The 60,304-nt window shown below is 40.2% G+C and overlaps 2 protein-coding genes across 2 annotated transcripts; both read left to right on the plus strand.

Annotated features, from left to right (window-relative positions):
• The first annotated feature begins 11,165 nt into the window (after nt 1-11,165).
• Nucleotides 11,166-51,289, plus strand: LOC125409701 (pyrin and HIN domain-containing protein 1-like). The gene is given in 11 exon segments (XM_048448839.3): nt 11,166-11,477; nt 14,467-14,810; nt 16,640-16,924; nt 18,237-18,373; nt 19,547-19,705; nt 20,810-21,226; nt 22,205-22,393; nt 23,532-23,540; nt 43,343-43,762; nt 45,990-46,325; nt 51,017-51,289. Coding segments are annotated over 9 exon segments (2,190 nt in total). The 5' UTR covers nt 11,166-11,477; nt 14,467-14,810; nt 16,640-16,659; the 3' UTR covers nt 51,275-51,289.
• On the plus strand, nt 37,216-42,983 carry LOC146894840 (interferon-activable protein 208-like). The gene is made up of 3 exons (XM_087906122.1): nt 37,216-37,486; nt 39,527-39,663; nt 42,546-42,983. Exons 1-3 carry the CDS (start codon nt 37,222-37,224, stop codon nt 42,903-42,905), a joined length of 762 nt encoding a protein of 253 aa, XP_087762248.1. The 5' UTR covers nt 37,216-37,221; the 3' UTR covers nt 42,906-42,983.
• Nucleotides 51,290-60,304: the final 9,015 nt, after the last annotated feature.

Consider the following 60,304-nt stretch of genomic DNA (forward strand, 5'->3'; position numbering starts at 1 on the left):
TTCTGGTTATCTCTTCTGTTTTAAAACTGCCTCAGTCTAATGTAATTCCCAGTGATGGAAATACAAAATGATTGAATGTTTTAAAAGTACTTCCTGAAGTGATAATCAGATAAATAACATGGCTTTCCAAAGCTGGTTAGAAGATTTAAATCTAAACTGGGTCTGGTCTACATAGTGAGTTCCAGGCCACCCAAGGCTACACAGTGAGACCCTGTTTTTAAATAAACAAATAAACATAGAACGCTCTAAACTGGAACTTTCTAAATGTAGGCCTATTGCTCTTCTGTCACCACAGAGATAAACAGAGTGACCTAAATGAATGGTTCTGTTCCTGCCTATGGTGACCCTGTGCTCACCTCTGGACATCTTTTAAGAGGGTTGAATCCCAAAGACATAAGTATAATTAGAATACAATAAGAAAATGTGAGCTCTCTTGCTATTAAAAATACTGTGTTATCTAATATTTAAAAACAATGCTTGTGGTTGAGGATGAAGCACAAAAGTGCAGGGTCCCAAGTTCATCTACAGCAAACAGAAATGAAAAACTCAACATTACCAAGAGAAAACTGTAGAAGGCCACAGCCACATTTTCCATCATCAAGATGGCGCTGACATCCGGCTTCACCGCCAGGTGAACGCACATGTGCTCGGTAACTTTCCACCACTGCTGTCCCCGCCTACTCCCGAGGCATTTACCTGGGATTATGGACAGTTGACCAATCCAAGAGTGACACGCCCAAAGCAGGGTCTGTTTCATATATAAGGGATGGCTTCCTTCATATCTGGGTCTCCGCCATGTGGCTTATGCTCTAGCTCCCAAGAGGCATAAAGCTTTTCTGCAGAAGAATCCTGTGTCCCATGTGGTTCTTGCTGGCGAGAGGAAGCGTGGGACATCTGGTGCCGAAACCCGGGAAGAAGACAAACTTTACACCGCCGGAGACCGGGAAGGATTCAGAACTGTAGGTGTGCATGCTCAGAGAGGTACGCTCTAAAGTCCAGAGAACATATCAGAAACTGAGCAGCAGTGGGAGGTTGTGCGCACACTCAGATAAGTTTAAAATGATCCTCCGGTAAAGAATGGGGGAGAGAATGTTTTTTGCGTTGTTTTTTATGTACTGGACAGGAGAAAGATATTTAAATTTAGGAACTGCTAAGGATATGATGTTTTCGAAAAGAGGTTCTGTTTTTGTCTCCACAGAAAATAAGAGCCTAAAGGTGTACTTGGGATTTATGTGGTTTAAATCACCGAGACCTCCTAAAATGTTGTAGTAAATACCCCTAAGAATACAGCGGCCCAATACAGCAGGAAGCAGCCAGAGAGACTAACGGCGCCCAATTTCCCTAAAAGATTAAATGAGGTCCTTTCAGTGATTGCAGAGCAGCAAGCCTGCTTCTCTGAGTTCTGCTTTGCTCTGTACACCGGTTTGGGCTCGGAGTGGGTGCAGCTGTGGCTGGAGGGCGGCTGGAGCGGAGCTTTGCTTGATGGCTATGGTGTGGGGCACATTGCGCCGGCTCAGTTGGCAACTGGCCTGGAGGGTGTCGCAGCGGTGCCGGGAGTGAGAGCGGTGCCACAGGCAGCCGGGCCAGAAGGCTTACAATGTACCTAAAACTGAGGGTCTCTGAGGCTAAAATGGCTCTGGTTCCATTTGGCTATGCTAAAGTTTGCTGACTTCAGGCAGGGCTGGTCGTAATTATCATAATAAAAGCGCGTCAACCTGGTTATCCGTATCCTAGGTAACAAAGGCAGACCTATTGCCTGAGACAACGGGTGGGATAAACAATGCTAGACCTAGAGATTTTTTTCATCTGAATAGAGGGCCTGGAGAGATGGCCTAGAGGTTAAGAGCACTGCCTGCTCTTCCAGAGATTGCAAGTTCGATTCCCAGTGGGTACATCATCTCAGAACTCCAGGCTGGAAACAGAAAAATGGTTTTCTCATATTTTTGGAGCAATAATCTCATCTGTGCCAGATTTAAAACGGTTTAATTCTAAGGCCTGCTGTAATGGCACAGGCAAACAAGATTCGCTCTTTAAAACAGAGACTTATAGGTCTCTAAGTTCAAGACCAGCCTACTTCCAGTACTGACTGTGCTAAATTTTTACACTGAGTTTTTTAATACTCTTAAATGTTATTTTGGGAGATGTTTTTTTTTATAGGAATGCTGACATACATCTGGTATACATCATGCTGTGGATTCATCTGTCCAGAGGCCTGGGGACAAAGCCTCTGCTATGGAGCTGTCTGACCTGATTGCTGCGGAGCTGGTGGGTTCCTGAGGGATGGTCCAGCTCCTGCCCTTGGTCTGTCAGTTATTGCTGTGCTGTTGTTGCTGTACATTACATTGTTGTTGTTGCTGTGCCATTGCTGTGCTGCTGGATTTCCCCTTGATTTGTCAGTTATTGCTTGCTATCGGTTTCCCTTATCCTGTCAGTTATTTCTGCTGAACACTATGGGTATCTTCAAGACAGGTTACAAAATGCCATGGTTATTCAAATTAAGAATTGGATAAATATCTATTTAAACAAAAAGGGGGGGAACTGCCCCCGATGCCAAGAATGGCTATTTGCCATGGCTCTGTTCATTATACATTTTTTAAATGGCAGCACGGCCTATACCTTGGAAAACAGAGACCCTCAATCAGTTATCTACCACAGTGGCTACAGCCCTGGATCAGCAGGCTACCATAGATACATCTATTAGAGGTAAAATAATGGTTCTTAATCAAATATTTGACCTAGTACAAAAACAGATGGATATCTTATGGCAGCTTGACCAATTGGGCTATGAATGGAAAACTCCAGCCTTATGTGTGACCAGTGTACCACATGAGAACTTTATAGAAGTGGCTAACTTGTCCCAAGAATTGTCTTTGTATCTTGCAGGAGAATTTTGATGATTTGCTGTCCTCCTTGAGACGGTCCATCGTGATAATCAACTCCACGCGAGTGGACATAAGCCTGGCCAAAGGATTCCAGTCCTGAGTCGTGTCCTTCATCCCCTACTTCAAAGAATGGGTGGGGGTGGAAATGTTTTGGAACGGTCCTGCTATGGAATGGTGTTTCTCCTCTGGATGGTCTGCTGACTCAAATCCCAAAGCCATAGGGATAAAGTGGTTTTTGCACAGCGCTGGCTGCCCTGGAACAGGGAGCCTCTACTGATATGTGGTTATCTATGTTAAAGCAGTAAGGTTTAAGCCAACCAGCTCCTGCACCCCTAGGACTGTGGTCCATGGCACAGGGTGGAGTGCTTGGCTTAGCTAGCCCTGAAGGTTGTGGAGCTGAAAAGCATCGCACAGAGAATGGCCCTCTCTGAGAGATAAGTCGCCCTGCATAAGGGTTTCCTGCCGTATATTCCCCTTTCCCAGAAAAATGGCAGAGGGCAGGCCGGATAAGTTCCAGGTGTCATGAGCCTAGGGGCAGATTCTGTGTAAGCCCATTTTAATGTTTTCATTTTGGGAAGTGCGACCTCTATCTTTACCTTCTGAGGGAGTTGCCTTTCTGCAAAGAAGTAAATTTAGGGGGAGATGTAGAAGGCCACAGCCACATTCTCCATCATCAAGATGGCGCTGGCATCCGTCTTCACCGCCAGGTGAACGCACATGTGTTCGGTAACTTTCCACCACTGCTGTCCCTGCCTACTCCCGAGGCATTCACCTGGGATTATGGACAGTTGACCAATCCAAGAGTGACACGCCCAAAGCAGGGTCTGTTTCATATATAAGAGATGGCTTCCTTCATATCTGGCTTATGCTCTAGCTCCCAAGAGGCATAAAGCTTTTCTGCAGAAGAATCCTGTGTCCCGCGTGGTTCTTGCTGGCGAGAGGAAGCGTGGGACAGAAAACAACAAACAGCAATTTTTCAGCAAAAGGGAAACAGGCTCAGGACACCTGGAGGCTCCAAGAAAATGAAGCTTGCCCAGGAGAAGCAGCTGACTGTGAGACTTTCAGCCACTAATACCCCGAAATAGGACAGTTTCCAAACTCCGTGCAAGACCCCACCACTACCCAGCAGATCCTCAGAGAAGATCCTACCATCGTCTCCCCAATGCTGGTGCTGCCCCAAAGCATATCACCAGAATAACTATAACCGTTGAAAAGTTCCTCGCTGATCCCGTTTTCCACCCACTTCATTGTATAATTAAATCAGTCATTAAGTTATCAAGTGCATGTATCAAGATCTCAGTGTAGAGCAGAGCATTTGCTCTGAAGAAAGGATGCATTTAGGTTGGTGTCTGACCTCACCAGTATTCTTTCTTTTTTCAGCCCCAAGTGGGGAAGCTGGGATAGACAGGCAGAGACGGACACAAGAGCGTGTCCAACCCTACTCTCCAGTTTCTTCCAATCCCTTTTTCTGTTACTTGTAAGTTTAGCTCCACTGTTTTATACACATTCCAGGAGCTGTTTAGACACACGTTCTTCCCCTGTTTTCAAATTCATCACTCCTGTCTCTTCAGTAACCAATCAACCAATCAACACTGAGGTGCCAGGCTAGCTGATCCTCACACTGTTCCTCACTGAAACACACTTCTGAGAAGAGCAGACAAGGTTCTATTCTTTCATCATAGCATTTACCTTATTGTAATTAATTCAGGGTTAGCTTTCTTCCTATTAAACAGTAAGAGCAAATGAAAAGTGACCTGCCCCAGGTGAGAAAAGACGCTGTAGATGAGTCACATCACACCTACAGCCACCAAATCCTGTCATAACCCCACCTTTTTATTCCTTTTTATTTCACCTTTTTCTGTGTCCTGATATGATACCTGTGGTTATCTGTAACCTGAAGCTTTGAAGCCATTAACTGGGGTGGTGAACAAGAGCTCGTACAACTCCACAGAAGGGGGCGTCAGAGTAAAAACTAAATCACTGTTATCTAATGTGATTTCTAACTCAAAACCCGAGCTGCACTTTTACCCAGAATGCCCTCACCACCAGTAGTACAACAGGGGATGAACTCTGAAGACAGAGTGCCTACAGAAAATGACATTTCAATTTAATTTTCCCATGGATGTGATTGGTGATGTTAGTTTAAGATTCTACATTCTTTCTATCAATCTCTAATAAAAGATCAAAGAACTATTTCTGTTATTGCTGTAGATTTATGGTGCTAGAGAACATGTATCTAGAACTAATTTGTTTATTATCTTGATTAGAATGAGACAGTTTTAATAAAGTATAACTATAATAGCCTAGAAACATTCTTTATAAGAATAAAACAAATAGCAAACTTGAAGTTGTACATGATAGAGCTTTCTGAAGTCGGTGTGTAACACACACAGAACTCATTCTTTAACCCTAGACATGAAAGTGCCCTCTGAACTTTAATTGATGACAGGACTGTGTGTGTGTGTGTGTGTGTGTGTGTGTGTGTGTGTGTGTGTTTAGTTCATGAAACTAGAAAGGGGAACATGAGAGAGGAGGAAGAGATCTTAAGGAAGGGGAGAATTAGAGATGTACACGTGTTAAGAAAGCAGAAGTGAGGAGAAGTTTGAGGGATGAAGAGAGTCAGCCAGAGAAATACAGGAAGAGGGAGAGGGTAGTGGAGAAAGGACCAGGTGAAAGAGAGCATGTGAAAATGCCAAATGATGCCCATGGCTGTGAACTGACATGAGAACACAATTCTAATAAATAAGTGTAGACTGTAGTTTGTATTCCGAGGGTAGCTGGAGCATAGATGGTATGAGCATCTGAGGATGTGCTGTCATCCAGAGAAAAATAGAGAGTAAAAATTCTCTTCAAAAACATAGAAGGGAAAAGGATATATTGTTCTTTGTGGCTGGAATATCCAGAAATAAGGTATTTAAGTCCTTTTTCATTCATAAAGGGAAGAATACAATTTGCAAAGTATGGTTATCTTATTGTATGACAACCATATATCAGGACTCTCTAGGTGACAAACATGCAATTCTTTTTAACAATTACAGTAACATTATTTGAAATAAGCAGCGCTTGGTAACCTAGGTGGCCCTCAATAGAAGAATGGTTACAAAAGGTGTGGAACATATATACATTAGAGTTTTACTCAGCGGTAAAAAACAATGACATCTTGAATTTTGCATGCAAATGGATGGAAATAGAAAACGCTTTACTGACTGAGGTAACCCAGACCCAAAAAGAGGAATATGGTATGTATTCACTCATATGTGGATTCTAGCCATAATTAAAGGTCTTTGAGCCTTTTATTCGTGATCCTAGAGAAACTAAATAAGAAGGTGAACCTGAAGAAAATCATGTAGTTATCCTCCTGGAGATTGGAAGTAGACAAGAGTGCCAGGAAACCTCGGGTGCATGGGGGGGGGTGGGAGGGTTGTTGGAAGGGGAGAGGGTTAGAGAGAAGGGAGTAGGGGAGGAGTGGGGAAAGCTCGGGGGATTGGGATGGGGGGAGGGAGGAAGGATGGATATGGAATCAGGGAAGTATATATCTCAACTAAGGGAGTCATTTTAGGGTTTACAAGAGACTTGATTATAAAGGGGGATCCCAGGTCCAAGGAGAGATCCCCAGATTGTTCTCTGGACAGAGGAGAGGGTGCCTGAACCGGCCTTGGCCCATAACCATACTGATGAAGATTTTGCTTATCACCATAGAACCTTCATCTGGCGATGGATGGAGATAGAGACAGAGATCCACATTGGAGCACTGGACTGAGCCCCCAAGGTCTAAATGAGGAGCAGAAGGAGGGAGAATATGAACAAGAAAGGCAGAACCATGAGGAGTGCGTTCACCCACGGATGCAAGGGGACTGATCTAATGAGAGTTCACCAAGGCCAGTTGGACTGGGTCTGAATGAGCATGTGATCCAACCAGATTCTCTGAATGGGGCCAGTTTCTCCAAATGTGGCTGGCAAGGGGTCTTTCTGAAAAGCCATTGACAATGACACTGGGACTTGTTTCCTCTGCATATACTGGATTTTTGGGATCCAGTCTGTTTGGAGGCTCACCTTCCTGGACCTGGAGGGAGAGGGGAGGAACTTGAACTTCCCACAGGGCAGGAAACCCTGACTGCTCTTAGGGATGGAGAGGGAGGAGGAGAGGGAGTGGGGGGAGTGGGAGGGTGTTGGGAGGAGGGGCTGAAATTGAAACTTTTATAAATTAATAAACTTAAAAAAAATAAAAATAAAAGACTTGCGTCTAGTCAGATGGGTGAATGAGTCTTGACTGGGTTTTGTGAATGCTTCTCGGGAACTCCACCAATTGATCTACATCCCCATTCCAATGCACTCTGACTGTATAGTCCGTTCTTTCAGGGCACCTTTAACTTACCCTCCTGCCATTCCCAGGCTCTTTCAGTGCCTCTAGCATCTTCCCGTTGTCTCCAGGACTCACAAGTGCTTCCAGTAACACCATACAGGGTGATGATTGACTGGATGATGTACATCCTTTTATTTACCTAAATCACTAATTTTGATTAAATATATATTTTGAGAGCATGCCCTAAGTTCATTTTAATACTCATGTACTAAAATCTATGATTCATTGAGCACCTAGCCAACTCTGTTTTATCTAGAATACAATTAGTCATTCATTTATCTTTGTTTTATTTTGGCTGTCATTTCTATTTTTTTCTTACATATATAAACAAAGTGTTATGTTAGAGCAAAAGGAATATAAAAACACATGGCCAATCAGAATCAACCACCAGTTATTATTATTTATTTTGAATTGAGCTGATAACACCATTTTTTATAATGTAGGAAAATATCCACATACGAAAAAAATCTAAAAACAAGCTTTAACTATCTGAAATCATTCTCATATGTCACACTGCAGTATATATTCCTTTTTAATTTTGCCTTTTGTTGCACATAATGCAGAACAGCATTTTCCTATAAGATTTAATCACATGACATGTATCTTTCTTTTCCAGATGCTTTAAAAGTTACATAATGCACTTTCATCTGCCATTCAATCAACTAATAATGCAGTTAAAATTTTTAAATCTTTTATTTCAAGGCCAGCTCTTATTTTTTAATTTATTCTTATTGTATTGGTGTTTTGCCTGTATGTATGTCGGTGTGAGGATGTTGGATCCTGGAGTTACAGTTGTGAGCTTCCATGTGGGTACTGGGACTTGAACCCAGGACCGCTGGAAGAGCAGTCAGCCCTCTTAAGCCCTGAGCCATCTTTCCATCTCCTAAATTATTTTATTATCTTCAAAACTTTATGATTACTTCATTTATTTTGAAGATAATCTAATGTCATCTGACTTTATTTTTTTGATCTGTACTATACCAGCAATAAATAGCAAGAATATATGCTCCTAATGACGTCTTTCATTTCTCAAATAAGTTGCATCTCCCTAGTTCTCAGAACCATCATTCAAACATTCCTCACACAGACATGCTTTCTGTACTTTCCTCCCACCCTCCAGCCCAATGAGAACCTGCCACTCAACCCTTGTCTTAGGGACTGTAGCCCTTTCCTCTGTCCTGTGGCTCAGTGACAGCATACCCTGCCCCGCCAGCTGTCCTCAAGCTGGGGAGGAGTGAACAGTTACTTCCATAGTTCACAGCAAAGGAAGAGAGCTGATTCCCTGGGTAAAATCCAAGGTGAGGCAAGAATGAGAAGAGAGACGTGAATGAGTCATGCTGGCAGTCAATACAGATAAAGACAGATGTTTGTGGATAACTATTTCACAACTTATACAAATTCATTATTTTTTTTCTTCAGGGTCATCAGGGCTCATACAAGACACCTCAATTCTGATTCGGTTATGGGAGCTTCGCAAAAGTCCTTCTTCTGAAAACCTGGACACGACGGAAAGGATGTTCATAAAGATCTAAGTACAGAAAAAGTCATATAAATACTTAGAAAAACAAGGCACATAAGTCAGCTCTTAATGTTAAGACACGCCACCCTTTACTTATTCTTTTTTATTGTTTTGTGGATTCTGTATGACTACTGTGTTCACATCACTTCCACCTAACACTTTCCTGCCTCCAACTCTTCAGGTAACACAACCCCCCCCCCACAGCTTTCTGTTGACTTCATTACATCTTTTTTTTTAATTATTTTTAAAATACTTTAAAGTTACCTGTAGTTACTTTTAATTGAAAATACTTTATATTACCTTTAAGTAATCCCCAAACAAAAATTTGATCACTTGAGCATCTTCCCAAATACAGCCTCTCATTCCTCCTGACAATATGTTGCTTTCCCATCTGTGCTGTTGCTTGGCTTTGACTAAGGTTTTCCTGCTCTTTGCAATTTACGTGAGCTTATGTTTCAATTAGTTAAGATGCCAACAACTTGAGAAATGTCTTAACCAGCCCCCAAACATTGTTGACATGTATACAGCAAGAAAGCATCATCAAATTGTTTCCCAACATCCAAGGCTACAAGAATCAATATCTTTTACTTGTAAACCATTCTGTCTATGAATTTAGAGTATGAAAACACAAAGTAGACAAAGATACTATGTCTTGTTCATAATAGTTATGTGCAGAGACAAGTAAGTACAATAAATATGGATTTTTATCTACTCACATATTCCCTGCATAGTATGTCATGAAGATGGAATAACAGTACCAAATCTACCTGTATGTAGTAGATAAGACCTGGTTGGTGTCACCCTAATGTCTACATGAAGACACACTCTGCTCTCCAGCCCTAGCCTATGCTTTGTCATTATTCTGCTCCAAGTAGTAGGAAAGGCCAGCAGAACTACTGCACTTTTTTCATTATTCATAGGCTAGAATCACCAGTATAATAGTGGCACAAATGTTAAAGGGCTAAGCAATAGCTTTCTGGACGTATCTGAGTTCTGGAACACAGGAAGGTATCCATGTCTGGTACAGTATACGCGTTCAAAATGCCGTCCATGGCTGGAGAGGTGATAGGCCCTGGAAAGGCAAGACCTACTGCTGTTGATTTTGCTGTTGTTATTGTTGTAAACAGCCTGTTGTCAAATTGCCTTCTTCATATTTGTGTTTTTATTCCTCAGTGTATATTGTTGCTACCATGGAACTCAGGGTTCTCTTTAGATTTCTTAAGTATGTCAGTGAAAGAATTTTGAAATGAACACCAAAAGTGGTTCAAGGACAATTCTCTTACACTTCTAAAGAAAAATAATAAGGCATACAAGGTGTAATCTCTGTAAATGCCTGCAGTGGCAAGATTAAGAGCGAGAGCCATGCCTTTCTGTGTTAAGGTCCATGTAAGCATGCTTGGTAGTGGAAGCCAGCGAGCAGCAACATGGCAGTAGGGGAGGGCAGGCTTCAGAGAAAACAAGAACTCCCACATATTCAAGTAAACCTGGTTAGGTAACGAGACAGTATCAGAAAGAAAAAAAATAGAAAGCAAGAAAAGGGAAATGTGTGATTTTTAATGTTCGAACTTGGAGCAGTGAGTCAGTTCAGTAGTGTTATGTGGGACAAGCTCTGTAAGTGGTTTGTGAGTGAAGGGACGTCTAGGAAGTGCAAGTTTGTTATTTCATTTAGGAGATAATTACTCCTGCCATCTCCTTAGCTTCTTTTCAGCTCGGCCTGAAAACCATTCTCCCAGCTGAAGATTGAAGACCCAGATGAATTTTAAGAATGGCAGCAATAGTATGTAGTGCTCTAAACTTCAGAACTAATTAGACTATCCGTCTCCACCAAGGACTAGAGGTGGAAATCAGATTCTTTTGACCAGAAGGAAGTCGTTTTCCCATAGTGATTACCTTTATCACTGAAAAGGGCCACCTACATTACAGGCAAGAGGAAGGCTGATGCCACAGTGCTTTTTCTTGATTGGAGTTTCAGGTGGTATATTCATAGCAACATTATAGTCTGGGACCTTCAATACTTGGGAATTAAGAAAGGAGAAACTGCTGCATGGTGCGCTAATGCCAAAAGTGATTTTACCTCAGGTTTTCTTTCAAACACATTCAAGTGCAGCTGACAACAGACATGGCCAAGTTCTGCTCCTACTGCAGGCTCATCCTGAGCAGGAAAGAAAGAAGTGTCCTGGTGAGTCAGCTTTTCCTTTTGAGGTTTCATCTCATGCAAAGGAATAAATCTTGGACCTACAAGATTTGTAAGAAATAAATACAACAAAAACAACAGTGAAGTGTAACAGTCTCTAGCTTTTCATGGTAACTAAAAAAGATACAGGAAAGAAACTGTTGAGTTTCAGAATCTGAGGAAATCGAAAGCTATGAACGCTGCTGGGTGGAGGTATGTGGTTTCTTCTTCTCTACATACAAAACAACACGGCTTGACTCACTCAGGAAGGCTCAGACCAAGAAGTAGTCTAACCTTGAATTTCTGTAGATTGCATTCTCCAGTGTCAAGTGATGTTTTAGCGTAGCTTCTCAAATGCACATGCACACACGCACACACACGCACACACATGCAAGCACACACACACAAACACACACACACCAACTGCCCCTCCGACACACTCTACAGAGAGGAAGAGAAAGAATAGGTGAGGAGAAACCTTGCATCCTACCCTGTAGAAGAGCTCAGAATCCTGACACCTCTGAAGAAACTTCCAGCAACGTGAGTTCTGCCTGCTTTCTCTAGACATGCGTTACTTCTGTGAAAATTACAAGAACACAGGGGAAAACCTTGCTGGTTCTTCTTGGGAAGGGGAGGTAGCTCCAGTCAGCAATGAACCTAGAGTAGCTGGATTTGGAGGGTTCACTCAGGAAGATGGCAGACATATTTATTCCTCCACCTCAGAGGAATGAGCCAAGAAAAATGCATTTTGCATGTTTCACATCATTTAATAAACTTCCTAAGTGTAAGCCTGAGCAAGTGGGCAAGGGGAAGGTGTTAGTTAACTTGGATCGAGAGTCCATGGTTAGCTGCTGACTGTGGTGACTGACTGGGGCAAAGTTAAGATAGTGACAAGAAAAATTACCATGAGTTAAAAAACAACTTTGGACATGGAATGGAATTTTCTAGTATCTCAGCCCTATATGGCATGACAACCAACAGGCATGTGCAGTGGAAAGATGGTCAGATTCATGATATGTAAACACACACTGTTTTAACAATCTCATAAGCATATTCTAGAGTCTCTTCTATATGATAAAGATGGTATTCAGTCTTTGTTAGTTTGTGTCAACTTGAGATACTTGATTTGGCTGTTTTGTTTTTCTTTTCGCTTTCTGATGGTAGGATGTAAGAGGGTGACTTACAGAATATTTTGAAGAATCAATAAACCATGGCAGAGTACCTCATGTGTACTTGAATAGAAGCTCTTAAATGTTGATTTCAAAATTATAGGAATATTGGGCATCTTGCTAAGTTTATCAATTATGTCGCTAAGCTTTCTAAATCACTGCACAAGCTTTCCCTATGTTTTTTTTTTTAACATTTAGCAGTTGAGAAATATATTGCTAAATCTACCATGAAATTCTGGTCTATAGTATTAATATTATATAAATTATTTATTTCTAGGAAGTAAAATATTCTCATTTTGTGGTATTTGATACTAGTCTAAATCTAATAAGGATGAAATTGGCTTTTCTTCTGTTAAAATATAAAGTGATGTGGTTTAAATTTTCCACTCCACTGAATATTTATTAACAGTTATAGCTATATATCTTTTTTCCTCATATATTATTTAAAACAATTTTAGATTTAAATATATTTTGATCATTTTTTCCCTCCCCTAACCTTTCCAGGTCCTCTCCCCATCCCTAACCCCCAACTGAGTAAGTTCTTTCTCAAAAAACAAAAACTAATATAACAACAAAATCCCTAAAACCAAGAAAACAAAATAGAACACCTAAAAAAAAAAACAAACCACCAAACTGTAACCAAATAAAAACATATGCATAAAAACAAAACAAAACAAAAAAAAACAAACAAAAAACTGTAGAGCTCATTATATGGTGGACAACTATTCCTGAATGTGAGACCTGCCCTGGAGAGACTGATATACATATATGTTTCTACTCCCTTAGGTTTTCACACTATCAATCAAATGGCCCTTAATTTTAGGTGTCTTTCCCCACATTCCCTTGCACAACTCATCCCCTCCCCCCTCCACTCCATCCTCCATTCACCCATAATTATCTAATCTATTGCCCTTTCCTAAGGAGAGCTATCTCTTCACTGTAGTCCAGAGTTTCTCAACCTGTGGGTTAGGACCCCTGTAGGGGTTTCACAGATATCCTGCATACCAGATATATACATTATAATTCATAACGGTAGCAAGATTGCAGTTATGAAGCAGCAATGAAAATAACTTTAAGATTGTGGGTCACCACATGAGGAACTGTATTAAAGGGTCACAACACTAGGAAGACTGAGAACCACAGCTCTAGTCCTTTACTCTATAACTACCCTTTGTCATTCTACAGATCATAACTTGATTATCATTAGCTTAACAATAGCTACAAATCTTAAATAAAAGTTAACAAAAGCTTTTACTTAACTGACTATGGCATTTATATTCAGGATGATAATTAATACCTTCTTTGTTTTTTCTTTCCTTGCTCTTGCTATTGTTATTTCATTTCTGACATGTCTGTATTCTCTGCTTACTCTTTCTTTAGAAATTACGCTTTACAGATTAAGATGAAACCATTAGTGAACCATTACATCCTTTGCCTCAGCTCCCCCAACCCCCGCCACCAGCCATATATCCTTCCTGTTTCTCCTCCCTTTGATCAGAGTTTCGCTTGTGAGGCAGAGGCAAGACCAGCAAAGCCTGTGATTCTGTTCAACTTTGCTTATTGCTTTCTCATAATTAATTCTAATATCTTTTCTATGTTTCTGACTTTTAAAACTACTAAGGTTTATAGTATCAGACAATCTACTTTGAGAATGTCTTATTTTTCATTTTATCTAGGTTAAGACACTAACAGCAGTTCTTTTTTCTTTTTTGTTTTTAATTCATGGCAAGTTGAAAGCATCTCCTTATGCCAGTGGGACTGTATTTTCTGTATTTTTCTGGATGCATTTTCCCATCCAGTGTATGATATCTACAGACGGATATTAATGCATTTTTCCCAAATACTCTATTACTGGAAACTCCATTGAGATTGGGATCAGTACCACCAAATCAAGGTAGTGTTTCAACAACAAAGCATTACGGTTCACATGTAAGTGGACTGCACACAAAGAATACAAAGTACTCATTCCTCCCGTATCACATATCATTATCTTTTGGAGATGATGTGTTTTTTCACAAATCATTAAACAAATTAAAATGTCATACTTTTTGGGTTTTTTGGTGTTGTTGTTTTGTTTATTTTTCTAGATGGTGTTTCTCTGTGTAACCTTGACTGTCCTGGAACTTAGGAACTTACTCTGTAGAGCTGACTGGCCTTGAACTCACAGAGATCCACCTGCCTCTGCCTCCTGTGTGCTGGAATTAAAGGTGTGTGCCACCACCACCCACCTTAAAAGTTAACACTTCTAAAACCTTTTGGTTTATGACATAATGAAACAGTGTATATAAAGTCCATACACTATTGCTTAAGGTAAATTGCTGTTGATAGTGAATTCTAATCTTGTCCTTGAATCTTTACAGGTGATCTAGCTGTGATGACTAGTTTCAAGTCAGCTTGACACAAACTAAAGTCGTTTTTGTAAAACAGGACCTTAACTGAGAAAATGACCCTATTAGGCTGGCCCTTGAGTATGCCTGTAGAGTATTTTCTTGACTGGTGATTGATGTGGAGGGCCCAATTCATTGTCAACAGTGCCATCCGTGGGCTGGTACTTCCTGGGTTCTATATCAAACCAGGCTGAACAAGTCATGAGGAATAAGTCTGTAAGCAGCACTCTTCTATGAGCTAAGAAGGAAAGAGCTTACTTTGGCTTAACTTCTGCACCACACTCTATCATTAAGTGAAATTAGGGCAGGATTTTAAGGTAAGAATCTGGAGGCTGTAACCCCTTCCTCATGAGGTTGTTTTTGGTCATTGTTTGAGCACAGCAATAGAACCCCTAAAACAGTAGTCTTCATGTCTGAGGGTTTACAGAGTGCTCACTTTCTTTGATATCTTTAATCATCTTAACTGTCATGTGTCACTAGACGGATTTTCCTTCTCTTTATTTGCCTTTTCAACTAGATGGTGCTTAACTCTTCTCAAAAGGAAAGCAGTGAATAGACTCGGAAATGTAACATTCCCATTATACAAAAGATAAACAAAACATAATTCTTAACACAAAAGACCCATAATTAAACCCATAATTAAACATAATTCCTAACCCAAATAATTTCTAACCAAATGATTTAAGCTAACTTGGAATCCATCCATATACTGAGTCACCAAGGAAATACACAATCAGGTCCAAAATCATGAGACAGTTTTTTTCAGGCATTTTGGAAGTTTCCAGGAGAAAAGTCTCTTTTTTTTCTTCTTAAAAGTTACCATGGGGAGGCAGACAGGAAGAAATGTGAGAATTACAATGAGACTCTAATTAGCTACATCCCAAAGCAGGAAAGGTGGCAGAAGATGGTAACCTTACAGCATCCCATACTAGGTATAAAAAAATGAATACAAAGACAATCATTGAAGGCCTCCCATGGTATTTTAAGGGACAAGGGTTTTTTTGTTATTTAACAAATTGAGAAACTGTTGGAAGATTTAAACTGAACATAATCATGGCTTATAAGCAGAAAACAGACTCAATGAACAAATAAATCTGACTCTTGATGTCAAAACCTAAGTGAAGAGAAACAAGTAACTATTGACATAATCTTACTCAATAAATTCTCTGGCCTGACTCTAGAAAGTATGTATATGTTCAGCACAGTAACAGTCATATGGGCACAGAGGACCTTGAGACCAGCATTCAACACCATGAGAAACAGAATGCCAGTGAGAGATGTTTAGAGCCAAGTGATCAAGTGTCAGGGCCATTGTGTTGTAGCTGACCAATAGTCATGCATACAGTTAAGAAGATGCAGCCCCTTTTCACATAAGGCACTTCAGCCAAGAGTGTGAGAAGAGTCAGGAATCCACTGGCAGATATCCAGAGATAGGTTACAACATCAGTGAATATTAGAAAGGAGATTTAGAATTTCAGCACTTCTGGTGGTGTAAATGAGAATGGTCCCCATAGGCTCATAGATTTGGATATCTGGTCACCAGGATTAGAAAAGGTGTGGCCTTGTTGGAAGAGATGTGGGGCCTTGTTGTGTCACTGGGGGTAGGCTTTGAGGTTTCAAAAGACCAAGCAACCAGGTACAGTGGCTGTGTTTCCCTGATGCCTGTGGATCAAGATGCAGAACTTTCCGCCGTTTCTCTAGCACTATGCCTTCCCGAATGCTGTCATGATTCTCACTATGATGATGGATGAACCTCTGAAACTTTAAGCAAGCCCCAATTAAATGGCTTCCTTTATAAGAGTTGTCATGGTCATAGTGTCTCTTCACAGCAACAGAAACCCTAAGACAACACTCATAACCCATACTCTAAATGCTGTGGCAATTTTTTATTTCCACTTTCATCCATCAAAAACCAAGGCAGACCTGGGTCAGAAACTGTTATTAACAGGGAAGAATTTTCTAGACTTGTTTTCATCAGATTAGGTCGACACACATTTTGCAAAGTGGCACATCTGGCAATTAACTCTATTTTTCATAAATGCAACTATGGCCACTGTGGCACTGGTCATTCCCTCACCTAGGAGTATCTTGGCTTTGAAACTGTCTGTGAATGTGTGTAATTCTCTATACTCTTCTTCTCATTTAGGTTCACCCGCAGTTTGAGAAATGGTGAATGACTACAAGAAAATTGTTCTGCTGTCAGGACTAAAGGGTATCAGTGACGATGATTTTAAAACAGTTAAGTCCTTGTTGAGCAAAGAACTAAAACTAAATAGAAAAGCGCAGTATGGTTATGACAGAGTTAAGATTGCTGACTTGATGGAGGACAAGTTCCCAAACGATGCTGGAATAGACATACTGATAGAACTGTACAAAGAGATTCCAGAACTTGAAGACCTTGCTGATGAACTCAAAAGAAAGAAGGCAAAAGGTAATATGGGAGTATCCTGGATGCCCATCCTTTCTTCAACTTCTCCAACAGCATGCTACCTCTATGTAGTGATCATAACTGACATGGTCTTTCACAGTGTGTGACTCAGGGTCTATAGTATGACAACATCTCAGATGACAAACATATTAATAACTTATAAAACTTCATTCTGACAAAGAATTCTGTTTGGGGGGGTTGAATATCTTTGAGGGCATTAGGGTAAATAAAAATGCAGAGTCTTGAAAGAGACAAGACCTTCTACTACTGTATAAAGATGAGAAAACTATAAAATAAAGATAGCAATATTTTTTAAAAATATTTAAATCAATTAGTACTAATGCTCCATTAAGATACTCAACATTATCTATTCAAAAAAGAAAATAAACAAAACAAACAAATAAAAACATACTCAATAATTAAGTGAATGTCTACCTCCCAGAGATAGGAAGTAGTTCTATTTTATAAAGTCATCAGGCTTAAAAGGAAAAAAAAAAAGAAAGAAAAAGAAATGACTAATTTTTGCTTAGAGACTCCCATTTATGATCCTAGTGATCAGGAGGCTGAAACAGGAAGATAGTGAGTTTAAGACCAGTCTGGTCTGTATAGCTAGACTCTGTATCAAAACAAAAACACAAACAACAAATTAATAGATAAAACCAAACAGAAACAAAACATAGAAAGTCAAAGCAAATATAAACATTTTGTCATGCTACAAATCAGATCATTTCTTTCAATGGTTCTCTAATACAGAGTGATCGCCTACAGAAGATGGTTTGTCAGAGATTATCATTACACAAGCATTTAGAGGCCAGAGGTCAACACTGAGTCTTTGCTCTCTATCCTGTTTTTAAGGAAGGGTCTCTTATTGAACACAAGGCTCTCATTGTCAGCTAAATGACAAGCTAGAATATGTCTACATCAGTCCACTCAGCCTGGGATTCTAAGTTGCCACCAGACAGCTGAATTTGGGTCTCCATGCTTGAAGGGCAAGGGCTTTACCCAACGAACCATCTCCCCCGACCTAAACTTTAAATTAATTAAAAACAGACTGTAGGATAAGAGGGTTGGGGTAGGACTTGGCAGATGGACGCAGGAGTCCCCAGGATGGAAAGATTGTGTCCATTGCACCTAGAGAGAACCGGACCTGAGACAGTCCTGTGGGGGCACCCTGGGGCCCCTTCAAGCTTCCAAAGCAGAGGTAGAAAGCAAGCACAGTAAGCTAAGCAGGAGCGGAGAGCAAACAGTACTGCGTGAACTCCAGCTGTCGCAGACCAGCATCCCTGAGTTTACTGCGTGTTCTCTCCTGCTTCAGCTAAAAGGAAACAGACAGAGAAAAGCATAATGGAGGCAAAAAGACACAGGCGAGATGAACCCAGTACTTCTCAACCTACATCCACCATACATGAAGATTCAAAACCAGGATCAGGCAGGAGTACACGGAACTCACAGGTATGTTGGCTAAGCTTCCAGAGGAAAATCTGCCAAGGTTGCTCCCCTTTTTACCATTGTGTGGACATTTCTTTGTCTATCTCATCATAGGATCTAGTAAAAATGGAGGTTGAGAGTAACCAGTTTGAGGCTTACTGGTCAGGACTACTGCATTCTTTAACTCCTATCACGTAATTCTCTGTGATGGGAATAAAAAAAAAAATTGTATCACAGGCAAATGAGATGGCTCAGCATGGCAAGGTGCTTACTGTCTGACTGATGGCTTGTGTTAAATTCCCAGACCCCACATGTTAGAGCAAGAGAACTAAGCCCCATGAAATGTCTTCTGACCTCCACATGGCCTCAGTGGTACATCCACCCAAACAGGCACAGTAAAGGAATATAAAGCAGGTTACATCACTGTTCTTCTTGCTGAAATAGTGGTCAGTCAAAGGACACAACATTTCAAAGCCTCTGAAATGATGTCAAACCTCAGCTCAGGCTTTCTAAATGTAGACCTGCTCTTCTTACACCACAGAGATGTACAGAAAAGTGACGTAAATGAAATGCTTGTTCCTGTATGAGGCAATTTGACCTGATTTGCTGTCCAGAGGATGTTGTTCTCGAAGATGATATGTTATTTCTCTTGGTGTTAAAGTTACTGTGCTTCATTTAACACTGAAAATCATGACTGTGGGTTCAGAATAAAGCTCAATAGGAAAGGAGAGAACAGCTTAGCATGCACAAAACTTGGGTATAGTTTCCAACAAAAAAAGGAAAAGAAAAAATCAATGGTTATCAAGAGAGAAAGAAGTTGATCACTTAGAGAAGAGGATACAAAGCCACAAAATATTAAGATGACAGTTCTGTCATATGATTAAACACTCAGTATATTATCAAATGCTTATGTCTAAGCCTCAGTTAAAATAAATCTTTTTTTCTTGAGAGGATATACCATTTGAAATCATTTTGATCTCAATAGACTAAATGCAGTAGTTTAATATAACTAGAGTTGCTAGATGTCAGTTAAAAGACTTTAAATGGATGCCTCCAGAAATACTGAACTGTTACAAATGTCTCAGGGGCCTCCCAAACCATTTCACATGTTTGACAGACTCCTTAGGTGTCTGCAGCAATAGCCTCTAACAGCCTCCTGACCCCTCTGGTGCCATCCATTCCTCCCATATTGTCCAGGCTTCCCAATTAGTTCCAGCAACTGCTTCTAAGAGGGATCAAGCCACTCAAGTATCTCCAGAAACATCATCTTGCGGGGTCCAAACCCTTCAAGTGACTCTAACCTCAGCATCCAGCAGTGCCCAGGCCCCTGGAGTGTTTCCAGCAATACCAGCCAAGGTAATTTTCTGTTTTCACAATATAACGATGGAGATTGCTACAACTTTCAAGTAGCTCATTCATCCCTATCCTAACCTTCTTTCTGTTGCTGGGATGAAACGTTCTGAATGAAAGCAACTTGAGAAGGAAAGGGAGCATTTTGGCTGAAGCTTCCATCCTTGAGGGAAGCCAAGTCAGGAACTCAAGGTGGGAACCCGAAGGAAGGACTTGAGAAGAGACCATGAAAGAACACTGCTTACTAACTTGTTCTTCCTGACTTGCTCAGCTTGTTTTCCCATATAATACAAGAACATCTGCCTGAAGTGGCACCACCCACAGAGAACCAGGCCTTCCCTCATCAATCATTAGCAATAACAACAACAACAAAAAATTTGTCCTACAAAAGGCTCCAGAGGCAATCTAATGGAGAAAATTTCTCAATTCCCTCTTTCTGGCAATTCTACTTTGTGTCAAGTCAACAAAAACTAACAAGTAAAATCAGCTGTGACCAGGAAAAAACCTGTCTCAGACAGGTGTAAAGCAAAGACTGGCACCACAGGGTGTCTTCCACTCTCCTCGGCTCACACACATGCAAACATTCTTGCATTCATACACAAGGGAAGAAAACAGTTTTTAAAATATTTAACGTAATATTTAATATATGTTGAACTGACAATCAAGCAACAAATTTCTATGTAAATGATTTTATTATCTGAAACAATCCATGGATAGTTTATAAAGATAATCCTGTGTGGGTATGATTTTTCAACTGTTTCTAGTCTTTTCTGGACCAGCAGAGAATATTAAAGACACCTGTAACTAAACTTCCTTCATTTCTAAAGGAAGTGTATGATAGTTGCTCCTTAAGTCCTGTGCACTTGTTCTCAGTTGTTGCTATCATATTGTGAGTTACTATTTAGCGTACCTTGGCTTCATTTGCCAAGGCTAGAGAGATGCTCATAAAACCCCCTTATCTACTACATACGATTAGTACAAGCTGCCATTATTACTTATACTTATATCTCCATGAACTAAGTGATACCATGCCAGCTATTGTTAAGATTTATCTTTTGTTCTACCCAATCAGCTGTCTGTGCCATTTTTTGCTGTATACATTCTATGCAGAAACCAAGACTGAAGACTGTACCTGAGCAACCTTCTGAGGAAAATGGTCACCACCGAGGTCCCAAAAAAGTGATGGTGTTAAAAGCAACAGAACCATTCGTATACGACCTGAGAGAAGGGAAAAGGATGTTCCATGCCACAGTGGCCACTGAGACTGAATTCTTCAGAGTGAAGGTGTTTGATATTGTCCTGAAGGAGAAGTTCATCCCCAACAAGGTCATTATCATCTCAAATTACGTTGGTCGCAACGGATTCATAAATATATGCAGTGCCACCAGTGTGTCAGAGGTAAATGGTAACCAATCAATGAAGATCCCAACTACCCTGAGACAAAAAGCCAACGCAACACCTAAAATCAATTATCTTTGCTCAAAAAGAAGAGGAATATTTGTGAATGGGGTGTTTATGGTAAATAAGGTAAGCCACCGCATTATTCTGTAAAATGTTTTATGCAATCTCCGATTTTCAGCCTTACCTTGCCAGATGATAATGGTTAACTTACTTTATGCCAAAATTAAAGGCCTTCTTGATCAGTGTTGGGAACTAGGGTTCCCTGTCTTTAAGTGTGAAAAGCAGTCTCAATATACTTCTCAGGGTACCATGATGAAAACTGTTCTAGAAAGAGAATCACCAAGAGACTCTGACATTTTTCAAGCAATACCATCTATTCTTTTACTATTCATCGACATTTACACTAACACGTGTATCATTAAGATTTTTTTTTCCTTGAGTTCCGCACCTCCAAATTATTGAGAATTTGGTAGTGAAGGAGAGTTGACCGCCTAAGGTAGGGTGCAGGTTATAACAACCAGAATAAAACCCAAAGTATATTCTTATGCCCAGAATGCACCAAATTGGGAAAACTGGATTCTTTCTTTCTACCTGTTAGGAATAGTAACAGCAAAGGAATGTCTCAACAGCAGAGTTGTTGAAGTTGCCCGTGAGAGTGGGGGTAAGCAGATCAAAGGCAAAAGTTTCTCTCCTCTGGGTCCTCTTCTTTATGCCTCAATCAGGTGTGGCCCAGATTTAAAAATGGGTCTCCTTACCTCAAGTGATCTGGAATTAGGATCAGTCTCTCCACCTCAAATGATCCAATCGAGAATAATCCCCTATTTATGTACCCAAGTGCTTGAGTATTTATTGACTCTAGATATGATCATGTTGACAGCCAAAATAAGCCACCACAGTCAATATTAAACCTTAAAAAAAAGGTTTACATATCAGGATTGACAACAAAATATCTGAAGCTGTTTTGCCCCCCAGGACTCAACTGACAGCTGCCATTTTTCCTGCCTGAACCAAGATTCTGCCAACACCCTTTACTTCTCATAGACTTAACAGTGCTTAACAGTGTCTGGCCATTTCTCAGAAGATGGGTATTACTTTCTTTTACAGAGAAATAAGACAAATGACTGCATTTGCTATGAAATCCAAGATAAAACAGGGATGATGGATGTGTTGGTCTATGGACGACTGACCAGTGTTGAATGGAATCCAGGAGATAAACTTAGACTCTTGTGTTTTGAATTAACATCAAATGAGGGTAAAGTGCAACTGAGATCTATGAGGCACAGTAACATGAAGGTGTGTACTCTAGAGGAACATCCTCCTTCCCAGGAATCATGTTTTTAATATTATAGTAAAACCACTGAAGGGATTGCATAGTTAATTCAACAGATGGAAGGAAGAAAATTTTCAGTTAATATATGTAAACCTCCCTTTCTGTCCTTTAAATTATGATCATTTTAATCATAGAAGATGATGGAAATTCAGAAAGATTCTCAAAAGCCATTATGTTATTAATAGGGCATGGTGACTCACACTTTTAATTCCATCACTCAGGAGACTGAGGTAGATGGATGGGTCTCTGTGAGTTGGAGGCTAGCCTGGTCCCCACAATGAGTTCTAAGTCAGCCCAGTTCCAAAACAACTAGCTATTTTGTCCTAAGTTAATGAAAATATTGAATTTATTAAAACAGAGAGATTATCCAATAAGTATGTGACTTTGATTAAGAGATATGTATCACATGCTGGCTCTGTGGTTTTTCAAATTGACTAATGACATGAAGAAACTATGATCTTAATCTACACCAGAGAAATTGTGTCCATCGCTGAGGTTCATCAGCAGAACTCACAGCACACATATTCTTACGAGGACACCTGGAGCAAAGTATACCACAAAGGAACCAGAATTCATGCTCTGGTCCCTCTGATGCACACATCCCAGCAGGTTTCTTTGTATAGTCTAGGATTGTAGCCAGTCTAGGATTGTAGTAGAAATAAATAAAATATAGGAGCTGACCTCCTGAGTCGTACAGTAATGTTATTTGAGTCCCCAGTTCTCAGGACCATTGTCAGCATTCTCAACCCTCCTCACAGCTGCAGCACCAGGCACGCATTTTGCACAGTCTTCCTGTTCTCCTGCCCAGTGAGATTGCTCCATGCAACCCTTGCCATTAGGTGTTGCGCCCCCTTCTCTGCTGATGCTCCATGACATCGCATGCTTTCCCACCTCCACTCATACTGGGTAGGAGTAAAGAACTCATGGTGCAGTCTCAAGCAAAGATCAAAATCTGACCGCAGGGACAGAAAAATCATTTAAAGAAGCTGGCAATGTGAGAAACTAGAGGTAGCTCACAGAGACAAGACAGTGCGAGTAAAGGGGGGAGGGTGTGGCCAGCTCCATCAAAACCAATCTGACCTCATCACTTTCTTCTTCAAGGTCATCAAGGCTGAGAAATGAGAAGCAACCACTCTCTCCTGCTTCAACTATGAAACTTCATGAATTTTCACTGTGGAGATTCGGACACCTCTGATGTTTAAAGAGAAAAGATCTAGTTCCAACTACAGATAAAGATTATATGTATAACAGATAAAAGTCCATTCTTTGCTCTAAGAAATGGTGATTTTAATTTTATCCTTTCTCCATTTTTTGTATTTTAATTATATAATTTGATTTTATAATGCTTATACATTGAAAAGAAGGAAATTTCGTCTTTTACTCTGAATGAAGTACTTCTGCAATTTCTTCCATTTGTTACTGGCTTTAAAAACTTAATTATTCCTGTTCATTCCTCTCCCCAGTCCCCATCCACAAAAGGATGTCTATTCTATTTCCCCTCCACAGTGAAATTTGTGTTTTCTGCTCTTGAGCTTTCCTTGATACTTGGCTTCTCTGAGTCTGTAGATTATAGAATGGCTATCCTTTGCTTTATGATTATCTACTTAAAAGTGACTACATACCATGTTTGTCTTTCTGCATCTGGGTTACCTTACTCAGGATGATCTTTTCTGGTTCCATCCATTTGCCAAAACTTTCATGATGTCATTGTTTTTAACAGCTGGGTAACACTCTATTGTGTAACTGTACCACTCTTTGGTTGAGGGACATCTTGGTTATTTCAGTATCTGTTAGTATAAATAAAGCTGTTGCGCAAATATGCTTGTGGTATAGTGCAGCATCCACTGGGCAGATGTCCAGGTGGGGGGAAGGATAGAGGGAGGGACATTTGGAATTGGGAGACATCTCTGGTGGTTTTAAAGAAAATGACCCCCAAAAGCAGTGACACTATTAGGAAATATAGCTTTGTTGGAGTAGGAGTGGCCTTGTACTAGGAAGCTTGCCTTCGCGGGAATGACTTTGAGGTGTCCTTTGTGCGAGCTATAGTCAATGCAACACACAATTCACTTCCTGTTGCCTTTTGATCAAGATGTGGAAACCTCAGCTCCTCCTCCAGCACCATCCTGCCATGTAGTGCCATGAGGATACTGGACCAAACCTCTGAAACTGTAAGCCACCCCAATTAAATATTTTCCTTTATAAGGGTTTCCATGGCCATGGTGTCTCTTCACAACAATAGACACCCTATCTAAGACACTTAGTGTAGTGGACACCCTCAATAATCTATAAGGGTGACCCTAGCTAAGACGCTTAGCAATGGAGTATATGAAGGCAGAATTGGCTTTCTCCTGTAACCAGGCAAGACTTCCAGTGGAAGGATTGAGACACCAACCCAGGTAAAGACCTTCAACCTACAATTTTTCTTGCTTACAAGATACGTTGGGGTAAAGGTGAAACAGAAATTGTGGGAGTGGTTAACCAATAACTGGTCCAGCTTGAGACCCATTCCTAAAGAAGGAGTTCACCCCGACACTGCTTGCAGGGCCAGAACACAGAAGTGAGAAAGCTCAGAGACCTAGGAAGGAACTAAACATGACTGGGGGAAGAAATGTCAATGAAGTGATTCCTAATGATACTCTGCTATACTAATAGATTTGTGCCTAGCCTAATGGTCGTATGAGGGACTTTGCTCAGCAACTGATGGAAATATCTGATGCAGAGACCCACATCCAAACATTAGACAAAACCCAGGGAATCCTGTGGAGGAAGAGGAAGGATTGTAGGAGCCAGAGGGGTCAAGGACACCTAGAGAAAACCCACAAAGTTAACTAACCCAGGCTCATAGAGGCTGAACCAATGATCAGAGAGTCTTCATGGGACTAACTACGACCCTCTGCATCTATGCTGAAATTATGTAACTTAGTCTTCTTTTGGGATTCCTAACAGTGGAAGCATGGGCTGTCTCTGACTGTTGTCTGTTTTTTAGACCCTTTCCTTCTACCAGGTTGCCTCACTCAGTTTTAATAGCACAAGAGGTGCCTTGTCTCACTGTGACTTCATATACCCTGGCTGGTTGATATCCATGGGAGGCCTGCCCTTTTCTGAAGAGAAATGGGGGAGGAGTGAATGAGAGTGAAGGTGGGGAAAGGGTTGGGAGAAGAGGGGGGAAGGGAAACTTTGCTCAGAATGTCAAAGCAAAACAAAAAAAAATAAATAAATAGCTGGGTCTGGAGATCAGGGTGGAGTAAATACGTTTCATGGAATATTTATGCTTTGGGTGTAATATTTAAAGGACAAAGCCTTGCTCATAAAAGGTGTGTCAAACTCTCAATAAAAAGCAGGTAGAGGTTGAAATCCAGCTCAGAATGCAATTGTCAAGACCAGTGTCCTCAGGAAGAGTGCAGTCCTTTCTCCGCTTTTTCCTGAGGAAATGTGAGTGTATTGCAGAGTTTAATCATTGGAAACGAGAATTTCCAGAAGTGGATGATAAGAGAACATTCTGTTGTTGGCAGCAGTAAGAAAATGTCACTTCCAGATCTAGGGTGAAATAAGGTCAGGGAAGTTTTGAGAACAGGAGGAAGGTGCCCTAGAACAAAGCAAAGACAAAGAATTAAGAGAGTAGTTATGAGCCTCCAGGAAGGCTCCCTGTGGTGTTGGTTACATTTCTGATTGCTATGGCAACACACCTAGCAAAAACAACTGAGAAAAAGGAAGGTATGGGTTTGCTCACAGTTTAAGTGTAGAGGAGGGTGAGCTGACTGATCACAGCCTAGCTGCAGCAGGAAGTGGGGATCGATATGTGCTGTTAGGGACCTCTCTTTCTATTCTCATATTCCGTCCACACCCTTTGCCAGTAGAGAGCTGCCACATTTCAGCTGATTTACAAAATAAAAACTCCCTCCAAATATGCCTAAAGTATTACCTTCTAAATGATTCTCGATCCTGTTTTTATAACCAATATCAATAATCTGGGCAATAACCTAACAGCGGAAAGGAGCAAAGAAGGGTGGAAACAGCAGCTACAAAGAAATAAGAGCTGAAGATAAATGTTGCTGTCTCCTTGGAAGTTTGTGTAATAAATGACTCCAGTCCAGTGATGCTGGAAAGTGGAGATTAGTAGGTCATGTTTAGATCATGAAGACTTTATCAGGTCTCATAAATGAATTGATACTACTACAAAAATGGTCTTTGGGTATGATTTCCTGGGGTTTTTTTTTTGTACTGCTACGACAGGAGGATGTGCAGTATCAAGCATAGGGACTCCACTTGACTTGGATTTTACACCCGCCCCTCTTCTAAGAATACACTGGCAGCTTCTGAGCCTTACCTTCACATGCTATGAAAACAAACCCCTCTATCAACAATGCACCTATAAACCAATTGGCAACTCAGAACCCTCAAGTGTATCAGGCTTCAGACATAAATATTTCAAACAATGAAAATAAATCACTCTCCTAGCAATTCTTTATTGATACATATCCCAGAACATGTCCTGATACTAAAAATGAAGGTCTAATCCAGCCTAGACTGGTTTTGGTGCATGTGCAACGAGACAAACTATGTCCTATTTACCATCTTATGGCCTACATATAATTGAGCATGCATACAATTTATATTAGATGTATCATGAAAAGATACCTTTGCAGTGATCAAAATCCTATTGAATCCAAATCTATCAATTAAAATAAAGAATCACCTGTGCTATGTCCCTTGGACAACCAATCTTCTACCTCTCTTCAAGTCCATAGCAGTAATTCTCAGACAATAGCTGTTATTCTTGAGTATCTTCATTTATATGCCCTGTTGTTCCTCTTGACTTCATATTCCTTCCTAACCTGCAATACCTCTTAGTTTTAAATAGAGTTTGCTACATAATTTGAAATCTGGATAGGCTTAAATTTCAATTCCTTGAATAGAATGTCAAGAATCTGAACACACTAAGCTCCGGTGTCTTAGAGTTTCCATTGCTGTGATGAAACACCATTGTAGTTGAAAGCTACTTGCTCATTTCTGGCTGCCCAGCCCCAACATAATCACACAGAAACTATATTATTTGCAATAATACTGTTTGGCCAATAGCTTAAGTGTATTTCTAACTAGCGCTTATATCCTAAACTAACCCATCTCCATTAATCTGTGCGTCACCACAAGGTTGTGGTCTACTGGCAAAGCTCAGGTGGGCTCTGGTGAGGGCATCTGTCTTCTGCAGCAGCTTCTTTTTGACTCTGCTTACTCTCTCCTCCTCTATGTGGTTGGAATTCCTACCTTGCCCTAATCTGCGCTGCAAAAGGCCCCAAACAGCATCTTTATTAACCAAAAGTATTCATAGCATACAGAGGGGAATCCCACATCAAACCATGACCAAAATCAAGTAGTGGAAGAAAATTTTTATTTGACTTACACTTCCATATTACTGTTAATGACTGAAGGAAGTCAGAACAGGAACTCATACAGGACAGGAACCTAAAAGCTGGAGCTGATGCAGAAGCTATGGAGGAGTGCTGCTTACTGGCTTGTTCTTCATGTTTTGCTTAGCCTGTTTTTTTGTTTTGTTTTGTTTTTGTAGAACCCAAGACCAACAGCCCAAAGATTGCAGCACCTTAAAGAGGCTGGGACCTCCCCCATCAATCACTAGTTATGAAAATGCCTTACAGCTGGATCTGAAGGGAAGATTTTTCTCAATTAAGGTTCCCTTATTTCAGATAACTTTAGCTTGTGTCAAGTTGGCATAAAAGTATCCAACACATCTGGTAACAAGGATTCAACAAGAAATCTCACTAAATTCCAAAATCTTTATTTTTTGGTTTCCCAGCATCCAGAACTGTGAAGAATGAATATTTTCTTCTTACAAATTACCCCATCCATGGCCTTCTTGTATAAAAATACAAAGCGAAATGTGTAGGAAAGAATGCATTTTCCACAAAGGGTGTGGACAGATTATAACTTAGACAAATCTGAAATTTTGTTCACTCGTGTGTTCCTTAATACTATTCCACAAAGATGAGAACAATGTTGCAAAATGCAGTGGGAAGAAACTAACTCATGTGCCATAAAGTTCACATAAGGACTCAAACCCCTTGCTCTCTAAAGCAATGTCCTTTCATTTTTCCACTCAAAGTAGAGAGAAAACTCACTAGAACTGTTGTGATTTCTTTTGAAGTTTCAGGCAAAAGGAAAAGTGGAACATCTGCGGCAATCGTGGTCCTACAGTAAAAGTGGTAGCAAGCTGCTTTTGCGTGGATTTGAGTTCCACTGCATAAAAGGGAATCCATGGCTGGAACTCTGCGCATGGCCAGAACCTCATGGAGCAGGAATAGGCTCCAGAAAGGAATATCCTACTTTTGTTTTACTCAAAGACACATTGTTAAGCTGTCATAAGGATACTTGTGTACTTTAGAAAATAAAAGCTCTTTGTGGAGTTCTTAGCAGTGTTAAGAAAAGAATTTGGAAATAGATTCTGAAGGAAGTTTGTGGACGATTTCATGAACATTTCAGAGACAAACAGTCAAGCATGTACTTTGTAAATCTAGATAACTGGTAGAAGGAGGAAGATGAACAAAAGGAAAAAGATAATAGCACGCCTTTCTGATTTTGAGTCAAAAAAAAAAACACTCATGTACAGCCATGAGCATCAGCAGGTTATTTCACAGAAAAAAAGGAAGCAGGTCTAAGAGGAAGAACAAAACACAGAGAGTGTCATAGAAAGGGTTTAGACTTTGGTCCACTATTCAAAGTAAAAAGATAGAAAAGAAAAATGAAAACTTATGTTCTATAAAGTTAGAACCTAGAAAAACAGTAAGGTGCAGGCTTCACAGTGCTACATGGTAGGCTGCATTAAGGGAGGGACTTCAATAAGTACAAGTCTTTCATTACATTAAGAAAATAATTAATCCTGCCATCTTCTTTGTACATCTTTGAATAAATCAGATTTCCCCGAGGAGTAGTTTCCCTGGTCAGGTGACTGATAGGCCCTGATGTATAAGGATCTTGAAGGATCTTGTGTCCATAGATATCCAGAAAAACAGGATAGGTAAGCCCACAGGATTATCTTCTCAAAGGAATGCATTTAAAACCTGTTTTTTTTTTCATTATGAAATCTGGGGATTGGAGGGAATTAACACTCTGGTGATCTATGTTTCCTATTTGTTCAAGGCTATATCAAACTCCTATAACCAGAACCAGAAATGGCTAGTAATTAAAGTGACCATTAAATACTCAGGCTCCCCAATTTTTCACAAGAACCAGAGAGAGTTAATAGCCCAGATGGTCTCTATGTTATCTGTATGACAGGGTTTAGGTCAGATACTTCCCTGGAACCTTAAGCTAATGCAAGTAGCCTATCCCCAGAACCTATTATCTTCTTGAAAGAAATGGCATATACCTTCTGTTGAGTTTCAATGTAATCATACTTCCTTGTGCACAAGGGATTGTATGGCACCAGAAACTTTGCCCCCAAACTATACTGTGCTTAAACTTGTTGGAAATAAACTGCCTGTCAGCAGACACCTAACCTAGAGGCTTGACTGAGACTGAAAAAGTCAATCTGAACGAGCTTTCAGTTTCACCTCTTCACAGATTGCTGCCTGTTTTGACACCTGCAGAGACCCCAACATCAGTGGTTGGATCAATTCATAATGGAAGAAACAGTGCTATATAATTTTCTGATCTTTGAAGCAAATCAAAACATCATCTCTTCACTCAGGCAGAAGTATAACTTAACCATACTTTTAACCAGGAAAAAAATGGCTTTCCTTTAGTGGACCTCTACAAAACCTTGATTGTTCTATCTTTTCAATTGTTTTTTTTTAAATCCTAAGGAGAAATATTTGTTATGTTAACTTTTATAGGGCTACCAGAGAAATAGGACGTAGGATCCAAAGCTATCAATGAGGGAGGGGTCCAATGAACTCTAAGCCTGCTACTCCCCATAGCGTTGGTGTTCTAGTTTTTCTTTATTGCTGTCGTAAAGCTCTCTGACCCAAAGCTACTTGGGAAAGAAAGGGTCTATTGGTTTACACTTTCAGGTAATAATCCAGCATTGAGGAAAGTTGGGCCAAGAATTTAAGGCAAGTACCCCAAGAAGAAACAACAAAAAATGCTCATCTCTGGCTTTCTCTCTTGCTTGCTCCCTTGCTCGTGTTTAGCTTAACAATTTTTATATAACCCAGGACTGTATAATACCTTCAGAATGGTGTTACCTACTGGGTTGGGTCCTGGCACATCAATTAATAATCAAGGCGATCTCTCACAGACATGCCAACAGAACAACATACTGTAGGCATTTCCTCCACTGAGGCTTCTCCTCTAAGATGATTGATTCTAGGCTGTGTTGACAATTAAAACCAAGCAGGGCACATGGTCAGAGAATCGTCTTTGTGAAAAGACTCATAAATGGTCAAACAGCTGAGATAAATCACTGTGGGGCTCTTAGCCCTATGGGTCACATTTCTATCACCTCCTCCAATGCTCAGAAAATATTGCTGATGGAAGGGTGGTAAAGAATACAAGAGCTGGTAGCTGGGGAGAGTGCTGCAAACAGCTATGTCCTAAACATGATCTGGCTGCTGGATTCATGAAATCATAGGTTGCCTACCTAAGAAGAACATGAGATTTGTCCTATTCAACATTCCATCATAATAATGGAGAGACTTGGGAATTCCTAACACACTCTGGAGTGTCATTGCTAGTGACTGCTGGAGCAGCAGGTCAATTTCTCCAAGGCCTTAGTCCCTTGTTAGTTGTCTATGACCCAGTCAATAATGCTCACCCATTGTTATCAAGCAGCGCTGAGGAAACTCAGAGAATGACAGAGTCACACAGGAAAGCAGGAAGGAAAATTATTGAAAGATGCAGTTCAGTAGAAATGAGAGGGTGATAAAAAGGGTATTGGGAATATATTAATCTATTAAAGTAAGACATTTTAAATTTCAAATTATTATTTTTAGAAAGGAAAACAAAACTATAGCCTGCCATAAAACTGCAGAAAATGAGCAGATGAGAAAAGCATTCAAGCAGAAAAGAATGATTGCCACTATTGGGAAAAATGAGTCCAGATACAGATATACCATCAGCAGCTGGAGGCATCCAGCTGAGAAAACATAATGAGCCCACATTAACTTCTGCTTCTGAACTTTTCTACTCTCTTACTAATGCTAGCTACACAAAGATGGTATTAAACAGATCCTTAAAAACATCAAGCATCTTAAAATGCCTTCCATGACTTTTATTGGCCTTTTTTTTTTCCATTTTCTTCTCGTGTGTAACGACTAGGCAAGCATGGATCGCTAGCACAGCGATCTGCGTCCTCTGCTCACTACCAAGGGCAGTCAGATAAAAGTTTTCCTTAACTAAATCTTTGCTAGCTACCAACCGGGGTGATCTGCTTTTCTCTTTGGTCTGATCTTTCAAATTGTTTTGCTCGTCCCTGAAAGTTGAGATAAATGCATTTTTTGTATGTTTATCTTCATATATTAAAATTTCAGCAGTATGGTGTGAGCTACAGCATTGCTCTGAGCTATTTTCTTTAGTGACAGTGATCTGTTTAATGCACACTGAGGACATATTTCACAAGAAATGACTAGAGATAGGGAAAACAAGGAGAATCATGGGACTTCCTTCCATGTGTGCTTGGCCATCTAACCCCTAAGTGAGGACATTTTCTAACTTTTCTGAACTCTCTAATATCCTGCTGTAGTCCAGCTCAATGTAACCAAATACATAAAAACACTATTTCAAAGCTTGTAAAGAAACTTGAACAGTCACCATTATTTGTGGCTCTCACTCTACATCCTTTTGGGCTTTCCCTTGACTTACTTCTGCTTCAGTAGAAGCTTCAGAGGACTCCAACTGCATACTTCAAGCATCTCTTCTAAGGTTCTGCCTCGGATTAAAACAGTCAGCTTTCTTCTTCTCTGTAGGAGCTCTCAGATTGATTGCCTATATTACCTGCCTTTGGACATTTTTTTCCAGATAGAAAAAAAGTGAGAATCCATTTCTTCCTGGGCATTGAGAAGGTGTTTCCAGTTGCAGAAGCCCTCATAAAAATTGCCGTAACAATTAACAATAGATGATCCAAGTTCTTATTGCAAGCAGTTCTTCTTGAGTGCATTTTTCTGCAAATAGACAAATATGCTGGGAGATTGGGAACTGTGGTTCTTTAATTAACAGCTACTTGGCTATCCCTTGCTGTCCTGGCCCATTTATTCAAAAAGATTACCACTCAAATACATTTACGGACTAACCTTATAACCAACACTGATTGAATAATCTAAAGATGTTTTGAGAAAAATCACATAATGGCAACTCTTGGATATAACTTCTGAAAGCACAGCCTCGGCAAAACTTTCACAAACACTGGTTATTAAGTGTTTACTGTACAAACATTGGGAAACACTAAGTGCCCCTGCAACCATTTTCACACAGGCCAAAGAGTCGGGATTTCCCCATGATGCCTAGCAAAAGAACATCTGTGATTGATGTAAGCTGATGTGGGATCCCCTCTGTATGCTGTGATTACCATTAATGAATAAAGAAACTGCTTTGGACTTATAGCAGGGCAGAACTTAGCTAAGCGGGAAAAACTAAGCTGAATGAGAGAAAGAAGGGCGGAGTCAGAGAGAAGCCATGTAGCCCCGCCAGAGTCCAATGGAACTTTGCCCTGTAACACAGATTAATAGAGATGGGTTAAATTAATATGTAAGAGTTAGGTAATAAGAAGTTAGAGCGAGTAGATCAAAGAGTTATTTAAATAATATGGTTTCTGTGTGATTCAAACAAATGGCCTCCTCCAACAATAAGAAACCCTCAGTTTGATGTAGGCTATAACTGGTCCAGACACTCTTCTTTGTATAATCAGGCTGTTCAGATTGGGGTAAGTAGGAAGAAAGTCTCCTCTGGTAGCTCTTATAGAAGCACAATGGTCCTATGAAAAGCTTCTCGGTAGTTTCTTTTCTTGGCTATTTTTAGTAGTGAAGGCAGATTTGGTTATATGAAAACAATTAGCAGCAGAACGGCAGTCATGGTTCGGACATTGATGCAGCAGTAACATAGGCTGTCACCAACTTTGTCATTGAAGGAGGGCAGCTTAATTTTACAATCAAGAGGGCAGATAATGCCAGATTGCTTTCTATGTATTCGAGGTTGGAACTTGGAGTCGTCTGTATGTAACAACATTATACTCTGCAAGCCCAGGCCTTGGGAACCACTAATGAACGAGTGGATGCTACAGAACGACTTAAACCAAGAGCTGTCTCATCTCAGGTTTTCTTTGAAACCCGTTCAAGTGCAGCTGGCAACTGGCATAGCCAAGTTCTCCTGCTACCATCTGCATCCCGAGCAGGAAAGACAGTGGCTGGGTGACTCGGCTTTTTAAAACTGTGGCTTCACCTTCATTCAGAGGAATGTAGATTCCAAGGGACTCGCATGTAAGTTTGTGTACATAAAGATTACAAATCTGAATTTTGTACCTATGAAGATTTATAATAAGGAGAATCCTGAGTGTAACTAACTCTCTTTGACTTTTTTGGTAATTTAGTGTTTACAGGAAGACAACTCTTAAGTTTCACTTTCTGAGGAAATTGAAAGCTGTGAACATTGGTAAGAGACAATCTCACTGGTTTTATCACTCCTTCTGCCACAAAACAGAACAGAATAAGACACTCAGTACTATTCACACCGTGCAGTGACTCTAACCAGGGTCAGTTTTCTTATTCTTTCTGTAAATATTTCATTTCCTTGGAATTTCAGGAGATTGCAAATCCTCTGGTTCACTTTCCAACAGATTTACTGCTTTTTACTATTTTAACTTCTTCTGACACCTCTCTCTCTCTCTCTCTCTCTCTCTCTCTCTCTCTCTCTCACACACACACACACACACACACACACACACACAGAGAGAGAGAGAGAGAGAGAGAGAGAGAGAGAGAGAGAGAGAGAGAGAGAGAGAAGAATTGCTTTCTACCCTACAAAATCTGGACAGCACTGAACAACTTTCTAAAAAAGTGAGTCATGCCCTGCTTTCTCTGGAGACTGGGTACTCTGTGAAATGCACAAGACTACAGATAAAATCTTTGTGGATCTTTTGGTTGAGAGAGAAGGAGGCAAAGCTGGTGCCAGCTGCAGTCAGCAACGTAGCTGGATTCAGATGATTCTTTCAGGAAGATGGCAGACATCTTCATTCCTCCAGAACAGAGGACTGAGCTCAGGATAACACATAGCACATATTTCAAATTATAAAACAAACATTTTAGAGGTAAGTCTGAATAACTGAATAAGGAGAAGAAGGTTTTGTTCATCTTGGCTAGGGAGTGCTTAGAACCTGGTGGCCATGGTGAGCAACTGAGTAAAAGACAAGTTAGTGACAAGAAAAATCCCCATGAAATAACATTCAGTGAAAAATGCACCAGGTCGTCAAGCTGCATCATCTAGGATTCCCATAGCAAACAACACAAGGATCAACGGGCACATGTGGTAGAAAACATATTAGATTCATAGTTGCTGCAAACACAGTGTTTCAATGACTTCATGAGCACATTTAACAATCTTCATTCGCTTATACATCAGGTGGAAAGGTGGCATTTTAGACATTGTCGGTCTGTGCTATCCTGAAAGTTAATTTGTTTTGTTTGTTTCCTTTTTCTTAGTTTTCTTTGTTTTTATTTTCTATGGGTAAGATGCAGGAAAGCGATGGAGAGTTAGATATAAAAAAATACATACTTTCAGAAAGTTCTGAAGACTCTCTGTACTGTGGTATGCCATGCCCATCGTGTGTACTTCTACAGAAGTTTTTAAATGTTGGTCTCAGAATCGTACATATATTAAATCAATACTACTGAGTTTATCATTATGTTGTGCAGACTTTCTAAGCCTTTACATTACTTCTTTAGTAATTGGGGTATGCATTCTTAAATTGACCCTGAAAATTTGGTTTTTATAGCTGTTATTAGACAACTCTATTATTAAAGCTGCTATCTCTAGGAGGTAAACTATAATAATTTGTTGAATTTTATAAGAATTTTTATCTTTAGTTCTAATTAATACAATGCTAATATAGAAAAAATGGATTTTATTTGTTAATAAACAGAGGATTTATTTTAAAAACCACCTTTAATGAATGTCTTATTAGCAACAACGTTTAACTACATATGTTAAAAAATTTGACAAAAGATGTTAATTAACTGATCATATTAGATTCTAATGAGTGGGATAATAACACATTTTTCTGACTTCTATTATGGCCATTTCCTTCATATGTATATACTTCATGCATTCTCTTTATATCTTGTGACTGACAATTGAAGACAAAATCATTAAGTGAGCTGAAATTCTTGCCTCCCTCAGTGAACCTGTTGATATCCTTCCTGTCTCTTCTTTCTCTGAGGAGGGTTTTTCACCTAAAGCAGAGCTAAAACTAGGCAACTTTGGTTTTCACTCTGCTTCGGTTTTACTCTGAGGCGCTCTCAACTTTACATACCATTCTCTTATCATGCTTCCAATAGTTGTTTCCTGTGCACTTTCTCATCTGAAACTACTGAATGTCAGAGAATACTCTTGAGACTTTGTTCTTCAAGTGTAAATTTATCTAAGTTAAAACACTCTCATTTTCTATTTTACTCAGCGTAAATTGAGGGCATCTCTTTGTGCCACTGGGGCTGAATATATTTTGACATCCAGGATTTGCTAGCAGAAGATGTGTTTTAACACAAATATCCCAGATACTACATTATTGGACACTTTGTTGAAATTGTGATCACTACTCCAAAATCAAAAGAAATAACTTTCAACAGCAAAAATATGAGTGTTCACATAATGAATAAAATGTATCAAGATATCAAGATCTCCTGTCATGTCACATCAGCTTGTATCTTAGAGTAAGAATGTTATCAAAAACCACAAAGTCAATAAAACCTTCACATTATTAAAAACACTTTGGTTTGTGGCACTTTAGGTCAGTAGTTTGACATAAAGATTATTCTACTGATTTGCTGAAAGGAGATTGCTCTTGGGAGTGGGCTTTAATCTGCTCCTTGACTCTTTGTAGATGATCAGATCTTTTGGTATAAAAGTTGGCATTGACTCGCCCTCTGTAACATTCTTCATAGTCGCTGCCCTGTGTTTCTTTGAAGAGCTGCTTGTCATATTCTGGGCCTTTGTAGCCTTTTTAGCCGGACAATGCTGTTCAAAAATAAAGTTAATAGTCCTAGAATATTTAAGCCTGATTAGAATATTAAACACACGCACTTATATCCCATGACAAAAATTACTTACAAATTCAAGCAGATATTGGAATCCATCCTCTAGAGTTATAAAGAATGTATAGAAATTTCTAATCAATCCTATCTAGAAGATGACATTTGGTCCATTGGGAGTTAGCAAATGTTCCAGCCCAATAAAGAATGGAAAAAGGAACCAAAGTCCAACATCAATTATACATAATAGGAAAAGAATCCAGGATTTCAACCTCACAGCCCATACTCTGAACACTGAAACAACCACTGATTTCCATGCTTTCTTCTTTCACAACCGTCACTGACCTAAGTCAGCTGCCATCATCAACAGGGAAGCAATTCTTAAACTTATTTATTAACTGAGCAGTTCTCCGGTCATTTTTCACAGGGGCACAGTTCTCATTTTCACAGTTGTTCATCAGTTCTCTGTTTTCACGTACACAGCTATGGACAACACTACCTCATGGGTTGATCGCTCAGCTACGCACACCCTGTTTCTATTATCTATTCATGTATGTAATTATGTATGCTGTTATTCTCTTGTAGGCTCACCCATAATTTAAGAGATGGTGAATGAATACAAGAGAATTGTTCTTCTGACAGGATTGCAGTGGATCAGTGACTATAATTTTAGAATAGTTAAGTCTTTACTGATCCATGACCTACAACTGACTAAGAAAATGCAAGATGAGTATGACAGAATTAAGATTGCTGACTTAATGGAAGAAAAGTTCCAGAAGGATGCTGGATTGAGCATACTGATAGAACTGTACCAAGATATTCCAGAACTTGGAGACCTCGTTGATACACTTAGAAAAGAGATGGCAGAAGGTAATGTGGAAGCACCCTTGATGTGTACCCCTTCTCTACCCTCTCCAGCCTTGCTAGATCCTTGCAGTGTTTACAGCTGATATTCCTGCCCCTTCCCCAGTATATGCATTGGGACCTACCAAACGGGAGCACATCAGATGTTAACAAATTGTTGAAAATGAAGCCAACTCCTTTCCTAAAAAGAATTCTAGTGAATCTGGATGTAAATGTCCTTGGGGTGGGTGAAGTAAATGAAAACAGCAAAACAGAAGTTGCTCAGAAAAAAACAAGAGCTTCTAATACTGTAGTATGAATAGAAAATTATAAGGTAAGATTTTAATATCACACTTAAAAATACCTAAGTCAATTACTACAACTCCAAATTAAGATATGCCATCATTAATGTATTTTTTGGCAACAAGTGAGTCAATATTTAAGTATAATCCTGAATCTAAGGGGTGTGAAAAAGTTCCCCTTTATCAAGTTACTAGGTTCAAAATACATGAAAAGAAGGGGGCATATTGTCCCACAGCTGTGGAACACTCAGATGGACATTCAGCATTCAGTTGATTGGAACAGAGAGCTCTCCAGTTTAAGAATAACCTGAGGTTCATGCCAAGATCTTATCTCCAGAAAATAAAAGGGACCCAAAAGGTAAGCTATCGAAATTCACTACTCATCTATTGCCACACCTGAGATGAGGTCACAATTTCTTTCTCTGTTTCTCTAATTTGGGGTGACCTGCAGAAGATAATCTATCAAAAATTCATGAAAATTTTAGATTTTTTTTCAAAATAAGTTTATTTATTTATGTATGTGTTCATTTTACACCCTGGCCACAGTTTCTCCTCCCAATCCTTCCTTGGTTCCCACCCCCCAATGGCAGGTCCCCCACGAGTATCAACAAAAATGGCATATCAAGTTGCAGTAAGACTAAGCACCTCCCCATGTATTAAGGCAGAACAAGATGAGTCAGAATGAGAAGTAGGGTCCCAGGAGCCAGTAAAAGAGTCAAGACAACCCATGTTCTCACTGTTAGGAGTTTGACAAGAAGACCAAGCTACACAACTGTAACATATATGCAGAGTACCATGCAGGCTCCCTAGTTTTTGGTTCAGTCTTCTGTGAGAATCTGTGAGCCCAGGTTAGTTGATTCTGTGAATTTTCTGTGATGTAAACCCTCTGACCCCTGCAAGCCATTGTCCGTCTCTTTGACAGGATTCCCAGAGCTTCAGCCTAATGTTTGGCTGTGGGACCGCATCTGTTCCCATCAGTTGCTGGATGACACTTCTCTGATGACAACTGGGATAGGTACCAGTCGGGTCACAGGAGAGGCCAGTTCAGGCTACTTATCCGCTATTGCTAGGAGTCTTAGCTGGGGTCATCCTTGTAGATTCCTGGGAGATTCCCTTGCTCCAGATTTTTACCTAACCCCAAATGTTCCCCCTTTCCAGTAGGCTTCCAGTACTCTCTCCCTCCTCCTTCCCCAGTCTGACTGCTCATGTTCCATCCTCACTTGCCCTCAGTTCACTCACAAAATCTCTTATACTTCCCCTTCACAGGGAGATGTGGGTTTACTCCCATAAACCCTCCTTGTTACCTAGTCTCTCTGGGTCTGTGGACTATAGCGTATTAGTTATATTTTTATAGTTAATATCCACTTATGAGTGAGTACACGCTATGTTTATCTTTCTCTTCTTAAAAGTGAACTATAGGATAAAAGGGCTAGGATGTGGCTTGACTGCTGTGTATACAAGTCTCCATAAGGGAAAACTATGCTCATTGCACCTGAAAAGAGCAAGCAAATCCTGATACAGCTCCTGTGTCTGTATTGTTTGTTGGTGACAGAGATAAGCAGGAAGTAGTATACCGGGACAGTAGCAGGAAACACACTCGGACAGTAGCAAGAAATATACTGGGACAGTAGCAGGAAATATACTCAGACAGTAGCAGGAAATATATCTAGACATATACAAGAGGCAACATAGCACTGGATGGACTTCTGCTGTCTTACAACAAGACAGCTGCATTCAGTTTATTGTCTTTTCTTTACTGCATCAGTTGAAAATAAAAGCAGAAGCAAAGCCAAAAGCACTGCAATAGGACCCAGTCAGAACGAATCCAGCACTTCCCACTTTGTCTTCAACACAGAGGAAGATTTGGAACTAGGATCAACTATGGCGACACCTTCATCAGAGGTACGCTGTCTAAGATCTCACTGAAAAGCATCCACTAAGTTTGTTCTCCTCAGTACCTTTCTCTGAGTACTTACTTTAAGCCCTTTATCTGTGCCAAGGGCATAGCAAAAGTGAAGTGAAGGGTCACCAAATTCATGATTTCTGGTCACTCTTTTTGTTAGGACTGCAGGACTACCTTTTTATATTTGGTATAACATAATCTCCTGTAACAAAAATATAAAATCATTATTTGCTTTGTGTGTGTGTGTGTGTGTGTGTGTGTGTGTGTGTGTGTGTGGTTTACATATGCATCCATACATGGCATTTGTTGATACCAAAGGAGAACTTCAAGTGTTCAAGTGTGTGTGTGGGGGTGCATACGTGTGTATGCATGCATTTGTTGATGCCAAAGGAGGACTTCAAATTCTCTGCTTAATCACTCTCTGATTTTTTTCCTTTGAGATGGAATCTCTCCATGAACCTGGGACTTTGCTGGTAGACAGCAAGTCCCAGAGACCATCCCGACTATGGGGTATAGGCAAATATGGAAAATCCTGATTTTTATATGATTTCTGGGATATAATCTTAGATCCTCATGAATGTGCAACAAGTACTCTTGTTCCCTGAGTCATCATTTCAGCCTCTCATTACTCCCTTTAAAAACATTTACAAAAGTAGCAGTCAGTTTAAGGATGTGATTTTAAAGGATATGTTGAAGGGCATTAGACATCAACTTGTACTTTCTGAAACTAAGCTTAGTGTTCTCCATCATCAAATCAAAATAGAAGATTGACATAAATAAGATGTTTCCATGCTGGTATGAGATGATTCTCTTCTCTGGCAATTTGTTCAAAGTATTCAGTTCCCAATGAATCAATAAAATCAGAATCCAATAACATGGAATGAGTTATCTTGTTATTGAAACCATTTTTATACAGTATTAAAAATGGTTGTAGGGAGTGGGAATAAAACTTCATAATGGAGCCTGGCTTTGTTCACACGAGACCCCAAGTTCAATCTCTAACACACAAAAGAGAAAATCCACCCTTAGCTGTAGAAAAAATGCATTCTTTCCTTTGAGGAAAAAGGGAAATAAAACTACAAAAACTGAAGACTCCACAGTTCCATAACATAATTAAATCAATCACTGTTTCTCTTAAGATTTCAGTGAAAAGCTTCTGTTCTTGACAAGGTATATATTGTTATGAAATAATTTATAATCTCAACAAACTATATATAGTAGTTTCATTTAACCAGAGTTATAATGTGATTGATCATTTAAAACATTTTATCTTGGCAGATGCTTAAATGAGTCCAACTTGGGCTTCTTGCATATTGTATAAGCATTCTACCAGTTCAGTCACAGCATGATTAACAGAACTATCAACCCTTTGCTTCATTCTTTAAAGATACTCTACCCTTCTTCACAATGATTAAAAGTCTTGAGGAAACTTATCATCTGATCTCTTGCTAACTTATTGATTTAATGTAACCATCCATTCCTTCAGTGTATACTGTGAAAACCTGACAGTCATTTACAAATACTTATTTTATTACATTCTGCCATTACACCAGAGATCTCTATATAATCAATGTTTTGTCACTGTAATTATTAAGGTTATGTTACTTAGAATGTTAACTAAATGTGCACATCTAACTATATGTCTTTCTCAATGATGATAATAATATAATTAAAAACATATATGTCTGGATAAAAGACCATTAATCATCATTTTTATCTGGACAATATCAGCTTGGATGGCATCGTCTATTTTCTTTCATTTAAATTTGAGCAAAGACTTTTAATGAATATGTTTTACAAGTATACCAAAGACTCGTGTAATGATGCCTTCATTGGAAGGGATTCTGGGCAGAAAGCCTGCACACTCCTTTGTGACTAGAACCGCAATAGCAGAACTTCCATTGCTTATTATGACTCCTACATTATCTTCAAAATGAAGAAAGCCCTCATCTTTTCTTTGATATGGCTTTCATTGTTGAATTACCACTGTTGGATGGATCTTTTTTCTTTTTACTTCTGGTTGCAGAAGAATTACATCCCACGGGATCAGAAACACAGAGAAAACAGGAATAATAATTGATATGATAGTTATATGAAAGTTTTTACAATATTTCACTTTTTAACTTTTTTTTACTTTGAAGCTAAATTTAGGATCTTTTAAGATTTATGCCTCATATAAGTTTAGATAAGTGTATTACAGGCACTAAAATGTGTATGGACTTATGCACAAATGCTGCATATGTGTACACACTCAAATATATAGTAGTTTCATTTAACCAAATACAAAATAATCATTTAAAAGACCTTAACCTAAGCAGATACTTACATGAGTTCTATCTAGTGTATAGTAGGTAAATATTGTATCAACTGAACTCCATGCTATCTCCTAAAATTTTGCCTCTGTGGTCCATTATTTCAGGGTATTTATTGTACAGTGATTGCCAGATCACCTGAAAGGGTAGTTACAGGGATTCCTGTGTGCCCAAACAGCAGACAATATGGAGTTGTTTCTTTGGAAAGTTGAGGGAAGAAAAACACATAAGTGGGAGCCAATCTTGCTGTTGACCCTATTGCACATACAACAATCCTGAGGTGAACTGAACCAAGTTATCTTTGGCATTTTATAAGACATACAGAGTTGGGATTCCAAGCCAAACCAGTGAAATTCAGTGCCCAGCTTTCTAAGGGATATTCGCATTAGGAAGGGAAGAGGCTACATGTTGGACATCTCTATATGTGATCTAGAATACCTCCTGCAGCCCAGGGGGAACTGGCAAAACGGAAGTATTTTTAAAAACGAAATTGTAAAGATGTGTTTGATCTGATTTTTGAAAACTATTTATCGAAATACAAAGAATTCTAAAAATCTATTTCCCTTCAGAAACCTGAAGACGCACTCACCAAATCACTTAACATCGTGACAACACAGTCATTCCAGGAAGAGTTTAAACTTCCAGAACTTTCAACAGCCAACAGATGCCCAGCTATGAGTGAACCACAGACTTCTCAGGGGCTTCCAACAACAGCCTGCAGCAGCCTCCAGACTCCCCTGGAGCCTCCAGAAATATTACACAGCATATTGACAACATCCCAGGGTCCTTCAGCACCATTTTCCACCAGCGATCAGACTTCTCAGGTGTCTCCAGTGACAGCCTCCAGCAGCATTCACACCTCTCAGGTAACTTCAATGGTTTCTTGTAGTCATCAAGATCATCTGAAGTCTCAAAAAAACAGTGTCTAAAACTGTCCCAGTCTTTCAAGAAAGTCCAGCAACAATGACCAGGGCTGTCCAGACCTCTTGGATACCTAAAGCAACAGAGCACAGCAGCAACCAGGCCTTTCCAGTGACTCCAGCAACAATGACCAGCGGTTATAATAGCCCTTTGATTGCGACGCGCTTCCTGACCAGCAGGAATGAACGCCACTAAAAAGCGAGAATTCCTTCCCTGTACACGTCTTTATTCGGAGCATTTGGTTGAGGAAAATTGGGGGAAGGGAAGAGAGCAGGGACAAGAGAAAGCTTAGAGAGAGAGGAAGTAGAGCCCAGAGGCAGCTGCTTTTAAACGGTGGAGAGGCTTGAATGCTGTCCTGATTGGTTAATGCCATTCTGCTGGACTGAGCATGTGCAAGCAAGGGTGCAGGCAAGGGTGCTCAGCCCCATGTGGCTAAGCCAGGTATGGACTTGTATACCTCCAAACTGCAGGACCACCTGTGCCTCCAGGTGGCTCCCTACATTTGATGTCTGCAGCGACACTATCTGGCAGTTACAATACTCCTCAGGTGACCCCAGCAACAGTGCACAGCAGTGACCAGGCCTCTCGGGTGACTCCAACAACAGTTCCCAGCAGTGTCCAGGCCTTTCTGGTGACTCCAGCAACAACAACCAGTGGTTACAACAGTCCTCTAGTGTCTGCAGCAAGAGTGTCTGGCAGTTATAATACCCCTCAGTTCACCCCAACAGCAAGGGCTAGCAACTTTAATCCTCCTCCACAGTCTCCAGCATCACGGCCTAGCAACTTTAGTATGCAACAGGCGTCTTTGGCAACAGTATCCAGAAGTTTCTCTGCTGCTTTGGTGTCTCCAGCAACACCATTCAAGGTAATGATGGGCTGTTCTCATAATATGATGACAGAAATTAGCACAAAAAATTTCCCATGGTCCCTTATGATGTGTGACGTTTCATTTTAATAAGTCACTTGTCTGTTTTAAATATCTGATTTTACGATTTTCAGTCCTTCCCTAGATTCATTTTCTATTCCTCCTGCGTTCTGCTTCATTAAGAAACCGTATGATGCAGTGAGCCCCTGAGCATCCTTGTTTTTTAAAGGACACAATTAACATTTATTTGCTTGTTTTGATGTTTAGTTGTTTGGGCTTTCATCTTTATTTTTTACTCAGTGAACCATAAATTAATATTTTAGTGGAAAACGTGATATAGAAATATAAAGTTAGGCAGACAATATTACCAATGATTTTTCTATGTTTTAATTATAGAAATGCCATTTTAGAAAACTGAGGAAAATAAATAATACACAAAATAAATGTTTGAAATTATCTAGAATCTCTTTATAAAATGCCACATTTCACTATCCAATCTTGTTTATTTTATCTTTTATTACATATATGAGGAGTATCCTTTATCTACTAAATTTGCATCACAATGCACATATTTTTTCTATAGCTTACAGTTTTAAAACTTTATTTAAGCAGGTCTGAGAGATGACTCAGTGGATAAAAGCACGTGCCACATAAGCCTGGCAACCTGAACTTGAATCACTAGATCCCATGTAAAATGTGGGCACATAAACATTCATGTGTGTAAACCACATGTGTACCAAAGCAGAGGCTCAAGGCAGAGTGACAAGAAAATCTATAGAAACTGACACATAGCTTATTAGGTATGCATAGCAGTGAACGAGAGAGACCCTGTCTCAGACAAAGTAGAAGGTGAGAACCAACATCCAGTGTAGTCCTGTGGTCGCACACACACACAAACACACACACACACATTTCTACCCCCAAAATATTTTTAAAAACAGTTAACATATCTTGAGCTGCTGTTCAACCAACGAATATAGATTTAAATGATTTTGTTATGGGAAACACTGCAGAGTTCAGACATTATAAAGATAACCCTATGTGGTATGACTTTAGGCTTTTTCCAGTATTTTCCTTTTCTGCAAACTCTGAAAACACCTGAGAATTTTTTTTCATTTCTAAAGAAGTGTATAACATCTACTCCTTAAATCCCATGTACCTTCTGTCCGGTGTTCACACCAATCTGAGGTACCGCTTAAGTCACATTCGGAGTACACTTCCTATGGTTCAAAAACATTGGAGCACATTGAGGAGAAATCAAAGCTAAACCCCACTATCCACAGGCTTCCGAACCAGACCACAGAGAGTGTTGTTGGTTCATAACTACCTCACTACATTGGACTCTAGGTTTCCTGTAATTGTCACCATACTTCTTTCAAAGTGTGATCCTGAGTTCAGAAATAGTGCAGAGTAGCTAGGTATGGTGGCACACACCTATAATTCCAGGAAAGACTGGTGAACCTCTGTGAGTTCAATGCCAGACAGTTTGACCTACATAGCAACTTCAGAGTCAGTTAATAATGCATGTTGAGAAACTGTTTCAAACAAACGAACCAAAGAAAGTGAGGTTATGGGAGAAGAAAAGAAGGAGGGAGGGAGGGAGAGAGGGAGGGAGGGAGGGAAGGAAGGAAGGAGAGGACGGAAGGGGAGGAAAAGAGGGAGAAAGAGAGAAAAGGAGAGAGGCTGTGCATACTGCAAGTACTGTGGAGACAGGCTGTCAAATAACTCTACCTTTCTTCCTTTTCCAAATCTAGGATTCGTCTCCAGAGCTGCTCTTGTGCAAATGGAAGAGCATCTAGTCTGAATTATTCAGATTAGCAGAGCCCTGGGTTGCTTCCAGTGGCTGCATACCTAGGTCTTTTTTATAAGACAGTACTGGTGTGTGTGTGTGTGTGTGTGTGTGTGTGTGTGTGTGTGAAAAGATAATGTGATTTAAGTTTTAAAATGTATTGTTAGACTCAAAACGTAGCTCAGAGGAAGAGAATTTTCCTGGCATTCAGGAGGCCTTGAGTGTATTCCCAGATACCACAAAAATAGTAATACAACCTATTTTCCTGCCACAAGTAATTAGTACATGCTGGAGCTACTGTTCAGACCTCCATTTATTCCCCATTTATTACACCATAGCACATCAGACTTTGCTTATATTTTTCCACTCTACCTAGGAAAGATATTCCTTAAAGTCCATCTTAACTGTTCCTGGCTTTTCTGTGTGCATTTCATGAAGAAACCAAGACTGAAGACTGTACCTAAGCAATCTTCTCAGGAAGATGGTTACCACCAAGGTCCCAAAGAAGTGGTGGTATTAAAAGCGACAGAACTATTTATATATGACATGAGAGAAAATAAAATGATGTTCCATGCCACAGTGGCCACTGAGACTGAATTCTTCAGAGTGAAGGTTTTAGACTAAGTACTAAAGGAGAAGTTCATCCCAAAAAAAGTCATTGTCATCTCAGATTACATTGGCCACAATGGTTTTCTAGAAATACACAGAGCCTCCAGCGTATCAGAGGTGAATGGCACCAATGAATGGTGCCATTCATTGGAATGGCAACTGGAATAATGAAAATTCCAGTTTCCCTGAGACAAAGAGCCAATGCAACACCTAAAATGAATACTATTTGTTCACAAATAGTAGGGACATTTGTGAATGGAGTTTTTGCCGTGTATGTGGTAAGTCATTGCTTTATTTTGTAAAATTTCATTTGCAACCTCAGATTTTAAGACTTAACTTGGCATTTTGGATGTGGTCGATTTTATGCACACAAGAAACTAAGGCCTCCCTGGTCAGAAACAGGAAGTGGAGTTTCACACTTGTCAGTGTTGCGTAGCCTCTTCCCATTCCTATCAAGGTATCACCACGAAAACGTTTTTACAAAGAGACTCAACATGAAACCTGGCATTTTACTATGATGACCTATGTGGAGTATTTTGCATCAATACAATATCCTTAAGGTTTTTTTGCTTGCCTTCTTTCTTACCCATATGAGTAGCAACTTAATTATAACTAGTAGTTGAACCCTTGCCTGTATACTTGAGGTGACAAAAAGAATAAGAATGCAAGTTGCTAACAGACTGATCACCTCGTCTTCAAACTACTCTCAGTTACATTTGATTTACCTATATTATCTTTATTAATTCTTAGAGAATTTTATACAAAGTATCTTGACCAAACTCCTTCCAAAACCATTCCCTCTACCCTACTTCCCAACCTCTTTTTACTTTATTTTTAGAAGAACCTATCGTGAATCAAATGCTCTCCAGTTCTTTTTTTTTTGACAAATGAACTCCATTTTATATTTTTTCTTTTCTTTTTCTTTTTGTTTTTTTCTTTTATTAAAATATAAAAGTTTCCATTTTCGCCCCTCCTCCCAACACCCTCCCACTCCCCCCACTCCCTCTCCTCTTCCCTCTCCATCCCTAAGAGCAGTCAGGGTTTCCTGCCCTGTGGGTAGTTCAAGTTCCTCCCCGCTCCCTCCAGGTCCAGGAAGGTGAGTATTCAAACAGACTGGATCTCCAAAAATCTAGAATATGCAGAGGAAACAAGTCCCAGAGTCATTGTCAATGGCTTTTTAGAAAGACTTCAGGCCAGCCACATTCAGGGAATCCAGCCTCCTCCGAAGAATCTGGTTGGATCAAGTCCCAGTCAACTGGTCTTGGTGAACTGTCATTAGATCAGTCCCCTTGTATCAGTGGGTGATCACTTCCCTTGCGGTTCTGATTTTCTTTTTCATGTTCTTCCTCCTTCTGCTCCTCCTTTGGACCTTGGGGGGCTCAGTTCAGTGCTCCAATGTGGGTCTCCGTCTGCATCGCCATCCAACGCCGGATGAAGGTTCCCTCTGATCTTGCCCTCCCTGCTCATGTTCTTCTTCCTTCTGCTTCTCGCTTGGACCTAGGGAGTTAAGTCCAGTGTTCCAACGTGGGTCCCCGTCCCTATCTCCATCCATTGCCAGATGAAGGATCTATGGTGATAAGCAAAATATTCATCAGTATGGTTATGGGCCAAGGCCAGTTCAAGCACCCTCTCCTCTGTCCAGAGAACAATCTGGGGATCTCTCCTTAGACCTGGGATCCCATTTACAGTCAAGTCTCTAGTAAACCCTAAACTGATTTCCATAGTTGAGATATAGTCTTCTGTCTGCCCCCTCCTCTGTGATATTTCCTGAGCCTCAAGTGTACGGATTATGTTAAAAATGTATTAAATGGAGGAGGGAACCCTATGGTCATTTGAAATCTGCGTTGTGACCAGTTGTGCCCTTCTCTAGTGGTCTTCATCTACTGCAAAAAGAAGTTCCTTTGGGAAGGGATGGGAGGTTCACTTTCCTGTGCCTATAGGATACATATTTAGAATGCACGTAGAGATCATACAGACTCAGGCAACTAGCAGGAGATTTTTCATGTCCCAAAAATTCACAGTTTTGAATTCATCATAGTCCCTCCTAATGAGTAGACCTTATATCCAATGAAGTAACTGCTGGCTACTCCCAGGATGTAAGTACCACTCTTCCACCTTCCAGAAAATCTTGCCGTGCTGACCATTGTTCAGGTTCGTTGCCAGTATACCTGGGATGGAATGGGACTGTTAATTGCTCTTCTCTTTGGCAGTTTATATGGCTTCTTCTGAAACTACGCAAGTTAGTCATCAGTGAGGAGGCTTCTAGATCAAATCCAGATCAGTTCCTCCAAATTCTGTGTCTGAACTATGTAGTGCCTTCAGCAAAAGGGTAGTACATTCTTTGCCTGGCAGTAGCCTAAATTGTTATTGAGGTCTGTTGGACTGCTCTGATTAACAAGTTGAAAGGAAGTATTCCATTCCTGGCACTAGAGTTTTTGTTAGATAGTCTAGGAGGGTTTTTTGGTGGTAGGAGTGGGGAGAGGAGAAATGCTGTAACTTCAATCCAACTGCAAATAGGTGTGTGTGCGCACACACATGCATATGTGTCTGTGCATGCATGTGTGTGTTTGTGTGACTGTATATGTAATTTAAGTTAGAATAAAATAATACATTTCCCTATGGTTTTTCCTGACATCCTTAATATTAATTAAAATCTCCTTCCATCTCCCCTGTGTTGTCACATCTCCTCCCTCCACAGGTAAGTGTCCCACACTCATTCTTTCGCATTTCTCCCTTCAGAGAAATAATGCCCTACTATTCTCATCCTTAACGTTTCTATTATGGTCACTTTTTACTTTTCTGAAATCTGAATTTACTCTAGGTTACTCATTGAATCTAAAGATTTGGAGCTTGCATACACAAATAAGAGAAAACATACCTATTTGTGCAGAGGGCACAAGGTCCTTGTACTCACAGATAAATACTAGGGAAACCAGGAATGTTAAACACACAGGATTGTCTCTTCAAAGAAAGATATGTATAGCCTGTTCTCCATCCAGAAGGCTGGACATGGATTTAGTCAATAGCCCAGTCATCTCTGTGCTATCTGTGGGGTCACATCTGACTCCTTTTGACTCTTAGGTTTATCTCAGTCATTCTCCCTAGGCTTTTACCTTGAGCATTGTTTCTCAGTCAATAAAATTTTACCATCTTTATGGAAGGGGGCATGCGTACTTTGAAAAGGTTTCGATGTAAACATGTCTTACACTTTCTTTTATACACAGTATTGAGTTAATTGTCATCACAAAACTTTAGTGCTGGGTATGGTGGCACACGCCTTTAATCCCAGCACTCTCAGAAGGCAGAGACAGGTGGATCTCTGTGAGTTCAAGTCCAGCCTGGTCTACAAAGTGAGTTCTAGGAAAGCCTAAGACACACAGAGAAACCCTGTCTCAAAGAACCAAAACTAACAAATCATAATTGAATAGTGCTTAAATATGCCTAAAAATAAACTGCCCAGTATCGGACTTTAGAAGTTTGAAACAACACCTGCGACTGAGTGGGTCTGAACCAGATTTCCTTCCTGCCCCACATGGCCAGTCACTCTGCTGACCTGGGGTTTGGACAGACCCTCTACATATTTGTCTTTTCAGGTCTGTGTTGTGTGACTCAGCATATTTTCTAGCTTCAAGCATTTATCTGCAGATTTCATTTTTCACAGCTAAATAGTATTCCATTTTATATATCATTCATTTGTCAGCTGAACATTTAGATTGCCATCCTCTGCTAGGTATTGTAAATAAATCAGCAACGAAACATAGCTGAACAGGTACTTATGGAGAAGAGCGTCGATTCCTCAGAGCATATGCCAAGCAATGGTACTGTTGATCGTAGCTTTAGGGAAATCTCCACACTGATTTTCAGAGTGCCTGAACCAGTTTGTAATTTTACCAAAGGGTTACCCTTTCTCCACAAACACATCAGCATTTGCTGGTCAATGTTTTCTTGATCTTAGCCATTCTGACTGGATTTAGATTCATCAAGAGATTGTTAAGCAAGTGACCTCTATGTTAAATCTTTTTTTTTATTGATTTTTATTGAGCTCTACATTTTTTTCTTCTCCCTTCCCTGCCTATGTTAAATCTTAAGAGAAACGAATATAAGAGACTCAAAAAATACAGTTCTATCTCTCAAGTTATGACAGGAGACAAGTAATATAGAGGAGACTGAGGAGTTCTTGGATTTAGGTGTGTCTTTCAGCCCCAATTTCCCTGTAGATAGCACTCATAGATGGCCTAACTACTTGTTCAAAGCATGGTCTCATAGTCTGCTGTACATACGCAGCAGTGGCCTGTTGCTTGTATCTGTGGTGTTCTCTGCAGTATGTCTAGGTGACTATGCAAGTACATCTGGCTGTAACCTTGACAACACAAACAAAATACAAACAAGAAAAGCTGGGCTAAATGGTGCAGATTTAGTGGTTGAAATATTTGGAACAGAATGAACACAAGTGGACACTGAGAAAACATCATTCATTTAAGGGGGACTTAGTCTCAGACACACAGTGAGTCAAAGCCACCCTTCTTAGTTCTTGTGGTATTACCTAGGATATTCACAATGACAGCCAACTTTATTCTGGTTTCTCCTTACTTGGGTTCTTTAACTCTCATCCCTACCAATTTGGTAGGAGGGAAGGTTTTCTCTAATAACCTATCAGATGAAAACCTTAAATAAGAAAAGCTTGAGAGACTTTTCCAAAAGCGAGATTTGTGAACCAGAACCCCCACAGCTGTTTTGTACCCGTAATTCTAAACCTAGGCCTGCATTTGCTGTATCAAAGACAAGCTAGCACTATTTAAGTCTCATAGATGTCACAGCACTTGACATATTTCTCAGAAGATGAATGTTAATTATTTCTTTTTCAGAAAAAGGTGAAGGGTGAATTCATTTACTATGGAATAGAAGACAACACAGGGAAGATGGAAGTGGTGGTTCACGGACAATTTACCAATATGTACTGTGAGCCAGGGGACAAGCTTAGACTCCTCTGCTTTGAATTGAGCTCATGTGTGGATACGTGGCAGCTGAGCTCATGTGTGGATACGTGGCAGCTGAGATCTGAGATGCACAGTTACTTGCAGGTGTGTGCTCTCAGGCATCGCCGTTCTTCCTAGCAAGCACTTTTAATACTATGCTAAGCCTTGGCTGCAACAGAAAAGAAATTCAGCTTTAAACACTAACAGATGTAAACATTTTTTTATCATCATATTTAAAACGAGGTAATTTTTCTTTGCCTTGATTCTTTTTGCTTTTGTATTTTGGAAAATATTTTTTCATAGAATATACTTTTATCACAGTTTCTACTCCCTTCTAAGTCCTCCCAGATCCTCCCCACCTTCCCAGAAATCATCTACCTCTACCCCTCTTTTCTCTAATATATCTTTAGGAAACAAACAGGCAAAACAAAATAACTAGGATAAAATAAAGAAAAAGCAGGAGCAAGTTACACACATACATGCACAAACATGTACATACACACACCCCATAGAAAACAAGATATCAGAAAACATAACATACAAGCAGTGGGTTTTAAAAAAAAATCAAAGTATTATGTAACAACAACAACAATCACTACCCTTGAATTTGTCTTGAGTTAGCCATCTCCTTTTAAGCATGGTTTGTATACCCAGTGAGATTCCATTAGAGAAAATGAAGTTTCCTTTTGCAAGCAGTTGTCTATTAGAAATAGCTTCTTGGTTAGGGATACGAACTTGTATCCACTTCCCACTCACAGTGTTGAAATCCCATCTGGGATGAACTTGTGCGTGCTGTGTGCATTCTGCCTCAGTCTCTGTGAGCTCATGTGTCTGCCTGCTGTGTTTAGAAGATCTTGTTTCTTTGCTGTCTTCCATAGCTCTGCTCTTGCACACCTTCTGCCTCCTCCTCCACAAAGTTTCCTGAGCTTTTTGAGGTGGAGGGTTGATGAAAGTATCCCATGTGGAACTGAATATTCCAAAGTCACCCACAGTTTGCATATTGTCTGGATTTGGGTCTCTGGGTTAGTTTCCACCTACTGCAGTCAGGAGATTCTCTGGTGCAGACTGAGTGAGACATATAGGTATATGTGAGATCTATAGGTATAGCAGAATGTCATCAGGATTCACTTTATTGCTGTGTTCCTTTAGCAGAACAGTAGTGCTTGGTTTTCCTCTATATCCCTGGCCTATCCAGTAAATGTAGTAAATCATAGTATAAAGAGGATATTCAGAAAGACCCTCAAACTTTTATTTCCTAAGTTAAATAATAAAACTTGTTATATTTATCAAAACAGGGAAATTATTTGATAGGAATTTGGGTCTAATATGTTTCAAACTCTGGCTCTGATATTTTCAAATTTACTGGAGGCCCTGAATCTCATGGGCCTCAATTATAACATGAAAATACTGTTCATCACAGAGGATCATGAACAGAACTCACAACAAACACCAAATGTTCCTCAAGGGTGCCTTAAGCAAATGAGAGCACAACAAACCAAAGTCCATGCTCTTGTCACACAGTGGGATTCACTAAACACTAGCAAAGACTACTAATAATGCATAGATGAAATATAAGAACTGACCTAATCAGTCACGTGGAAATGTTTTCATATCTCTTATTCCCAGGACCATAAGTCAAACATTCCTAATGCCCATCCAAAAGCCTGCACCAGGCATGCCCTCTGTACCTTCCTCCTGACCATCTGTGCACTGATGTCTTCCACTCAACTCCTGCCTTTGACCCTTCGATTTCTCCTTCCCTACCATTGCTGCACCATATCACCTGCTCTTCTATCTGAGCTCAGGCCAGGCAGGGTGTGACTAGCTCATTTTATGCTCTCAAGAAGGGGGAGCAAAGTCGATTCCAAGGATAGAGATTTGGTAAAGGATTTAGGTAAAGGAAGATAAGTGACTCCTGGGGGCAGTGTGGATAAAGAAGAGTGTGACCAGCTGCATCTCAGCTAACCTGACTTCACCCTTGTCTTCTTCAAGGTCATCTGGGCTAGGAGGAGAGACATAGAACCACCCAATCCCCATTCAGCTATGGAAATATACCAATATTCCAATATTAATACAACTGAACAACACCGGCAATAATGTTTATGGTGATATGATGCAAGTGCAGAAAAATGTGTATGTGCAAAGAAAGGGAGGGGGCAAAGAAAAATGTATAGCTCAATAAAAATAATTTAAAAAGCAAAAATGTGTATATAGCATATAGTGATATATATACATATATATGTCTCTTAATTTTAGAAAGTAGTGTTCTTTTACTTTGCTTTTTATACATTTTTGATTCTCTATATTTATATTTTCCATCTTTATGTTTCAAAACTTGAAAAAAGAATAATAAACTTTTTATCTAAAGCAGTTTTTCCCCAGAAGTCTCTTTCATCCATTTATAAGTTCTTATGAAACATATGGCTTGTGCTCTGCAGATTTGAGATACATGTCAACTTGTACTTTGGATGGGATAGTCAGGGACAGAGGCCTCTTCTTGAAGTATCAGGCTATGAACCATGCAGGAAAAAAAAACAAGTTCAAAGGAACATGGGGTCTGGAGTGCAATCTGAAGTGTAGTCCCAAGGCTTGTGCTTCAAGGAGGGGCTTCATTGGCTGAGGAAAACAAAGGGAGGTTGTAGGGACTTAAGGCCTACCAGGCCAGAGGGGGTCCACCTGGAGTCTTGCTGGCACTGTCAGAGGTCCTGACCATGCCTAGCCAAAGAGGAGTTACCAAGCTGTGTTTCCTGAGTGCCTAGCAACAGGGGCTGTCAGATCATGTCTAGTCAATGAGGGATGAAAATGTGATGTCAACTGTCAAGAGATCAGAATGACTGGGTGCTGGGAGGGTTTATAGTATTTCCCCTGTTGTTAAATAAACGAGTCTGCTGTATACCTGACTTATACTTGACTCCCAATGTCTGAGATGATGACACTGTGCCTTCTCACCCTTCTCCCCTGAGGAAGACCTTAGGGACCAACAACATCTGGCACCCGGAACAGGGACTTCAAACACAGATATTGAGCTTGCCTGGTCAGAGTCCCCCCCCCTTTTCTTCTGTTGCAGCTGTAATTTTTATGTTTTTGCCAGAACAGGTTCTAGACATCTTCCTCTCCTCACTCATGGTGGTATGCAGTGTCCCCAAGATGGTGTTTTTTTGGTGAAAAGGCCCCTTGTTCCCTTTGGCAGGTAAGCACTAAGACACCCATCCTTTTCTTCTTTTGAAAGGTCCCTCGGTACCTTTGACAGGTAAGCATTAGGACTCTCATCCTTTCCTTCTTTTGTGTTGTCTGTCATGTTTGTCACCCATTCAATTAAGAAGTCACATTTTTTTCTGTTTCAGTTCACCCAGTGTCTCCATATAAGGGCTGACACCCCACCCCAGGAGGCAGAAACAAAACTGGGCTCCTGAATGCTGTCCCTTGTCTGGAGACACCATGTGAGCATATGGCTGTAGCCTAAAAAGACACAGAAGTTCCTCACTAATCACCAAGACATAAAGGTCTGATACAATTTCCCTGTTGGCTGTTGGTCTCCTGCTGTCCTGCTCAAAGGAGTGGTGACAAGCAGGGTAGAGTGGCCTATCATCTGTGGGAGTGCCACGTTTGCCTTAGCAGGGAGAAGTGAGCTGCATGGCAGCATGGGAGATGAGGGCCTAGAAGCTGGTGCTGGCCAGGTCTGAGGTGTGTGAGCTGCAACTGATGTGAGCTTCCTTCTTGACCGAGGTCTCAGGGTGCTGACTGAGCTTCAGGTGTAGATGACACTTCAAGGCATGGTCTTGGAGGTAATAGGCTTCTGTAGTAAGGAGGCTGCTTGTTGGTTCCTGGGTGCTTAGCCCAGAAATAATCACACAGAAACTATATTATTTAAACACTGTTTGGCCCATTAGTTCTTGCTCCTTATTGGCTAACACTTATATCTTAATTTAACCCATTTCTAGTAATCTGTGTATTTCCACTTGGCTGTGGCTTACTGGCCTAAGTTCCTTCTGTCTCCTGAGTGGCCATATGGCTTCTCTCTGACCCTGCCTTCTCTCTCCGTATGTTCACCTAGCTCTGTTCCCGTACAGCACTGTTATAGGTCCAAAGAAGTTCCTTTATTTATTAATGGTAATCACAGCATACAGAGGGAAATCTCACATCATTTCCACTTTTCTGTTTAAATAAAAAGTGAAGGTTTTAACTTCAACATAGTAAAATTACACAAAACAGTTATTAAGCAAGAATTACAGTTATATCTATTTTATCTTTTCTCATAACTAAGGAAAACTATATTATTACTATCTATCAATTCTTCAACTCCATCAACGACTCCAGAAGGATATAATATTACCTAAGTAAACAGGAAGTGCATTGTAAACAACTTCCAAAACTCTAGAATGGACAGAGACAACTCGCAGCCTGGACAATCACCCGAAGCTCTTCTAAACCATTGGTACATCTGTTTTCAGGCTATAGGCCCATAGTATCTGGCAGATTTTTCCATGAAGCAGGAAATTTCAAAGACAGTTTTGCCTATATTGGCAGTTTGTCAGTCACTTTCTTCTGTATCCTGGAGAACATCTGAGAGACTCTTTCATGAAGTAGGAACCCCAAAGAATCATCTCACCTTTAGGCAAGTTCATTGGTCATTTCTCTGCAGGTGCTGCTTGTCCAGTTTATCAAGCAGTCCAAGCAAGAGCAGTTTCTTGCCTAAATGGCTAATAAACTCCATGAGGAGCCTCTTTGATGCCCATCTTTCTCTTGAGCAGATATGTTTCATTGCCTGAAAAGTCTTAAGTTCTTAAACGTTTTATATGCCATATTCTTGTAGTCTTTAAAAGGTTTGAAGAATGCCTATCTAATTGAAATATATCTCTATATATCTAGAAAACCTAACATGACTACAAGCTTGATATTATAGATGATTATCTATTTACCTATATTTCTTAATTATGCATTATGTTTTAAATGAACTGCACAATCACAATACCTTAATCAAGAGCAGAAATACATATACACAGTACAACAATATTGACCTTAGATTTGTATCAATAGAGCAAGTTCCATAGCAATGCAAGTATCCATCTCTATAGCAGATTCCCTTTTAAATGTAAAGAAACATTTACAAACAATATTTGGGCATATGGGCATAGTTTTTCTCCAAACTGATTCCTGTTGTTTATTGGGTGAAGTAATTTGAGGGGGCGGTGATTTATGGAGACCTTTCAGGGCATATTGATGCATCAAGTCATATTAGTCTGGAAGCAATTCACAGGTTCTCATCCTCTGTGGAAACAAAAGAAGAACCTCTTTTCCAAAGCAACATATTCTTAGACCAAAATTTTGAAGTCAAGATACCTTTGTAATATACATGCTGGTTTAGCTTAGCAGCCCATATAATGAAATGTTTCTCTATACTTAGCTACTTTATAGACAAAAATTTTAAAGAAAACACAATAATATACATAATCCAGACTCTCTGTGTATTTTCTATCTTTATGTGGCTTATTATTTTTCCATTTTATTACTTTTTAATATTTGTCTTTAGTTCTTTAATCTATAACTATCTGTTCTCTGTCCCTTTAAAGACTTTGGTTTTTTTTAACTATTTACTTCTTTCCCAACTTTCTATACTCTTTTTCTTCTCTCTCCCAAGCCTTCAAACATTTATCCAACACTGTGACCCATTTAGAAGTCTTTTTTACCTGGGTTTGTCTTTTTGCATATCTGTAATTATTTTCTGATCAGAAGTGCTTCTTAAAATGATAAGTGCTTAATAATCTAAGCTGTGACATTGCTAGGGTATATATGGTAATTTCTGCTTGCCTTGCCCATTCCAACATGGAGGAGATGCTCACCGCTTCTGAGAGCCATGCACAGTGCCCCATCTTATGGCACATAGCTGCTCTATGTTGCTATCAAAAAGCTTCAGCATGCTGCTCACAAACCCCATTCAAATGCTTAGTCTCCTGAAATAACCAGAGGTCATGTTGGCAGTATAACCCAGAAAGCTGGCATTTCAAAATGGTGTGGCTTTTTTTTCTTTTACTATCACTGAATTGGGAAAACCTCACTTACTGGCTAAAGTTCCACCTGACTCTGGCAGGGCTATGTGGCTTCTCTCTGACCCTGCCTTCTCTTTCCCAACCTTCAGCTTAGTTTTCCCCACCTAGCTCTATTCCTCTATTGCTCTTCTATAGGCCCAAAGCAGTTCCTTTATTTATCATTTGTAATCACGGCATAAAGAGAAAAATCCTACATTAGGTTTCCCTTGTCTGATTTACAAGATGAAGAGCTTCTGGTGCCTGGCTTCCCTCATGTGAACAGCATAGGCATCTGCCCCATGCAGGACACAGAACTCAGGCCTCAGTGAATGCTCTGAGCCCCCGCAGACCTCTGCTGGACTGTGTGCCTATCATCTGAGCTCCCTGCTTCTTCCTGTGCTTCTGTCCTTCCATGTGGTCCTGATAGGTCAAGAAACAGCAACATGTTGCTGGTAAATTTGTGGTCCCAGGGTCCAAGGCTTGGGCCAACCCAGGTGTCTGAGCCCACTGCAGCCATCTGGGATGTCTGCTGCCTCTATGGGACCTTCTGAGACTTTGGTGGGTAGTCCAAGTATTGGAAGTTTGGGGCTTGTCAGCAGAGTAAGGCTGCATCTGGCTGCTCTGCTGTGTCCTCACAGCTTCTCATCCCCTTTCACCCTTGGCAGCTGGTGGGTGGATGCAGCAGTGGCCACAACTTCATCCTGCTGCTGCCTATATACACTCCCAGCTACCTGGGGCTGATCTTCAGTTGGATGTTGCTGGATCTTTGGCTTCTCACCTGTGCCACTGGTGCAATGGCCTCAAGGCCAGCCACCTGTGCTGTGTGCCAGCATTGTTGGAAAACAAGGGGTAAGCTGTGTACCTGGGGGTGCACACCTGCAATCTTCCTGCCTGAGTTCATTTTCTAGACACTGAAAGAGTAGAATGGCTAAATAAAAAGGTAAAGCACATGTGGCCCTTTATTTGTCAATTCATAGAGAAACTCCTTCCAGAAAACATAGAACCAGTTGTGCGGGAATCTAATGCCCACCTCAGCACCTTCAGCTTCACTAAAGTAAATGTGAGTCAGCAATCTCTTAGAGTCAATGGTGTAAAGGTTTATACTAAAATTGTAGACAAAAGACAAATTATTCTGGGCCTTCAGATTAGTTTTTTTTAGGAAATTGTGAGAATGATTTGGAGATCAAATGATATTTTTGTGGAGCTGGTGTGAAAAGTATTCAGGTTAATGGGACAATGTGTGTAACCCTGGGGAATTTTATTGGTGATGCACCTCGAATTGGAGCATTATCGATCTTCTTCCTTAGGAAACCACTTTTAGAGATTAATTGGACAGGACTGACTAATCTCCTGGACATCCCTTGACTGAATGGTTTATCATTCTATCATTTTGGATATAATACAAAATTAACTGGCAACCACTTGTCAAAATCCAAGATCTTAGCAGGCCTCCCTACACTTCAAATAAAGTGACAGCCCCATGCAGTCCTCTTCTCCACTCCCATCCCTCACACCACCCTGGCCTTTTCAGATTCCAATAAAAAAAAAGATATCTTGTTTTTATCCAGTGTCCTGTTTCCAAAGATGTTATATATGTTATCCTTAACCCTGGTTCTATTCAATTTGGTGAGCTATTGGTCTTCCTCAAGGTTCTAGTGGACTGCCAGCAAAACTGCTTAACATTTTTTTTTTTGGCAGTCAATATGTTGTACAGAAAGTTCATACACTGGTCTTTTCTTGAGACAAAGACTCACTGACCCCCCATTACCAGCACTATGGTGCTCACACAAGATGTCTTAAATCAGAAGACTGAGCCCTGGTACCTGTCACATATTAGATCCTACTCCAAATTGCCCAGACTATTGACTCAAGGAAATGAGATCACAGAGACCATCATATTAACAGCCAGTATGGATCTCCTAGAGCAAGCAAAGGCTCTTCACCAGCAGTTTCACCTACCTCCACTGTATTTGCATAGACTTCTTCCAAAATTATAAGTTTTCTGATGTAAACATTTGTCCCAGACATGTGCCATTTGAACACCTCTTACCCCCTTAGGACCACTTAATTGTGCAGGGGGTTGATGTTTAATGCCATCTGGCAAATGGATGTTACAACTATCCCCCCTTTGACAATTATAAATATGTTCATGTGATATTAGATACTTGTTCCTCCTTTGCTTATGCCCTCTTTCTGGACAGAAAGCTGTCAATGCTATCAAGGCCCTTAAGTTGGTCATGATAGTTATGGAGGTACCTTGAGCACTTAAGACTGACAGGAGCTCTGCCTATTCCTCTCAACAATTAAACAATTTTCTGGGCTCTACTGGGCTCTTGGAAGCTTTCCTGTACCACTGGCATCCCCTGTAATCCACAGGGACAAGCCATTGTGGAGAGGAACAACAGAGATTATACAGAGATGTTGGCCAGTACTAACTTGCCAAAGGCTAGGAGAGACCCTCATCTGGCCTTAACAGAGGTACTTTTCCACATGAATTTTCTCAGTTTTGATGTCAAGGAGCTCAGCCCAACTTACAAGCATTGCACATTTCTGCCAAGAAACACACCCTGCCCCTGGTAAGATGGAGAGATCATATCTCCCTTCAATGGCAGTAGCCATCCCTGCTGCTAACCCATAGGAGAGGGTATGGTTGGGTTTTTCCTCAGATTGCTACAATTCCAATATGGGTCCCTGTAAGAGATGTATGCCTAGCCATGGATAAGCCTGATTCCACCAAGGAGGGAATAACCCAGGATGGGTAATATATATACTCCCCTTTCTTGTTCTCCTTGCCCCCTCAAACAAACTGATTCATTAGGGGCAGAGGTTATGGCCTTTGACTATTCATTTTAAAAAAAAATTGGCATAATATAAAAAGGCTATTGGATCCCTCCTGGATGCTCACATATGCAGTAATTGATGGTGTGGAATTGTTAATCCTTATTCTCCTTAAATGTTTCCTCAGCAGATCTGACATCAGTGGACTGCAACTAAGGTGATTATTCAGATGTTAATGGCTCTTAGGCATCCTTCTCCCAGTCCTCCATGGGAAGTTATGCATGCATGGTTATTTGTAATTCAAAAGGCTACAGCCTCATTCGCCAGTCCTGGCAACTCTCCAGGAATGTGTGTACTTCAAGGG

The sequence above is a fragment of the Myodes glareolus genome, chromosome 5 (assembly GCF_982192425.1).
Source record: "Myodes glareolus chromosome 5, mMyoGla1.1, whole genome shotgun sequence".
Lineage (NCBI taxonomy): Eukaryota > Metazoa > Chordata > Mammalia > Rodentia > Cricetidae > Myodes > Myodes glareolus.

Coding starts and splice junctions, on each gene's coding strand:
- LOC146894840 (XM_087906122.1), top strand. CDS start 37,222: ATGGTGAATGAATACAAGAGAATTGTTCTTCTGACAGGATTGCAGTGG. Junction 37,487..39,526: donor TAGAAAAGAGATGGCAGAAG/GTAATGTGGAAG, acceptor TTACTGCATCAG/TTGAAAATAAAAGCAGAAGC. Junction 39,664..42,545: donor TGGCGACACCTTCATCAGAG/GTACGCTGTCTA, acceptor ATTTCCCTTCAG/AAACCTGAAGACGCACTCAC.